This window comes from Sparus aurata, chromosome 18 (assembly GCF_900880675.1).
Source record: "Sparus aurata chromosome 18, fSpaAur1.1, whole genome shotgun sequence".
NCBI classification, from domain to species: domain Eukaryota; kingdom Metazoa; phylum Chordata; class Actinopteri; order Spariformes; family Sparidae; genus Sparus; species Sparus aurata.
In genome coordinates this window covers 19,697,001-19,752,948 of record NC_044204.1, presented here as the reverse complement: position 1 = coordinate 19,752,948, position 55,948 = coordinate 19,697,001, and the positions used below count along the sequence as shown (strand labels likewise).

Genomic DNA, 55,948 nt, shown 5'->3' with positions numbered 1-55,948 from the left:
TGAAATGAGGGTAAACATGAAAGCACACAACATGTATACAAGAAGTGTTGTGCACCTTCCAAACAAAACAGCAGTTATTCTGCCAACAGACTTCTTTGGGCTGTGAATCCCTTGATACCACCAAAGTAATTAATGTTGTAAACAAATGAAAAATATAGCTTAAAGGTAGTTGCCACTCTTTGTAAAATCTTTAGTTGTTATAACTACCTGCAATAATGGGAGTAAAATGCTTTTCTTATTTGGATAAATGTTCACATCAGCATGCTTACAGGGCGACAACGACAATGCGAGCATGCTGATGTTTAGCAGGTAGGCTATAATGTCAACCATCTTGCTTAGCATGCAAACAATCAGGTAATTAGTGGTTTACACAAAGCACAGCATGTGATTCCTTGACAGCTCTTTGAAAGTATAAAAAACATCAAAGAAATACTAAAAAGCTAATTTAATTATTTTATAATCTGTAACCAAAATATTGAATACCCTCAAAACATTATACAAAAGTGAGTAAAACTATAAATTTAAAGTAGTGTCTTGTTTGACATTGTCTGACTTTGGTGTGTTCATGTGCGTCAAGTTGGAATATGGGAGCACCATGGGCACAAAAAAGATATTTTGCATTTTATTACACAGAGCATTTTAATGATTACAATATAAAATACCATATAACAGATTAAGTGTGGTTACATGAGCCAAAATTTGATACGCAATACATGACTTTGATAAAAGTATCTTACTATCAACATAATGTTTACTTTCATCCGCCATGTTTCGTCGTCATATGACGTGAACTTGCCAACTCCTTTACCATAATTTCTTCAGACTTATTTTGACACCACTTGAATACAATAATATTGCTAACATGCTAACATTTAGAGAGAATAATGTTCAGCATGTTCAGCTTCTTAGTCTCACATGTTAGCATGCTAACAATTGAAGCTAATGTGACGCTTGACAGCTTTTTTGAAATATAAAAGACATAAAAAAAGAAATGAACGAATTGATTTCTTCTATAAGCTCCTAAAATATCCTCAAAATTGTACTTGAAGCTTTTAAAACCTTAAAAAAAATTATTTAATTATTATTATATTGTATTATAAAATTATCTCTGTGAATAACGAGTCTATAGCCAGGCAAGCAGCACTGTAAAGCATCTCTGTGAAGCTTAGACTAGGCACTGCTTCAGCATCAGCATGCTAACATGGCGATAAAGCTAACATGCTAATGTTTAGCAAGTACAGTGAACACCATGTTCACTACCTTATAAAGATAAAGTCAGTGAATAACCGACAATCAAATGTCAGCTTCGAGGTGGGGCAGATTGGTGAACTGGGCTTCTTTCTTAGGAGATGAGGCTCACGTGATGAAAATCATTTGGTTGAACAGAATATGTTAACATTTATAAGGAGGTAAAAAACTAAATATGTACAAATAAACCACATGAATACAATCATGCACAATGACGTTCATCCCAGTAATCTCTAAATTCTAAAATCTTGCCCAAGTAGACTTTGGTTTATGACTTAGAGCACAGCACTGCCAGTCCCGTCCCAGCAATAAAAATATATAAATGGGAGGGAATGTTATAAAGCGCTATCAAAGCAATTCCAGTCAACAGAAACATAAGTAAAGGAAAAAAAAACAACTCACTGAGATGGATGAATCATTGTCATTTCACATGGACAACCTGATGAAATAGCCCTGATAAGTAATGACGCACACAGACACATAAATAAATACATTTGTGATGAGAATTACAAGAGAACGTATTCAAAATCCAATTAATAACGATAAAGAAGGGATGGTTCTCCTCCCCCTCGTACCTTCCTTTTAAGGGTTAAGCTGAGTTTCAGCTCCTTTATTTCCCACATTCTTCTGTCTGTGTATTTATCTTTTTTTAAAGACTCTTTATTACTTTTCCCTCCAGTACACAGAGGCAGTAGGTGCTTTCATTTCCTGGTACACTTTAAACCTTTATTCCACTGCGCCTCTGAGGGAAATATTGTACTTTTGACCTCAGAAGGTTTATCTGACAACCACTCAGTAGTTACTTTGCAGATTAAAATTTCACTTCAAAACACATGATCAGTAAAATACGACACAATATGAATTAAAGACGTGGGTAAAACTAGCTTTAGCTCGACCGGGTACAACAAAATAATGCTGCTGATAGTTTAAGGCACCAGTCTGTCTGATGTATTACTTTTACACTTTTGATACTTTAAGTAACGCTAGTATCAGATACATAGATACATTTGAATGCAGGGTTATTATTATTATTATTTGATTACTAATTGAACTAATCAAAAAGTAAAGAAACATGTCCAACACACATTTCCAGTAGAATCGCCAGACTGAGACATAATATCCTTCACCCACACATGATGAATCATACCAGAGTGACTTCAGTTTGCGTACATCTTATATTAATATACGGATGTAATAAAATCTAAATCTTTGACCGCGTTGGATGTGGCAGTGTGCTGTTTCTATTTACATCCCTGATAATACCGTATGTCCTGGATACACTCTCTTACAGCTTCCCTGAACTGTTGGTAAATGACTGAGGTAATGATAACCTTTTACTTTTAAGCACTTGTTTAATATCACCAACAGCACTGTTGTATCCAATTTTATTGGAGTAATTGAAGCTGTGTGTTGACTGTTTGATTGTGCTTTGGTAAATCCTCTCCAGTCCTCGATGGTAAACTCCGCTATCATGTCTCTGACAATGCAAATTTTTGTGTTTGTTTTTCAACATTAGCCAAGCACAAGTGATTGGGAAGTGGTAAACTCAATAGGTCGGCTTTTACCTCATTTTATAAGGAAGCACTGCAGTGCTCTCAACTATGCTGCCATATAACACCAGAATGGACTGGGGTATACAAGCCATAATCATTTGGGAAGATGACCGTTGCAACCTGGGGCGTCTGTTGTTCTCTAAAAATCTGATGAAAAATCTATTTAGGTGACAGATTAAACCACTCTAAAACTTTGAAATGAATACAACAGATAAGGAATGAACAGACACTGGTTTGGATGTGCCTTTATCACCTGACTTTGAGATACACAATAAACACACATACTATATATGAATATAATAATTTAAAACTAAAACTATGATGAAGGCTCATGAAGTACGCATGCTCCAGATCAGCAGTTCCGCAATCTGATCTAAATCTAAAACCTACGCATTTGAAGTAGCTAATCAATAACTTTGAACTGAGCAGCTTCTTCAGGTGTTTTTTTTTTCTATCTCTGCAACATGTAATTATGAAATTTAGGTTTTAGATTTGTTTATCTCACAGACTGCCAACAGTCCAAAACCCACAGATGACAACTACTGTCTTAAATAACAAAGAAAAGAGCAGTGAATCATTACATTTAGCAAATGTTTACAAATTTTGCTTGAAAAATTAATTGAAACGACAAATCTATTATCAAAATAGTTGACAATGACATTTCTTTCAATCGTCTGAACAATCAGTCGACTTATTGTTGCTAATTGGCAACTCCAGGGGTTCAAATGTCATAATACAATAACAAATGGGACAGAATCTGCATTCTTGTTTATACTGATAGTTTTGGGGATGTTACCCCTCGTCACTATTTCTGCGTGTAGCCTCACACTTTTGAGAAAATGCTAATTTCAGATAGCTGAAGCCATCCACCGTTCACAGGCTCCTCAGTCTACAGTGACAGTAAAGAAGAATCTGGCGCCCCCTCCTGGTCATGGAGTGTATTCAACAGTCTCGTCCGCAACAAATACAACTACTAAGATCTTTTCCTGTCCTGTTATTCCTCCGAATCTTTGACATTTTGTGTTTACATCTGCACTGAACAGACTGACTGGCATTATTCTCGCATTTAGCTATTATTTGCTTTTAGGATCAAACTGACCAGGGCTCCTCTCTCAGACAGAGCAGGCGGGTTTTCTTAACATTCATTAAAGTTGGTCCTGCGGGCTACTTTTAAACTTTATGACACATTTCGTCTCCTTTTCACTCAGTGGACGCTTTTTTTCACAGGCGACCCTGAACTTTCGAGTCAAACTGACACTGTGTTTATTCTGTCTATTACGGTAAAAATGGCAGCGCGGTGTGTGCTGTCCGCTGTATAAATGCGCAGAAATGGGGGTGTAACAGGGACCTGCAGAAACCCAAAACAGCGGAGGCGCTGGATTTACTTTAACAAAACAAAACACAGGCGATTACGGAAGTAATCCGGCGGGTTGCAAGCCCACAAAGCCGCGCATTGTGCGGACAGGCCGCGGAGATAACACGAGAGTCCGATGTTTAGCACCTTTTTTACAGCAGTGGTGAAACCCACGGAATGTTCCACACGGGAACAGCTGACCGTAGGATGCCGCACTTAGCCTAACGAGATGTGAACATTACAAGGAAAAATATCAGTGATCAGATGTTTGCATATTAACAATCAGGTAACTACACTGCTCCTCCTGTTTTATTATTGCTTTGTCTCGGCTGAGTTGTGGAGTTTTACGGTGCGTGTTTACGGGAGACGCTTGGACGGGTTATTAGGGTTGTCATCCTGCTCAACCTCCAGCCCCTCCTTGTTTTGCTGCTACCGACAGCGATGTTGTAATGTTTACATTTAGTCTATTTAGTTGCAAGCCGCCACCGCTGCTCTCCTTAGTCAGCTTCTCGTGAGGTGCACACTTCTGGATCCGTCCAAAAGACCAGATCTGCTCCAGTGCCTCGCAGTGCTGCGTTCAAAACAGACTGAGACATTATTTATTAACTCCTGCTGGACAAATCGGGCCCGAAAGGTGGCTTTAAAAGGCCCAGTAGAGCTTTATAGTCCTCATGTGCAGCAACACACGGTGCTTTTGCAGATGCTTTCAGTGGCCTAAACATAGCTGAGTGATGTCGTGTTAGGGCTGATGAGGGATGTTTCTCAGTTGATCCTGCAAGTGCAACATTACATAACAGTGTAGTCTACAGCATGACACTGTGGCCTCAAGTGAGAGTCAAATGAGACTGGGGGCCACAGTAAGAAGCAGAGTGTTCTGCAAAATAAACAAAACAGTTTCTTGACACTTAAATGTTCAAGCTAAGGAAAGAGATAATAATTTTCAGATTTTTCTTTACTTATCGACCAAAGTTTGATCCTTTACTTTATCAAAAGTAAGACGAAGAAAGACAAGTGAAAGTCATGATTCATGATCTTACTAAAGTAAAAGTATTTATTTTTAGTGGTAAGACTATCAGCAACAGAATCCACTTAAAGTAATAAAGAACTCACCATGCTTCTGATGTTTCTTAATATCAGTGGATCATTATTGATAATGCATCAATATGTATATACTTTAAAGTTGCATTGTGGAACTTTTTGTGAAATGTTCACTCATATAGTCGAACCACCATAACTCAAAACAAGGGCCTGTTTAGCCTCAAAGTTTGCAAATACAAACATAAACACATGGCTTTAAAGTACATATAAAATTGTTAGTCTGTGTTTAAAGAGCTTTCTTTTCTTGTTTACTTCTAGGCCTGTAAAAAATAGTTGCATAGTTGCAAAAGCTGCATGTATGTTGGAGGAGTTGGAGCTACAATGTTAATTGCTTTTCATACTGCTGGGTAGTTTACTCTAACAATGCATCGTATTGTATGGACTGTTTTAGTATGTTACATGTACAGTTTAATTCAGCAGCTACTTAGTTGCACAATATTACCTGCAGAAACATACAAATAATAAATAATAAACTTTATTTGTATGGCACTTTTTAAAAAAAAAATAAAACACAAAAATAATGCAAACAAGCCACAAAAACATAAATGAAAACAGAACACAAGATGGGTAAAATACGCGATAGAAGAGGGATAGAAAGTTGACCGTTTTACTTTAGAAAAGGCCTTCTGGATTATTATTATTCCACAGAATATAACTATAAAGTAGCATAACATATACTACATATATAAAAGTACTGTACAGTGCAAGTATATTGAAATAACACAGGAACAGTGCCTGAGTTAATATAGCTAGTGACTTTCCATCACTTGACTGTTGTTGAGAGCATCACTGTATGAATGTATGGATGGATGACCAGGGAAAACAAGGTCAGGGTTATAATGGCGTTAACGATAAGCTTCAGGGACGTTTGGGTAAATAGTGTTCCTCACAGTTTTGGGTGACTTCCTCTTGATCACAAAGCAACAAACAACAAGAGGAACTGCTTGTTTTGATTCACTGTAGCAAAGACTGTCTGGATGTCTGCTGTCTGTGTTTGCTGCGCGCCGATTGGTCACTCTGGACAGGGGGCGGGGTTTCGTCGTAACAATGCATTTCAAGGAACATACACGCGCCAAGGAATGTTTTCTGTCGCTGGGTTACTAACGTTATCTGTTGAGACGTTTAACGGTCAGTCCTGCTCAGGTGAACGCTGCCGTTAACGGACAGGTCGTTACCACGGTTTCTGGAGACGCGGTTAGCTCATGCAGCAGTCGGAAGCGTGTGTTAGCAGGCTAGCGTTAGCAAGCTAGTAGCAGCTCCGTCCGACATTGTCAGAAATCTGTCGGAGGAGACAAGCAGGCGATTTATTGTCAGGTATAACTGTCAACGTCACCGTCAATCGCGGGCTGGCGGTCGCTTAGAGGAGGTCGCGAGAGGATAACTTGATGGGACACGACGTTTCGGAGACTCGGACACCTGCCATCTCCCCTCCTCACCAAGCAAGCAAACTCGCTCAGAAAGTAAGATGTGGGCTCTGTTGTTAGCCAAACCTTTCTGCACAGCGCTGGTCTCTGTCTGCCGTGTTACATGGGAAGAATATGCAGTGATAAATGACTTCATGTGCTAACTTCGTCCTAGCATGCAGGCTAAAATGCTTGCTAACAGCAGTAATCCGCAGCTGATCAGCCCTTCTTTGCTTGGACAAAGCGTTAGCCTTGCTTGGCTAAAGTTAGCTGCTCTCCTTCAACAGGGGACGTCGAATTGCCCCAGCAATGAGAAGCCAGAGGTTGCCACAACGATAATGTCTGCTATTTTCTCAGCATTGTGTGAAAGGCGTCGTATTAAACTTGTTAGACACGGTGTGAAGGGACAGTGGCCTCATTAAATTGCAGGGTAGCTAGCGGTCCCGCTTGCCTCCCATATCTTTTGTTGTTGCTTTGTCTTTTGAGCACATGGCTTTCCATGTTTTTGTCCAGGCAGGCTACAGCGACCCCTATTAAGTCTGTCCCCGAATTTACCGCATTAATTACACTGTTGAATTCACAATTTCTAAGTCTTTTTGTTAAACTGAACATAGGTAATGTTCTTTGTAAATCCCTCAATTTAAGAATACAACCAAGGGACGTTTGTGACATGTTTTCTTGATTAGAAACGACATCACTCTAGTTAGTGGCCTAGATCTGGATCAGTCTAATTAGGCACCTGTGGCAACAGTTATTTTTCTCATATTTTGTGAGAACACGTTTTTTGTGCTTTCAGTAGCATGGACCTTTTTAAAGTGTTTGTTCCATTTATAAAGTAATGATTAAATGTCTCAATATTCACGTCTTGGTTAAAAACGCCAAGTTTTCATCATGATGGGGACATTTTTTTCACAACGGAGAAAAAGGCAAATGTTGAATTATACAGATGTGTTATCAGAGGATTTTAACAATTAAAGTTTTTCTTGGGCTAGAAATGGGGGTGAATTGGTCTTGCAGACCAACTGTGTGTTGATTTGCAGACGACGCTGGCATTAGTCACCTTGAAAATATAGGAATGTTCTGTATTGCATGTGCCGAATTTCAGTAACAGTGATCTATGCCATTTTCAATTAAATATGTGTCCTAAATAACGCCAGTGAAAGAAATGATCCCCCGACATATGTTTCATATGTGTATTTATTTAAGTCTTAAGTTACATTTTCACAAATTCCTATGCTATACAGTTCTAATTCCAGTGAATCTAAAATTGGGTTGCAATGATTAGACTGTGTGCATGCAAAGGATATACAGAAATGAGTTCTGTAGTTTAAAAGCTGGATTCTGAACTTGTCAATTGTGATTTTGCAGGGTTAAGACAATCAAGAGGCAACATACAAGTGCCTCCACTGTACGGTTTCCTTTCCCTGAGTGTGACTCGTCTGCACGACGTCACCAATGCGACCATGGGAAATAGCAGTAAATAGGCTGCCACCAACAGCCCCCTTAAACCCGAGGAGGTTCCTTGGAGAGCCCTGCAACGTCCCAGTGCATCTCAGGAGAAGGTAAAAGCTCTACTTTGCCTTTCCGCATGACATTTTCCTTTTTAAAGATATACTATCTAACTTAGAAATAAATAAATTTGGATGCTTTCAACATCAGCCAAATGTCAGGTTTGTCTGTGATTCATGGTGCCTTACCCCCGCAGCAGAAGAAAAACACTTTTTTTTTTACACACTTGTTAGAACTGAAGACAGAGATGCAGTCCGTGTGGTAGTCATCTGATGTAGTCTTTACGACCAGCATTTTCTTGCGTGAAAATGTATCATATATTGTCATAATATTGTGACAGAATAAAAGTTCACCACATATTGGATATAAACACATATAACAGCAGAACATCAGAAACAAAGGGCACTGACTTTTTAAAGCAGTGACTCTTGCTATTATGAGGAGCTTGTTAAAGGGTTTTCAGTAGGGCTGCAACTAATAATCGGTTTTGTTATCGATAAGTCTGCCAATTATTTTCGTGATTAGTTGTTGCCAAAAAAATGTGTCGTCCTCAGATTGCTTCTTTTTTCCCAACCTGTAGACTCTTAATTTGCTGTCCTAAATAACAGAGAAAAGCAGAACATCTGCCCATTTAAGAGGTTGGAACCAGCAAATTGTTGACATTTTTGCATGAAAAACAATTTATTGTTTATCAAAACAGTTTGTGATTTATTATCTTTCGATCAACCAATCGATTAATCTACTAATAATTGTGACAAATTAAAAAATATAAATACATTGGGGTGGGATAAAATGTCAACATGGCAATTTGTTGTTTTACATTACAGATACGCTGGTATCATACAAATATTTTTATTAAAACATGCAGGCAGTCTAAACAGATTCCCCTACCAGTTTGACTTTCCTTCATAACTCATTGTGTTGTAAATTTCTGTAAAATCAATTTACAGATTTAAAGAATAAAGAATTAGGTGGGCCATAGCTGTGTCCTTTCTTTTAAACATTTTAACTCCAGAACTGTTTCCAAGCAGTTCGGCCTTTTGCTAGTTTATGGCTGTATTTAAGACTGTTCACTTTTTAAGATATTGTTTCTTCCCAGTTCATGTCTAATTTAGCTAAATTGACACCACAATGCAGTGAAGGGAAAAAAAATGGTTCCTGCACTTTGTCTTTTTAGGGGTGTTTCGAATACTTCAGTCAGACGGACGTTGTGATTTAGAATTAGACAATTGTCTTGCAAACTACTGATTATCACAGAATTGATACTATTGTTATTGTGAATAATATTTTGAGATATTCTTTGATGTCCACTCCTAATACACATACCTGTTTCATAAATATCACATCTTTAAGGCAGATTTGTAATGATACATCTCTATGTGGATAAGCAGAACACCTAGAATATTACATTTGAGAGGTCATTTCAAGGAACTGGCATGCAATACATCTAATAGTCTGTTAATGGACAAAATGTATTAAATTCTCTGTGTCTGTATCAATATTTCTTCTGTACGATGTAACAGCCCACCAGTGAGACGCCAGTGGGGGAGACGAGACAGACCTGTACTGCACAGTTCCCTGGTCCAGGATGAGAACTTCCATCATCTGCTTTTCTCCCAACATCATCAACAGGTTCCTTTAGATGACTCCAGACAATACAGCCACACCAGCACAGCACCACGCATGCTTCACCCTGCTGCTCACCTGCCCCAGCAGAGCCCCATCATGGTGGATCTACACGACCAGGTAACAGAACAGCCTGATGGGTAACGAAGTTCTGACATTTATCAAACATGATTTGCTGTCTTGTCAGACTACATGTCTGTCATCTTCAGAAATGTGCTTTTTGTGATTTAATATGAAACATTCTGGTGTTACGTAGTGTTATAATGGGTTCATTTTGGGAGAAAGGCTTCTGTTTTAGCCAGATTGTGGAGTCACACCATCTCTCCCCCCGCCCCACTTCTTTCCGTAAAAGATGCACCAGGGATCGGTTCCAATATCATACACTGTTACGACGGTGACGACCCATGGATTTCCCATCCACACCGGGCAGCCCCTTCCAGGGTGCAACACTCAGCAGCTCCCAGCATGCTCGGTAATGTTCAGCGGACAGCTCTCTCTGCTCTGCTGCCTTCCTCCTCCTGTGAGTTTGAAAAGGAAGAGCCCAAATGTCAGTGGCATCCATGTAGCACACCATACCAGCCATGCAATCTGTTATTCTTTATGACTAACCAATAAGCTGCTGCTGTCACTGTGCAGGATCTGTGGTTCATGTTAGCACAAACATTAGGAACCATTACGCAACACAAGGTTCTGATGCACATCTAGTGTAGTTTTGGAAACACATCTTAGGATAGTAATTAGTGTGTGTTGTGGCAATACTGTCAGTGTTGTGGTTTTATGTAATGCATCGCTTCTGTTCACTACATGCTTACAAAATGCTTTCATTTTTAACCGCCTTACTGCAAGTATAAGGAGAAAACTGCTTTGGTTAGTTGGAGGCCTCTGAAGTGTGAAGTTTGATTGTTGTTAAAATATAAAGAAGGACATTAACTTACTTAAATTAATATCACTTCCTGTATTGTTTTCTCTCCTCAGCTCATACAGGCATGTACCATGCAGCATATGCCAGTGTCTTATCAAGCCTTTCCACCCCTGATCTCCAGCGAACATTTTGTATTGCACCCAAACCCATCTGTACCCCCCCACCAGCCACCGCACCTTGCTCCTTTGAGCCAGTTTGTCCCTTTACAGCCTCAACACCCACGCATGGTGAGTAGTCCCCATCATACATTTATCCATAAAAACACATTGCAGTGGATGTAGAGTGTAATGACTGGTTTGTTGAATTGCATTCATATGTCAGGATTAACAAAAACATATTTTTCTGCACATTTCTCTGTCCTCTCAGCCTCTACAGAGGGTAGAGAATGAAGTTGACCTAAGAGGGGACCAGCACCCATTAGGGACCTTCTCCTACCCTCCCTCTCATCACCCACCAGCGCTGCCTCCTTCTCTGCCCTTACAGTATCTTCCTCAAGAGCCTCTGCATCAGGAGCTTCCCTTTGGAGTGGTAAGACAGCCTCTGAGACAGTCTCAGACCTTTATTTACCAGGGAACTTGACAGCGCAATTATTATCCACATCTCATTAATCAAATTAAATGATGCGATCAGGAATGGCTGTTAAATACGTTGGTGAAGTACTGGAAAAAATGTATGAAAAAAGATATTGCATTCTATATGATATAGAAATAGAAGATATAGAAGATCCCTGCATACAACTGCATTCTCATTCTCCTCTTCTACCTTGCGCAAAGGCACGTTGGTAGTAGTTCTCACACGAGCAGGTGTATTTAAGCAGCTGGCAATGTGATAAACTTTTCAAAGTAGAATATTTTACCTGTCTAACACAGGTCTAATTATAAAATTCATTGCTTGAATGGATGAGTAATAATATTCGTTCCACTTGTGCTTTACTGCTTTGTCATGTCACAATGTCTGTTTAAAAGCCAATTAGCTTCATGAATAGATTAGAACATTGTTCCAAAATCAATTAGCTCACAAAGGCTTCAGAGTACAAGATGGACAAGACTTTGACAGAAGAAAAGCTGGTGTTGCTCACAAAACACATCAGTTAAAGAAAAGTTTTATTTGTACTTTTCATTCACACAAAATGAACTAATATAAAGCAGTTGTGGCTATCAAATGTGAAAAAGGTTTGGGATCCACTGTCCTAACCAGTGGTAGGCATGTTGTTGGCTTCACTTAACACCCATTAAAGAAAGTAATAACATAACCTTCAGTAGCAGGTTTTAAGTTGCATCTTCTTTCTAAAACAGTGGTATAACTTACTGTAATGTGGCTGTCGCCATGAGCTTGTGCAATTCACCAACTTGCAGAAGCGTTTAATTCTCAAAAGCTCGCTTCAGGTGGTTCTTTTTTTCTGCGAATCAAACTTAATGAACAAAATGTTTAATGGAAACAGATTTTCCAAATAAACTTAGAGCTGTTTCTGCTGTCTGCTTCAACATGTCTTCTTCATTGTCTCTGGACTGCATGCAACATGGCCAATGCTGGTTGACATGCAAGAACAATTACAACTCACCCCATGGAAAGTAATTCCTACGGTAGGGCTGGGCGATTAATCGAATTTTGATCGCGATTTTGATTTTGGCTTCTCACGATCATGAAAACACTGTAATCGAAGAAAAGCGATTAATGTGCCGCCGTGTCACCTGCAGCTGCAGCAGTGAGTGTGTGGATCAATTGTGGAACGAGCGATTGATAACATGGCAGAAAAGCAGCCTGAGCCTTTAGTTGAAAAGAAAGGTAGGACAACTTCGGTCATTTGGAGACATTTTGGCTTCAACTCGTCAGACGTGGAGCAGAAGGAGATTGTTTGCAAAGTTTGTCACACCGTCGTGTCTGCACCCCAGGGCAACACGACAAATTTATTTAACCATAAAGTGGTCTATGACAAAGTATTGAAGGAGCAAAAGACCCAAAAAAGTGCAAGAGCGCCAACTTCAGCCACAGCCTCCGCCACCGCAACACAATCTTCCATTGAGGACACTCTTTACAATGCCGCTCCATATCCCACCGGCTCCCGGCGACAGCGAGAGATAACGGAGGCTGTGACATTCATGCTAGCTGAGGACATGTGCCCTATCAGTACCTTTAGCAACCCGGGCTTCAAGACACTGGTCAACACTTTGGACAAGCTGGTTGTTTTTCTAAAAGTTATATTTAAAGTTGAGTTTTGGTGGCTCAATAAATCATTTTTTTGAAATCAGTGAATAACCGTGTTTATTAATCGTGATTTCAATATCAATCAAAATAATCGTGATTATTATTTTTAGCATTATCGCCCAGCCCTATCCTACAGACCTCTCTCCATTTTGTTGGCTGGTTCGTCTACCTTTAGCCTCCCTTTACTTCCACATCCATGTATGACGTAGCCTAGTTCATTGCTCAAAACTGTTTATGGAAACGCACCTGATTCACATCCTTATTTTTTGTGGGCTATCAAACATTTTTGTTCGCTTGACATTTTATAGAAGTGTGGCTAATATGCTGTTGTTTAGGTTTTTAATGTCCTTTTCTCACCAAGAATTTCTCACTTTTCTTAAACCTGCTGTCATTCGAAAGTGAAAAGGAGGAAGAACGTTCACGCCAATCACATACTTCTGTTCTCTTAATCTCTGTGTGTTTCTCATCAGCCATATCCCCACATGCTGCCCCGGCGAGTGAGTGGACAGAGATACAGGTTGCAGCAACCTCTCCCCCCTCCTCCTCCACCTCCATCTTACTACCCAGGCTTCCTCCCTTACTTCTTGTGAGTACCTACAATAAAAGCACCACATTTGATAAAGTAAAAAAGCCATAATCATGTGGTTATCTACTTGAGTGTAAGGCACATTATTATGCTAAGTTCTCTACATCGCTGCTTTTCAAAAGTGAAATGAGTGAAGAGGCTGTAAAGAAACGATGATTTTCTCTAATTACCACTCGATGCTGCTAATAGCTTGGAATCAAAGTGAGGTTGATCGTGTTCAAGCCTGCTAAACAAGTAATGATTCTCTCTCCTCTCAGGTCAATGCTTCCTGTGCCTCCAACAGCAGTGGGCCCAGCCATTAGTCTAGACCTGGATGTTGATGATGTGGAAATGGAAAACTATGAGGTGAGTGTGAAGGCTTTTGGAGAAACGAATATTTCACACGCGGAGTACACGGTGTTTACCAAAGAGTTGGAGCTCTCTGAGAAGAACTTACTCCCCATTGCTTTAGTCATAAGTGTTAAATTCAGTGTAATTCAATGGATATGAAAATTAATTTCATGTAAAAATGCTGATGGTTGATCTTGACTTGAAACATATTTAAATAAAGCCTGATGTATCGGTTGGCCGATTTTGGCCCATCACAGATCAATATATGAGCGTATATGTTGTCCGATATGCACTGATATAAAAAGGAGGATTATTAAATTCCCATTTGTAATTTACTGTGTCAGTGCACAAACAAGAGTTTGTTAACCCTACTGAGGAATGGTTGCAAAAATGTGTCCATCTAAACCTTTTGCTTCCTAATATCGGCAATCGACCCCAAAGATCGTAAATAGGTTGGGTTTCATAATAAACATGTCAAGAAGAAGTAAATTACTCATTATGTTGGATTTTGTTGAATTGTGGAATTCATGTAAATGTGTAAGAAGTGTAAAAGTTTCGCATGTACAATACAGTTAACATGTTGATGAACTCTTTCCTTTTTTTATTACTAAATCTCGAAGGTTAGAGGTGTAAGTGCAAGTTATTTGGTTACATTTCAGTGTCATTGTATGACAGACCCAAAATATCATCAGTCTCTCTCTCGCTCTCTCTCTCTCTCTGTAGGCATTATTGAATCTGGCAGAGAGGTTGGGTGAAGCGAAACCACGTGGACTCACTAAAGCGGACATAGAGCAACTTCCGTCCTACAGATTCAACTCAGAGAATCATCTATCTGAACAAACGCTGTAAGCCTATTCCTAATTGTTAAAGCAAACTTGTATTTAGTCCAGAGATGTATCTTAGTAACCTTTTTATCTTTTTATCTTTTTTCTCCCTCAGGTGTGTTGTGTGCTTTAGTGACTTTGAGTGTAGGCAGCTACTTCGGGTATTACCTTGTAACCACGAATTCCATGCCAAGTGTGTGGATAAATGGTTAAAGGTAAGTCGATGCCATTCCAAAGTGTTTTCATTCTTCTGGATGAATATACAGATACTCGGTGCTGACACGTGCTGTTTCCGCTCGTCTTCCAGACCAATCGCACTTGTCCTATCTGCCGAGCCGATGCCTCGGACGTACACCGGGAGGTGGAGTGAGGACTGACTCTGTGCTGAACTGAAAACTGCAAACACCAGAGTCTGTCCCAACACTGGGGACACCTGCCACCCAACCTGCGTCCTCCAGTAAATATAGCTTACCCATCTACCACTCCTGCCCCTTCCTAAATAATAAGCAATCCAGGATTGTTTCTGGAGCCTGTTGTACCTCTGCTGTGCTTCATTGTCCAAGTCTCTTGAAACCCACTGCCTATCGCAGCCTATAGCCAGAGTTCTGGGATCGCCAGCCAGTTCTTTCTCTGCCCCCTTGTTGCAGATTCCAAAGATTTTCCCTACAATGCATTATTTGCTGCTTTTGTTTACAGGGTTTCATTTTTATTTAGTGGATTTGGTTGTGGTGTTCATGAATAGTGGGAGTCCTGCATTGAAGGAGGTGAGTCGGGAGCCTGGAGGATGATGGGCTGGACACCTTGTGCAATTAGCAGGAAAAAAAATAGGAATACTTCAACATGGGTATCTGTGTTTGGAGGCGACACCTGACCATCATAGATGCATGTTTCTGTAGGTGTTGGGCAAAGTGACTTGTTAATAATGTATGTTCTGCAATAATGTATTGATCATTTCAACAGTTTTACCCCTTTATTTGTTTTAGATTTGCCAATGCTATTGTGAAAGTGTGACTTGCTGTGGTTAAATGCAGATTCTGTTAAGCCTGAGGTTATGGACTGCAACTGTGGGGTTTCTTCTGCCCCAGATTATCTACTCTGGAACACAGATCTGTACAAAAGCAGTCATGGATTAATGGACTGCGTCTTTTCGAGGTCATCTGGCATAACGGCACAAGTGATACATCCACCCTCCATGTCAGCATTGTTCCTCTGGCAAGTGTGTAAGAGTGTGTGCGTGTGTGTGAGCACATATTGCGTGTGCGTGTATGTTTGTCCTGTTCACAGAGCCAATGCATTGTGTAACCACTGGATACAGGGCAGCATGCTAGGATTTGCATGAACTGTTGATTCAGACTAGCAATATTTTAATCAAGCATTGCCACCAAAATTATCAAATTTAAAGAAAAAGAAGAGACAAAGAAGCATACTAAAAGAACTGCTTGCTTATTCAGAAAGCGCCATGAGGGAAGACTAGCATGTGGTTCCACCCCGACTGCGTTTAAGGATGGGAGTCCTCGTCCGAGGGCTATGCTGATGCCATAGAGCTCTGGACGCCTGTGCAGAAAGCAATATGTGCAGTGAGTGGCAGGTTTTAAACAAACTTTCCTTCCCTTTTAGGAAGACTGGGCTTTTTATTTCTTTGTTTGTGAGCCAAATCCAATATACAGATATAGCCTATACTGTTCAAGATTTCAGATCTGCCTTCTTATGACCTTGACAAGCACAAACCTATTACTAATCCTGAAAATACTTTGTCATTTCCACTTGTTTTAAAAAATGTCGTTTTTAAAAAAAAAAGAAAAAAATGTTTATTTATTGGTTTTATCTAGAGAAAAACGCATTGAAGGAAACAGTTGGAGCACTAACAATGTTTGTGTATGGTATGTGTTATATTCTGGTAACTTGGTTGGGTCATTGTCATAGGCCATGGTAATGGTGTTGTAAAAGAGCAACTGTATGTATAGCTTCAGTGTGAATGCTTTTAGATAAATGTTTGAAGACAGAAGAATGTTGAAAACCCTTGTAGAAGTCACTGGTGACGCTCCACGATACGCCAGCTTACTGTATCCCACAGTGATCAGGATGGGGTCCAAATGACGCAGAGCTGGAGTGTTCAGTAGTGCAGAAGAAACACTGTTAGACTTCTAGTTCTCTGCTTGTGTTCACACTTAAAAAAACAAACAAAAAACAACAGGATACACTTGGGGTGGGAGGAAAAAGAGCAACAGACGGACTTTTGCTTTGCATTCACTCGTAACTGCCCCAGTAAGCACTAACAGGCAGTTGTTACCTTTGCTTTTATGCGTAAAGGGATCTTGCCTTTTTCTTTACTTTTGTTTAAGTGAATGTGAGTCTTTGATGTGTGTGCCACCTTTTAAGAGAGAAAAAAAGAAGCCATTTAATGAGTTAAACCCACAGCTTTGAGAATTAACCTATGTGTACATATCTATTTGCTGGCATATATTGTAAGTTAGAATAAAAAAATCACTCAGGGCCTCTCGGTATATAAAAATAAAGGAGAACAGTCCATTTCAAATGGAACGGATGCCATGAAAAGGGTATATCTGAATTTAGTTTGGTCGTTTTCCTCAGACCATAAATAATTTAATGTAATCAATTATAATATTCTGTTTTGTCGGAAATAGTAGATATTACATCATTTAAAGACAGGCATGCAAGAAAAAAAGATCAGTAAATATGTTCTTAGTATTCACTGAAAAGAGGCAATGTACACTGCAACTCATTACAAGTGTATTATTCAAACCTGTTTGACTTTTGTTCTTTTACTTGAACCATATGTTCAACATAGCGGTTGTGATCCCATTTCTAAATGTGCCGTGATGCACAATATTCTACCCAATTCACTCCCAAATCTACTTCAGAGGTGTTTGCATGACTTTAAACAAAAAAAAAATTAAAACAAGTGTGATATAGTGGAGGATATCTCAAAAATCTGGTGGGGACCTATTTAACGGTGCACAATATGCATGCTTGTCAACCAGATCCCAACTGATTTTTAGCTCTAGTTGGCTTTGGGTTCAGGGGGTTTGGATCTTAATGCTCAGCTGATAACTGCCATGCATTGTACTGCACACATTTGTAATAGAACTGAATGACTACAAGATTTTATTGCGCTAACTTCATTTTATAGGAAGTAAAAAAAATAAAATTAAAAAAAAAAAAAAAAAATGGTCTTGAATCCAGAAATTCTTACATACAACATTGTGTTACTGTTATTGCCCTAACGACTGAAAAATAACATGCTCTGAAACTACTGTAGTTTATCAAAAGCCATAGTGAAAAGGTGCTAGATGTTCTGCTTTTAGGTATGAAACTCACTCGCGTGAATGCAATAGTTTGTCATGGATCCCATGTATTCTGAAAGCATGTTATACTAATACCCCTGAACAATGTCAGTGAAAATCAATATAGTTTAAGGGATTTTAAAAAAAGAATAAAGTGTTGTCATACTTATTTCAGTGTAGTACTGTACCTGCCTATCAGGCTCTTGCTCTCAGTGTATCAATATCTTAAAATGTATTGTTCACATATAGATACCTTAATTCATGTTAATGTTAGCACTATTGTTTTTTGGAGTTAATGAATATTAAATTGACAATATCCAGCTACCCTATGAAATAAAAAAGAGAACCTCCCATTAAGGCCTAGGTAATGAGGTAACTTTTGATGACAACTGAGAATAGAGTCTTGTAGTCTTTCTGTTAAGAGTTATTGAATAATCTCACAGCTTGTGTGGTGCAAAAATGTGTTCCAATAAGCAGCTAAAATTTATTTAGGATTTGTGATTGATTGCTCCGTAGATGCCATTTATTGTTTACCAATGACTTTTGCTGTGGTGGGATAGTGGTTTACTGTTCTTACTCTCCCTGGCCTCTAGGGGTCCTTGCCTGAACACCAGACTACCCACCCGCCAACAGAGCCAGGGGCATGTGTTCTGTGTTAGGCAGATATTTTGCTTTGGTACTTGCACATTTACAGTTACCTCATTTTTTCCATGTTTGTATTGGGGGGTGGGGGGAGAAAACAACTAATATATATTATATATAGGAAATGGTTCTTATTAATGTTATAATTTTTCATTCCATTGGAATCATATTGTTTGTAGCATTTAACATAACTAGTTAGTGTATTATATATACATCTGTATACTGTTTGAAATTTTTAAGATTTGTACTTTTTTTAAATGAAAGTTGCTAGTTATGCTTTACCAAGTAGTGCAATCATATTTTTTTTTTTAATTGTTGTGGCTGATTTGAAAGGGTTGTTCACTAATAAATGTATGATGTATACCAATATCACACTCGTCTCCTTTGACTTGGGCTACTGTGAGAGGCACTTGAGCTGATATTGATGCTTAAAATAACATTCTAGCCCATGCTGACATTTGTGCGAGGTTTGAAGAAAACCCCTTAGAGCATTTAGAGATATTGCGTTCACAAGAATGACCCGGATGTACTTGGGGACAGACAGAAAACATGCGGCCTCCGGCCCTGGCTATCCATCCATCCATCCATTTTCTTCCGCTTATCCGGGGCCGGGTCGCGGGGGCAGCTGCCTGAGCAGGGACACCCAGACTTCCCTCTCCCCGGATACTGCCTCCAGCTCTTCCGGGAGGACCCCAAGGCGTTCCCAGGCCAGCTGAGTGACATAGTCACACCAGCGTGTCCTGGGTCTTCCTCGGGGTCTCCTCCCGGAGGGACATGCCAGGAACACCTCCCGAGGGAGGCGTCCCGGGGGCATCCGAAACAGATGCCCGAGCCACCTCAGCTGGCTCCTCTCGATGTGGAGGAGCAGCGGCTCTACTCTGAGCTCCTCCCGGGTGACAGAGCTCTTCACCCTATCTCTAAGGGAGCGCCCTGCCACCCTGCGGAGGAAACTCATTTCGGCCGCTTGTATCCGGGATCTTATTCTTTCGGTCATGACCCAGAGTTCATGGCCATAGGTGAGGGTCGGAACGTAGATTGACTGGTAAATCGAGAGCTTCGCCTTTCGGCTCAGCTCTCTCTTCACCACGACAGACCGATACAAAGACCGCATTACTGCGGCCGCTGCACCGATCCGTCTGTCAATCTCACGCTCCGTCCTTCCCTCACTCGTGAACAAGACCCCAAGATACTTAAACTCCTCCACTTGAGGCAGGAACTCTCCTCCCACCTGGAGGGAGCAGGCCACCTTTTTCCGGTCGAGAACCATGGCCTCGGATTTGGAGGTGCTGATTCTCATCCCAGCCGCTTCACACTCGGCTGCAAACCGCCCCAGGGCATGCTGGAGGTCCCGGCTCGAAGGAGCCAACAAGACCACGTCATCCGCGAAAAGCAGAGACGAGATCCATTGGCTCCCGAACCAGATCCCCTCCGGCCCGTGGCTGCGCCTAGAAATTCTGTCCATAAAAGTAATGAACAGAACCGGTGACAAAGGGCAGCCCTGCCGGAGTCCAACATGCACTGGGAACAGGTCTGACTTACTGCCGGCAATGCGAACCAGGCTCCTGCTCCGGCAGTACAGGGACCGCACGGCCCTTAACAGAGGGCCCCCGACCCCGTACTCCCGGAGCACCCCCCACAGTATGCCACGAGGGACACGGTCGAATGCCTTCTCCAAGTCCACAAAACACATGTGGACTGGTTGGGCAAACTCCCATGAACCCTCGAGCACCCTGCGGAGGGTATAGAGCTGGTCCAGTGTTCCACGGCCAGGACGAAAACCGCATTGTTCCTCCTGGATCCGAGGTTCGACTATCGGCCGAATTCTCCTCTCCAGTACCCTGGAATAGACTTTCCCGGGGAGGCTGAGGAGTGTGATCCCCCGATAGTTGGAGCACACCCTCCGGTCCCCCTTTTTAAATAGGGGGACCACCACCCCGGTCTGCCAGTCCAGAGGCACTGTCCCCGACTGCCACGCGATGCTGTAGAGACGTGTCAGCCAAGACAGCCCCACAACATCCAGAGACTTGAGGTACTCAGGGCGGATCTCATCCACCCCCGGTGCTTTGCCACTGAGGAGCTTACGGACTACCTCAGTGACTTCGGCTTGGGTGATGGATGGGTCAACCTCTGAGTCCCCAGCCTCTGCTTCCTCAATGGAAGGCGTGTCAGTGGGATTGAGGAGATCCTCGAAGTATTCCTTCCACCGCCCGACGATGTCCCCAGTCGAGGTCAACAGCTCCCCACCTCCACTGTAAACAGTGTTGGTGGAGGACTGTTTCCCCCTCCTGAGGCGCCGGATGGTTTGCCAGAATTTCTTCGAGGCCGACCGGTAGTCCTTCTCCATGGCCTCCCCGAACTCTTCCCAGACCCGAGTTTTTGCTTCCGAGACTGCCCGTGCTGCCGCACGCTTGGCCTGCCGGTACCCGTCAGCTGCCTCAGGAGTCCCCTGGCTATCACTGCTGGAAATATTTAACGTTTCATTATACTCTCAATGAGCACACATTCATGAGATGACCTTTATGCAAAGTTACATGTATTAATCACTTTATTTTATTGGCCCTCTTGTGAGTGGTTCGTAACGTGACCATCCCTGTCTCTCGCAGTTGTCCATACCAGCCTGTCGGCGATTTGTTGAAGCTGTTTAATGCAGCTGGACACCGGTCAGTTTTTCTACCTTCTTCTCGTCCCTCAGCCTCTCTCTGCTCTGCTAACAGGGAGCAGTGCTTGCTAACGTTAGAGTAATTTGGTGGACTCTATTTCTAAACTAAGACTGGCTTCCAGCGCAAAACAGAAGTTCCACAGAGCCCCGTTAAAGTCGGGGATGTTCAAAATCACAATTTTGGCCAATGCTACAGTTTTTATTTTGCTTTTGTTGTTATTTAATACCTCCTGTTGTGCCACAGAAAAAAATTGCTGTTGGAGTCATTCAGCCCTTCCATACACTATCTTTTAAAGGGCACAAATTCAATCTTACAAATTTACAAAAACAACCTTTTACGGAGCCTTTCAAATGAAGCGTTTTTTAAAGTAACTGCTTCAAAGGCCTTTTGAGGCTGCTACACAACCGCCTACTGAATGGAGGAATGTTTCAATACTTGCACAGCCTGACAAACTAACGGAAGGGATGTGACGAGCCTGTGCCTCATGATTGTGCCCGTGCAAAATTGATCTCGCACACCAGATACATCTCAGACACTGCTATCAGCAAATGTCATCTTAGTCGCCGATGGCAGTCAAAAGACAAATATCAGGCAGTACTGATGTTCAGCTGATATCGCTGCATCCCTAAATGAATCGCTGGACCTAAAATCAGCGACACTAAACATCACCCTTGAAGAAACGGTTCAAGAATATGTTCGCCAAAACTGAAAAATTCAGTCACTGTTTAATCGCCCAAATACCAATGGAAAGGCGGGTATTGTCTTGTAATATTTCCGGAGCTTCACGATGAACAGGGTTTCATTTTTGGGTGAACTCGTCCTTTAAGTCATTCTCAAAACAATCTAAAATATCCCACTGAAACGCTATGCCAAGGGTACAAATCATATACTTGAAGAATGAAGAATGATTAACTGCTGCTTGACTCCATCAGTCACTTCAGGATGTCTCATCAACTCCTGGCGCTGACTTTCTGTGATTAGTCGAGCCCTCATAGATCATCACTTGGGAAACGTTAATGCAGTCATTCAGTCAAGTGCTACATCGGAGGGGCTTCTTCAGTTGTAAAAAGTGGAGGGGAGTTGCAGACTTTAAACTCTGTGTGGGAGTGTCCTTACAAAGTGTGAGCTCTGAGTTTCAGAGTCGTTGACCTAACCGGCTTACATGTGTTGCTGGGGCTAAGTGAGCCCAGGTATGAAAGGTTGTGAAGATGTCTGGGGAGAGATCTCAGTACTGTATTGTAGGCGGATGATAAGTAATGTCTTTAGGCCACCTCGTCTGTTCAAAAACGATCGTTCCAGTTTGACATAGATAGATTCTTCTACTCCTCTTTCAAACCATCTGTCTTCTCTGGCCAAGATGTTTGACATAGTTGTCCTCAAAGGAATGATTTTTCTCCTTCAGGTGTAAGCGGACAGCAGAGTCTTGATCGGAGGAGCCGGCCCTCCTGTTATGTGTCATTTGTTTATATGGAGGTTGTTTTGTCTCCCAAGTGTACAAATCTGTGCAGTCTTGGCTAAATTGACCAGCTGAAACTACATCAGTCTGTCTATACCTGGGTGATTTGTCCTCAGGATGGACAAGTTTCTGCCTCGGTGTGTGGGTACGTCTGAAGTGAACCAGGATCTGATGTTTATTGAAGATCCTGCTTTCTCTGAGTTGGTCAAATGTTCCCGCGACATAAGGAATGGATATGCTGTTCCTTCTTTCTGTCTCCTCCTCTGTCTGCTCTGGAACTTTCATAGGTTTCGACATGTCCAGTTTGGGTCGCCACATGTTTTAAGCGCTCCCCTGTCTTACAATATAGTACTAAGTTACCGTGACCTGGATGACTGATAACCTTCATCAACGTGTTAATTCAGTCTGCACATTTCATACATTAACTGATATGCGTAAAGGTAGCTGGATTTATTGTAACAAAGTACATGTACTCGAGTACTGTACTCAAATACAGTTTTGAGGTTTTTGTTCTTTACCTGAATATTTCCATTTTCTGCTACTTTACACTTCCTCTCCTCTACTTTGCAGACTTCATGCTGCTTCTAAGCATTAAGTAGTGCATTTTTAAATGTATTCGATTATATTTGGACAAAGGAAAGAAAAAAAATGCTAAGTATAGGATCCAAGCTGATATTTAGCTGACCCGCAATATACAGTATACATTTAAATATATGCGCAATTTATTCTTGTTCTAATTTATTGGCAAAAATCTTCAAGACTTTTTACTCAAGCCCTTTTTGGGGGCGGGGTGACTTTCACTTTAACTGAAGAAGTATTTTAACACAATATTTCTATTTTTATTTTAATATTACCTTTGCGTTTATTTATGTAGCCATGTTTGCTTTATTGCAAGTTTGCATTTGACGACCAGTTGGACTAAAGAAATGTCTTAATATTTCTACTCAAATAATACATAGTTGTAACTGAAATTCAGGTAATTTGATGCTTATCAGTTTAGTGTATTAAGTAACTGGATTATTATCCAACTGACAATGTATTAAATGTGAACTAATCACTCAAAGCCATATTAACTTGATAATTTGTGAATGGTCAACAACAGAAATTCTTGACTGATCGTGCATTAACACACATTATATCCTCCAGGGTCATGTATTAGTTAACCATCATCTTTGTCTTTATGATCTGTGCCCTTACTGTAAGTGTTGTTGCAGTGTTGTACAGTCTCAATAAACCCACATTTTTAAAATGTTTTTAATTTATAGTTGGAAAATTACATCTTTACATGAGCCCATTAGATGTTACAGGCAAAACAGGCATCTATGAGTAACCACAGGCACACTATGGGCAGACTCGTACTATACTAGATAAAGCCACATGTAAAAGCTGTGGCCTCTGTTAAATATTGTATCTTTAAACTTCATGAGCTTGAGGCAGTCTGCTTTACATAGTAACCAACCTGCATTTGGTCATTTTATGACACAGATGAGTCAAAAAACAAAAAAACAAAAAAAAAAAGTAAGGTAAATTTGGGGTTTTTAAATATCTAACTTATGTACAGTTCATGGCTCATTTAAAACAGGGTTCCCATAATTCCTCAATGTCCAAATCCACCAGCCTGCTCCCTGAAGTAGTACATTTGCTCTCCACACAACAACCAGTAACAATCACCACCGTACCAAACTTAGACCAGTCAATGTGGGGGAAGCATGTGTAATCTTAAGGGAAAAAAAGGAAGCTGAATTAGGACACACAGATCTAACATCAAGCCAAGGCATTCACACAATCGGGGGATCCATACCTCTCTGTGCTGCATCCTGTGTTTTAGTAATTATAAAGACAACCTGCCTTCAACTGCTCCGACATAACTAAACAGGGATATGGTTCTGGTTTTGCACAAAGCTATGCTACTGGTTCAGTACATTTCAGTAGATGATTAAACCTTTGCTTCAACACTTACTGGTGAGGAGGGACAATAATTAACTGGTGGCTAGTACAGACAATGGGATCAAACTTCTTTGTCCACACGGATACAAAGATGAGTTCAAGGAAGGACTTCAAGAAATGTTTATTTGATAAAATTCAAGACTTTCCAGGCTATTGGGAACCCTGTAAACACAACCAAACAAGGACTGGATGTAGGGTGGTTAATTTTTTTTTCCAGGTTAGGATATTATCTCAATGATCCCTTGTGCATAATGGCCATTTGACAAAAAGAAGAAAAAGAAAAGGAGGAGTGGGTGGGCATTGGAGGAAAATGTGTTTCCATGTTGGGAGGTATGTCATCTGTTAATCGTCCGTAAGGTCCTGAACAAAAAGGACCTCGGAGCGGCTGAGTCCCGCCTCTTTCAGTGTGGGAGGGTTGGGCTGCTCTTCAGTCGGAAGGCAGGGCAAGACTCGCCGAGGGAAGTTTGTTACTATCTGAAACTTCTCCGGGGATTCTTTCAAAGAGAAGATGAAGTCGTATATTACCTGTGAAAGAAAAAATAGACAAGCGATTTAACAAATAGCCTCATGTGGCAGTGTTCTGCAGCTGTACAGAAGAATAGCTTTATACTACTGCATTCTGTGAATGTATTCATTACAGTGTCTAAATAAGAAATATGGTGTGTTCATATGTGCACCAAGAATGTATCAGAACTTGTAATTGGGGGCAGAAACAGCAGGAGAAGCCTCCAGGATACTTGACAGTACAGAGCACATGGTTTGATTCAAATTAATTAGAATCAAAAAGATACATCAAACAGGGTGAACCGGCTGTGTACACAGTGTCTTTTTAACAACGGCGGTACTCACCGTCAGAGACTGCCCGAAGAGGAATCGTCTCTCTACTCGTGTGTCATTGGGCATCTTAAACACTATTTTGACACTTTCTGGATCATCTGAAGCAGGCTCTTGGGGAAGACATTCTGACTTCCTCTCCTTCTCCTCTTCGAGTGTCTGGAGACACATAACAAATATTGACAATATGAATCAGAAAATGCCGTACTGCTTGTGTAGGTCAGACAGAATCATCAATTTAATGATTAACTCACTCTTCGTCTCCGTTCCTCAGCAAGAGCAGTCTGTCGGACCTTCTCCTCCTCTTGCCGTATCTGCTCCTCCTCCTCCCTTTTCTTTCGGTCCTTCTCCTGGTCGGCACGGAGGGAGGCCAGATAGGCCTCATCCTGCTGCTGCCTTAGCACTTGGGTCTGGTTCCTCTCCTCCCTGAAACAAACATTTGCCTGTACTTTAAAACTCTGAAGCTCTCTGGTATACTAGCTATAAATACAGAGATAAAGTTACCTAATTAGTGAAGCCAGATTTTATTCACAACTTCGAATCTTTTTCTTATTTTGGGTTTTCAGAGTGAAAAAACACGAAGAGCAAGTCCACCTTTGAAAACAGACCTAAGTGATGTCTTTAAAGTGTAACATTTTCACATCTTACAAGTTTTGAGCCAAGAGCCTGAAAATGAACTCAACTGCTTGATCATCAGCATTGTGACATTTTGACCTAACTTCCGGATATAAATAACAAAAACTGAGATAAAATGTCTCATGTCCTGCTTTCTAGTGTAATTGTATTGACGTTTCATACCGCTCAAGGCGCTCTGACATCAGATGTGTTTGGTTGGCATCCATGATGAAGGTGAGCTGATTGATGAGGTCCTCTGGCTGAATGAGACCCTCGAGCCTGCCCACCACAGTCATCTTGCGGTCCTTCAGCATGATCATGGCCAGGAATGGGTAGGTGTTCTCCCGCAATGCTTGGGACACTGAAACACAGCCAAACATTACTTAGTTAAATCTGCTGCTACTATACAATTCATTCATTTAATTGGATGGACAACCCATCCAAAGTTCTGAGCTCTCTACGGTAATTTCCACACTCACAAAGTGACCAGATTTTTTTGTGGTATTCTGAGCGTCAAAAACAACTAAATACTTGAAAGTCAATACGGACATCTTTCCAGAAACAATGACCCAGTTACTTAAGAAGATACGTGAGATTTTCACACAAATATCTTGCAAGTTCCTTAGAGGCAGAAGTCATAAGCAAGAACTCAATGTCTAGGAATATAAACAAAAGGGACACTTCTGATATTCAACCAGGATTTCTGCAGGTTTCAACAAGTCTAAGACCTTTTTAAGACCATTATGAGAGCATTTTAGAACTGATTTGACAAAACAGTTTGAAGGATATGAAGGATAGTCATACTCACAAATTACAGAATTACAAAGTAAATATTTTTTTTTATTCTTTGTAAAGCACTTTAGCCTTTGGGTATGAATTGTGCTATATAAATGTATTTGTCTTGCATTTTGCTGGTGGTTTTCTATTCCGGCTTTATCTTTTTCTAACTTCCCATTTGTACACAAAGTTAAGTCTAATTTAAACATTTAAAAACAGGCTTCCAATTTATTATTCTCATCAGGCTCCTTGTTGGCTTTATTATTTGTAGATATGTTTACAGTATGATCAGTATATTTTCTTCAAAAAAAACCACAAGACTATAAAAGTAATCCTAACATTTTAAGGCCTAAAATTCAGATTATTGGATTTTAGTCTTTAAGGACTAATAGAAAATCCCACTAAGGTGATCAGAGCAAACCCATGTGAAATGATACAATAACAGCTGACAATTAATACCTCTGTAGCCCTCAGGCTTGCTGGTTGAGCATGCCCAAAAGAGCATTCGCGTGTTGAGGAAGGTTACGACCTCTTCCGTACATAACGTGGAGCTAGGAAGAGATGGATCAGTGGCACAAAACAAACCATTAAACAGAGAAAACCTTCTTAACTGCATGTGGATATAAAACATGAAGTTTATATATAAACATACTAATAATGAAATAGAGCTTTACTGCTGTATAACTAGTGTCAAAGATCAAGCAGACTGCGCCTAAGGTAAAAACAAACTTAAGCAACTGTATGAGACAGAGCATGACATTGAGCAATAACAGGGCTCTGTGTAACAAATTGACAGCCATCACTGGTGATGTAGGCAAGTGAAGTAATAGGTACCATACCGGCAAAACTCGTCAGTGTCTTGATGATCCTCCCCATGAAGGTACACTAATAAGTAGCGGAGCTCTCGTTTGGCATCATTCAGCGCCTACATGTTTAGGGTTGACCAAAAGCAATGCGTCATCTTGCAGTTTTACCTTCTCTACCAATATTACATATTATTATTGAATTCAGAGCATAAGAATGTGTGTTGCATATCTGCCATTGGCACTCAGTGCTACTAAACTCACCTGGCTGTATGTTCCCTGGTAAAATACAGGGTGTGACCGACCATACTGCTCTTCAAAACTATGAATGAATGACACAACATCTCCAACAGGGTCTGTCACACGACCACGAGGATCTGGCCTTATAAACCGCAGGGCAAACCTTGACGCAATGAAAAAAAACAAACAAAGAAACACATTGGAAGATCAATTAATTTCTTGCAGCGCAAACTTAAACTTCCAGCATCTACGCGATGTGCTTCACTTACCTGAATATGTCCAGAAGTGTGTAATATGTAAATCTGAAAGGTAGCATTATCAAGTAGTAACTCCATCCTAGTAATCCCTGAAGAGAAGAACCAGTGAGTCTATTACCATTCAAACAGCAGACAATAAGCAGAAAACAAAATTCCAGGATATTACGTTTCTATAATACATCCCCCTTAATTATTATTTCAGAACAGTATCCAAGTATTATTACTATTAACAACAGAAATATAAACTGAGAAAGTCCATGTGGACTTCAGCTGTGTGTCAAGCAAGAGCAACAGTTTTACAGAGAACTGTATCTCATTTACTGCGGTGAAATTAAATATTTAACAGCCTTGCGGAGATTACGTCCTAAAGCACAAACATTAAAATAAGATGCAGACCTACCCTGGGTTGTGGCCTTGAAACGATGTAACTATATACTCTATGGTCTGCTGTATTGACCTGCAACGGTCTGGATGGTGGAGGGTTAAACACACTGGGCACTCCTTCCTGCTCATTCAGTCTGTCTTGTACTGCAGCCTTAAACACATTCATTTAAGACCATCATGCATCAAATCCTCCAATAAATCAAAAGAAAAGAATGACATGTAATTCAAAGCAAGCACAATATGAATAAAATATTAAACAGAGCCATGAGATAATTGTCTTTTTGACTTTACCTCTATGTTCCAATTATGTTGCTCTAATGTTCGACGGCATTGGTCCATTGATTCCAAACCAGTAAGGTCCTGTAAGACAAGGAAATAAAGTCAGACTGAAGGCATCAAAACGTTTTTTTTTTAAAGACACGTTTGTTAGGATTTTTCTCAGTAGCTTATGTGCTATTCGTTTGCCATGTCAATGATCCATGAAAGTAAGCAAAAGAAACCTACTAAACTACATTTTCTTGGCTGCCAAACACTAAGTGACATGATTGAAGTAGCTGACATTCAGTTAAACAGCTCTCCTAACTCCCAATTAACCTGATCATGCACGTTGAAAAAAAAACTGTTCCCCCCCAGGGGCAGGATGACGTGAAAGGTTAGCTAGCGCCACCAAATATCAAGTGATGTTAACGGGCTAAGAAAGGGGGAGGAAAACGCCATCGCTCTTACTATCATAAAACAAACAAATTAGTTTAACATAGCTTAAATACAGCTGTGTCGCTGAAAAACTTCAGTGACAGCTCGATCATGATTGCTATGCTAACGTTAACTCAGCAAGTGTTTAGTAGGGAGCGTCAGTGGAAACCCACCGTTAGCCAACCGGACGTTAACGTCTACACTAAAACGCAGCATCAGTGATGCTGGTAAACAAAGACGGATGGGACATATGTCTCTAAATTGAATATAACAAGCATTACGCCATTTAAATCCACCTATAGCCCCTAAAGCCTGCTAACTTGTTAGCTAGCTTAGCTAATGTTAGCTACCTTTGCTAACGTTAGCTGTGACTCAAGTTGACGGCTAGGGGCTGGGGGGGTTTCGTTCTCGAAGTTGACTGTGCAAAAAGCGTTTAAACACGCACGGTTCCGCCTTTTTACGGCGATTTATTGACGACGATAACGCGTGACGATATGATATTTGACCAGACATGTGTTAGTGTGCAATTTAGGCTGTCTACCTGAAACTGGAGGAGTTTTTCGGTCTGCGCCTGAGATAATTCTGGCTCCTCTGGCGCCGCCATCTTACCTCGCCAATCATCTAGCAAGGCGTAACAACGTCAACTGTCTTTTCCTGGAGCCGACTGTGCTGGGACAGTCTGTGAGCGCTGCTGCCGCCCAGCGCCCTGGAAGTCCCCAGTGTTCAGAGAATCGATCTGACTCATTGATTTAGGCCCTTTAATATCGCGAAAGTCTCTCATTATATAGATTTAATAAGTTATTAGTATCAAAATGATGACTTATAGTATATACTAAATAATTAGTTTGAGATTGTCTAAATTGTACATTTTGTATATTACTTTTTTCTATTGCTATTTAATATGTCTAGGTTGTTCCTCTTATTTCATTGTTTTGTTATTGTCTCTGTGTGTAATGCTGCTACACCATAATTTCCCAGCTTGGGATCAATAAAGTATATCTATCTATCTATCTATCTATCTATCTATCTATCTATCTATCTATCTATCTAATAACTCATTATTTAGAAAAGTTCTCCTTTTTCTGAGGGTTTTTTTATTTTGAGATACCATGTCATTTTCAGACACAAAGTTATTATTGAGTACATATTTTAAATACAGAGACATTATTTTACAAAACTGTTCTTTATTTGAGTCAAAATATTGAGAAAGAATTGTCATTATTTTCAAAATGATGACTTATAGTATAACTAAGTTATTATTTTTAATTTCAAGATTACTTTACTAAATCATTATTTTGAGAAGTCTCCTTTTTATTTTGTGGGTTTGTCAGTATTTTAGGACAGAGTCATTCTTTTGTGACACTAACATATTTTTGAGATACTAAGCCATTATTTTGAGAAACCATGTAATTTTCACATACAAAGTTATGATTGAGTGATGAGTCAGAGATGTCTAATTCCGAAAAATGTGTTCTATTGGCTACCTAAATGTGTTCTATTATAACCATTTTTAGTTTTTATTCTTTCAGTAATATGTTATTACAATGATGTATATTGTTATTTTTATGGCCTGACATACCTGACTTCCAAGTTTTCAATTGTGAGGCTTTATTGCTTTTGTTTATTTTTCTTACGATAACATATTTTGGCTTATTTTCCCAACCAACTGCTTGGTTCACGTGACTCACCATTTAATTTTTCTCCATTTCATGACATTTTACAGATCAATCATCTCACCTGATTGAATGATACTTAAAATAATAATTAGTTTGCAGCAGCCATTCTCACTAACTGTATTTGTTAACAAAAGACGTTGGTAAATGTCAGTTTTGTTCATATTATTGGTGTTTTATCTCATATTTACAAATCTCCAAAAACACCGAAAGACAGCAACAGCAACTTAACACCCAGACACACACAAACGTCACACATTTTGTACTAGTATATTAAAAATGCTTTTATTTGCCCATCTGTTTGCTATCAAACAGAAGAAGAAAAAAATCCAGTGAATTATGTTAATGTAAATGTTGAAATTCCCTCAGGTTGAATTGTCGGCAAGGTAGTGTACATTTAACCAAAGACAAAGCGGACACATGAAGATGTTTTAATTTTCTTACTCTTTAGCTTTTGTAAAATATAGAGAAACCATCACATTGAGACCGTAGAATCAGTAAACAATCAGTGTCACGATATAGCAGACCGAAGAATTAGTATGTCCTTATTTCAAGTGTTGAGCCAACCCACATCATTTTTTCCCCTCTACCATAATGATGTGGTACCCAAACTTTGTCTTGACAGGAGGGTCCGTGTAGACAGGTTTATCCATGGAACTGATAGGTAGGGCAAATGCTGCATCCTGGAAAGGTCCAACCATTGATCCACGTGTCATCCACCCCAGATCACCCTGCCACAAAGAAAACACATTGTAAGAACCTAGTATGTGTGCCAAGCCAGGACAATGATGAGGGATCATGAGCAACAAAGTAAAATGGGTTCACTGTGCTAAAAATAGATAATCTGATATTTTGATGACTGTGAGTAATACAGGAAGTTGTAACACTCCAGATACATTAATGACACGTGAATAAGCAAGACAAACTGTACAGAGCTGATGAAACAAAGTGCATTTGCTCGTAATCCAGGGGGGAAGGATTATTATTCATAAGCCTGGAATTCACCACACTTGAAGACTCATTGCGAGGTATAGGTCTGTGCATCCTATTGATCATCTGCCAAATGTATCACCATAGGTTAAGATCATAAATATAGCATTTCTGTATCACTTTACTAGAGGCAAAATACAGCGGACCACTTCAGTTACAGTTACTGATAACACAAAAGGTTAAAGAAAGGGGACCAAAACAGGAGAAATGATTATTAGCGCATGTTCTTACGCCTTGTCTAGCTTTGTCTTCACTGTACTGCGACGCTACTTCACTGAAACGGACTCCAGCCTTCAGTTTCTCCATCGCCTCCATGCATTTCCCGTGTTTTTCACAGAGGATGTGCCGTACCTGGGGAAGAACATCATGACAGCACAGTCAGACTTCTATAACTACTGAAATTCACTGCAGACGTCGCAATCAGAAAATAGAAATGGACATTTATAAGTACTTTAACAATCAATTATCAGATAATGAATAAATGAGTGAATAAATAAATGAATGAATTGATTTTGATTACATACAACTTGAGAAACAAAGATTATTTCAAACAAACTTTCTCAGTCAATAAAAGAGAAAGGAAAAGGCTGAAGCCCAAAGCTCATCGTTGCCTATCCTATATAAATCATAGGATAACCTAGTATATCAGCAATACATCAATATCTCAAAGAAGAATCATTAATTATAAATGTAATATGTTAGACATTTTTCTATCTGAACACATTATCTACATTCAGTGCAAAATCGGAGGAGGCTACATTAGGAGTTATGAGAACAGATAAGATAAAGAACAAGTTACTTGAATGATGAACCAAAATACACGACGTAATGACTTCATTATAGTTTTGGAGCTCCAATCTGTCACCCCACAAAATCCAACCCACACTGAGGCTTCCAATTGGCTATAATAAAACAATGTCAGTTTGTATAAGATGTGTTTTAATATTTTCTTAAATTATAAACTACTCGTATTTTAATTATAATTTTTTTCACATCAGTTTTTAGTATTTTAATACATTGGACAAACAAGTCTTTGTAATTTGATTAGCTTTTAGTAACTTTTTGATGTATGCGTGCCCATATGTGGTTGTGTGTTTATAGATTTCTCATCGCTAAATTCTTAACAGTGATAAATCAGTTAATGATTAATCATTTATATTCCTATCAGCACACATCGATAAAGCATTCCACACAGGTTATGATGTATTTATCAAAAGCTCCCAAACTTAGACCTTGAGTGTTTATTCTTCCAATAACAGTCTTGATCTAAACTGGATGGAGGAAGTACTTTCAGACAACAAACAAACTAAACAAATTAATATTTCCCTTGTTCCTATGGTTGTGAGTTGAAATGTCACGTTCATCACATGTCTGGACTACATCATCAAAGAGGACCTAATGACAGAGATAATGCTCATCTTAGAGCAAAAATCTTCCCCACCTCAACCACATCCTTTCCCTCCAGCCAACTCAGCCAACAGTGGTTTGTGGGGGTTAGAAACGACGGGGGCTGTCATCACTTGATCACTTGGTAAGAATTCCCCTGTTTTGTAACCTTTGACTTTTATAGCGCGGTTTGATGAGGTTATAACTGGTGTTACCTTCACAGCAGTTCCTCCCTTTGGTGCTTTTTCTTTCTTGTCGGTGTCTGCACTTCCCGAAGCAGCTCCTACACAACAAACAGTGTCAGCGCCATTTAAACACGATGAAAACCACAACATACGATAACGCTGCGGCAGGCGTTATGGTGATGATACATCTGGTGAAGTAGCTACATCACATCTAAATACGTGGTACAGTTAGGCTAGTGAGTGTGGCTCACTTTAAGCTAACAGTTCATAAGAGTTAACTGACAGCGGAAAGCTAATGGACCACTAACCTTTACCACCTTTGGCACCTTTTCCCTTTGGCGGCATTTTAGATAAACGTTTAATTGAATTCAAGATATAATAGCAAAGAAGAGACTGTAATAGCACGGACTCATGCAATGTTTCCCTCAACATGCGCAGAATAACCTGCGCCGACAGCTAACTGTTTCTTCTTCGCCAGCTAATTATCGGCAGCTTACGGCCACTTGACATTAACACCGCCACCTAGTGTCGCGAACCAGAGGGTGCAGCCTCAAATGACAAAGCAGCACTGCAGTTTCAAATTGCACGTTATACAGTATGTACCTTCATTTAAATACAATTGGGCCCTTACTTCTCTAACATTTCCATGTTATTCGTTTTAATGGTCAGTTTTAAGGTTTGTCCAGGCCTGTAATATTACCATGTCATTAACATGTATGTTTGATGACTTTATTTTCTTAACAAGCACTTCCCTTTGGTAATTTTAACTTTTCATCTCACAATTAGAGATTTTTCACCCATAATTTTGAATTTTATCTCATAATTGTAATTTTGGATCACATAATTATGACAATTTTTATAATTATGACTTTTTTTAAATCTCAAAATGAGGACTTTTATCTAATAATTATGTAATATTAATGACTTTCAAAAGGAATATCTTTTTAAATCTATCTTAGTTTTGTGATTTGTGATCTCGTAATTTTGACTTGTATTCAATATTTTTTACTTTTATCTCATAATTATGACTTAGAACTTATAGAGGAGTTTTTGGACTGGTGCCAGCTGAACCACCTCCTGCTCAATGCCGGGAAGACCAGAGAGCTTGTGGTGGATTTCCGCAGACACAGTCAACCCTGCACACAGGTGAACATCCAGAGAACGGACATTGAGATGGTGACATCTTACAAGTACCTGGGAGTTCACCTGAACAATAAACTGGACTGGACTGATCACACTGCAGCAACATATAAGAAAGGTCATAGCAGACTCCATCTGCTGAGGAAGCTCAGGTCCTTTGGAGTGCAGGGGGCAAACCTGACAACTTTCTATGACTCTGTGGTGGCATCAGCTATTTTCTATGGGGTAGTCTGTTGGAGCAGCAGCATCTTGGCAGCAGGCAGGAGGAGACATGATAAACTTATCATAATGCCAGCTCCATCCTCGGATGGCCTCTTGCCCTAGTGCAGGTGGTGGGAGAGAGCAGGATGATTGACGAGCTGTGATTGCTGCTGGTTAAGGAGTCCCGCCCCCTGCAGGACACTACCACAGCACTGGGCAGCTGTGTGAAGGAGAGGTATCGCAGGTCCTTCCTTCCTGCTGCTGTCAGACTCTACAACCAGCACTGCTCCCAGTAGGCCTCACTTGTGCACTGTGCAATGAACACTCTACACATAACCCATTTATCATTTTGGTTTGCACTAACTGGGAAATTTTCATACCCATATTTATCTTTTATTAACATCAATACACTGCCACACTGTTTATAATTACAGTGTATATTGTACATACTATGTGTAAATAGTGGTCTATTTCTAATTCTTACCTTTTAATTATTATGTTGTTTATTTTTTTACTTTTATTATTGTTTATTGTTAAATTGAGCTTTCCTGTGGCTGCTGCCTCACAAAAATGTCCCCGTTTGCGAGACTAATAAATTAATTTTGATTGTGATTCATAATAATGATGATGAAGTGTAAGCTTTAGTAACAAGTTATACAGAGCAACAGCAGGATACTGACTTATAAAGTCAGCAAAGACAATTATGCTATAAATGCCAGGGAGCTAAAACCATTGTGGAAACATACAATAGATCACACTGTATTAGCATGGAAACTGGCGTTGCGATCACGTAAACACAGACACAACGCATGAAACACGTGGGGCCGCTAGCATCCACCAATCCGACGTCACAACGTCAGAGCGAGGCGGTTACCTGGGCAACGAAACTGCACACAAACGGCCCGTGACGTACGTCGACAGCTGTCCTGCGCCGGAGCTCTCCTTACCTCCACACAGGCTTCACTCCTGTAACAAAAATAAAAAAAACAAACCATCTTTTCCCGTCGGCTCCAGATGAAACATGGAGGAGTACGAGCAGGTTCTGGTTCTGGGCAGAGGAGGGGCAGCTGACGTGTTCCTCATGAGGCATGTGGGCCACAGGAGCCTGCACGCCGTGAAGAGGATAAAAGTAGAGGACACGCGGCGAGCAAAGACTCAGAGGGCGATTCTCCAAGAGGCAGACATCATCAGGAGGTTACAGCACCCTCACATAGTAACGTGCAGCGATGCCTTTGTGAACTCCAGTGACGGATTCATCTACATTGTGATGACCTACTGCGATGGCGGGACGTTAGATGACAAAGTTAAAGAGAGGAAACCGGAGGAGTTTTTCTCAGAGGACACTGTGATGGGGTGGTTTGTACAGGTCGCTTTGGCTGTAAATTACATACATGCTGCTAAAATACTACACAGGGACATCAAAACGTCTAATGTGCTGCTGACAAAGCAAGGCATGGTGAAGCTAGGGGACTTCGGGATATCCAGAGTGATGACCAACACGGCTGATATGGCCTCCACATGCGTTGGGACGCCCAGCTACCTCAGTCCGGAGCTCTGTCAGGACGTCCCGTACAGCTCCAAGTCTGATATCTGGGGTCTTGGCTGTCTGTTGTACGAGATCTGTGCTCTCAGACCTCCATTTGCAGCCACAAACCTGCTCAGTCTGTTCTACAAGATCACCAAAGGAGAGTACGATCCTGTGCCGAGCGTCTTCTCTGACAGCGTCTCCTCGTTGATCTGCAGAATGCTCTGCCTTGAACCAGAAAACAGGCCAAGTGCTGCCTGTGTACTTAGCAGTGCCCATGTGCAGGATCACCTGGTGTCTCTCAAACACACACAGACTGAAAGTGTTGCTTTGACTGAATCAAAAGAGGAGAGCTTTGACACTATTAAAGAAGTAGAAAATACAGACATGGACGCTACACTACAGCCAGATGTTCCCGGTCGGTCCCATTCATGGGAAGAGACAGAAGACAACATGGACGCCAGTTACAGTAATGAGGATGATGCTTTTTATGTTGGAGGACAAATCCACTGCGACTATCCTGAAGACTTTGATGAAGATGAAAGTTTGTCCTCTCTTGAAGAACCCAGTGAACACTCCGGGTCCCCGATGAGGAGCGACTCTGCTGAGCCTACTGGTAACACAGAGGTGGAGATGTGTCAGTGAAACATCTTATCAGTGCTCATGCCACAGTGTGCTAGTGATTAAGTTCACCAGTGACCGTTTGAACTGCAGTCAGCATCCTGTTGCTCACACGTGCACTCAGTAGGCGTGAGCATCATTGTGGGTGTCAGCCAAAACAATAACGTGATAAACATGACTGAACGTACACTTAATGCTGGTACATTGCCTACATTAAGATTATATTCAAAGGTCCAATTTGTAAGAATAAGAAAAAAAAAAAAAAAAAAAAGACGGGCGAGTCTCATTTCAAAATTGCCAGATATTGACGTTTTGGGATGGCAGTCGACCCAACCTACAATCTCAAGGTATCCATATTGGATGATTTAAAACCTTGAAAATAACGTATCTGTAATGTCCCTATATCATATGTGGACGTTTCCTCGATACCAAGTTATCATTAGCAAATAAGTTAGCTAACCCTACGGTGCAACCAACACCGGATGCAAGCCATGTAGCTAAAGATAACCTAGCTTAACTCAAGTTACAGTTAGCGTGTTGGCTTCCCTTGCCTTACATTGATCTTGGCTTCTTGAAACCAATAATTTGTTATTCATTGTTGGTTAAATCAACACAATTTGCTGGAATGTGTAAGTTATTGTCATCGATCACATTTGACGGGGAAGTAATCTATCAAGCTAACCAACTTACATTTCCCCTTAGATACTATTTTGCCAGCGATAATATTAGAGAGGAAGCACACTAAGGTTAGCGAGCTAGCTGCAACTCAGATATGCTGCAGGGATCTGGCGTCGAGCAAAGTCATTTGCAGATTGCAAGCTAGTCAGTATATCAGCTAGATCAGGCCCTGTGAGTTTGGATGAAGTTATCTACTCAAGACTCAAAAATCTTTGTCACTCGCTTTGCAGTTATGATGCTTCCTCCAGTGCAGCCTTTTCTAGGCCTAAGACGTAAGAAGCCATCCCAGTTAGGAATAACTTTGATGTATAACAATGTGTTGTATTCCAAATATTTTATTTTCAAAAGTAATGCAGAATATATTTCTATATCCAATGTTCCTTAACAAGTTTTACCGGGTGGCTTCAGTTCAGTCTGGATCCTCATCCTCTCTCTCTCTCTCTCTCTCTCTCTCTCTCTTCCTGCCTATTCTGTCACCATCTACTGTCACTATTGAAATAAAGTAGAACTGCCTAAAGACAAGAGTTTCTTCCCATGACAACACCATTAAATCTTTTATCATCAAGCGAAAAGGCCAAACATTCACTGATTTCAGCTTTTTCAAGTATGGGAGATAGTGCTTTTCACTTTTTTATGGTTCTAAACTGAATATTTTGGAGGTTTAGACTGTAGGACGAACAAAATGAGCAATCTGAAGACGTCACTTTGGATTCTAGGAAACTGCCATGTCAACTATTTTCTGACATTTTAAAGACTGCATGATTCATCACCCCACTGAATACAACAGGCTTAAAAGAGCATCCGTTGAAGCAGCCCTATTGAGGATAAACTTTAGACTTTAGACTATTCATCCCACATCGGGGAAATTCACTTGTCACAGTAGCATGTAGACAGACATACAGACATACAATAAGTACAAGACTTAAAATACTAAAAAAGATTTAGATAGGAGAGAAAAGATAAAATATAGGAAGGACAATATGTTAAGTTTCTCTCGTCATGGTCAGTAAAGCAGATATAGAGAGAAATGAAGGCACAATAGGACATATCTATAATATCGGTAATGTACAGGCCAGACAATGTTTTTTATTTGTTTTTGTTTGACTTATTTATGGTTTGCTTTTTAATGAGCATTTACTGAATTTGCAAGATGAGCTTCTTAATAAGTGGTTTTATGACGTTAACATCAAACACAAGCCTTCAACTCTGGTAGAAGTGTTCTCCTTTGTTCCTCAGCATATTCTTTTCTCTTTTTACAGCATTTCCAGAGTCTCAAGACGCCCCTGGACAAGTTGAATATCCAGATGACTTTGAGGAAGCCGAGGCGGGAGAAGAATACGAGGCTGACGCCGCCTTAGCTGCCCCTCGTGATGATGCACTGGAGGAGGAGTTTCAGCTCTGTGATGCTGGAGGACTGACAATCACCCTGAAAGCACTGAAGGAGAACGGCTGAAGACATTTTGATTTGTGAAATAAAGTGACACGAGGGGCTGGGGGAGTAAAATACCTGTTAAGTGCCTTGTTTGTTAAGTGTTATATTCAATTTCCAAAACTATAAGCCGTCTGTCTACCAGCCCATGCAGCCACAGAGAGAGAGAGAGAGAGAGAGAGAGAGAGAGGGCTAGATGATGTTGAAAACACTTGGTGGGGCTAGAGGGAATCAGTCCTGCTAAGTGTGTGTGCTGTTTGTGTGGCCGTACAGTCAGATTATTCCTGAATATGGTTGGAGGTTGAGTCAGTGAGTGCGATAAAGGTCAACCAAAGATCTTATAAAACAGAAATCTCGAGTAATTCATGTTGTATCTGACACAAACACAAATAATATACAATCACATAACTGTAATTTCAGTTAACTTAGAAGTGTTAAATTTGGATATGAAACACCCTAAAATTCACTCTGTATGTATTATCTTGTCTCAACTTCTTCTCAGGGGTTTCTCTTTGCCTCGAAATAAGATAAAAGCACACTGTGCATGCAACCATGTCTACAAAGGAAGTTTGTGGTCTATGAAGCTCGCCACAAAGATGTAATGATAATGCCTAATAAGATTAGGGTAAAAACCAAGTAGAAGAAGCTTATTTAGAAACTGAAATACAACTACAATCAATAAAATAAGTGCTGAAAATGATGCTAGATGCCTAACTTTGTCTTTATTTTTGGGACTGTGAACACTGCTGATTACTATTTACATTTGTATAAAACTTATGATTACAAGGGGATATAACAGGTCACTGGCAAATAGTTGGGCAAGAACACACAGTTCCATTATTATTCTTATAATTATAAGGTTTATTTTTAAGATTATTTGACATTTCTCATGGTACACTTACACTGTACATACACACGTAGACTTTAAGGCAAAAAAAATAAAATAAACAGGTTAATTAAGACCAACCTAAATGTGTTTCTTTGTTATCAGTTTGTCTGTGGTTGGCATTTTACACATTTACATTTATCACACGTGTGACCCACTTTCCTCCTGACTACCAGGAAAAAAAATATTGTCCAATCACATTTTTTTTAATTCCCCAATCTTTGTAAGGTAATTAGAATACTGAAAACATTTTCTTTGAAAAAAAAAAGCTTTTATTTTTGCGATATCATATGTCCATGTTACGACCCTCTAGTAACAGTCCACTACAGTGGACATTGGAATGCCATACATGTGAAACTGAACCTTGATGGCAACCAAGAGCTTCTGAGAATGACTCCCTTTCTTTTCATTTGAAAAAACAGAACAAAGTGGAGGAAATAACTACAAATGTCCATTACAGAGGACATTTTTAAACACTTAAATACTATGCTAAAATACAGTTAAAAAATTCAGACAATGTTTTAATGTGTTGTTAAGAGACTTATATAAAATATGCCAACAACATTTCCAAAATTTGCTCAATAAAAAGTATTATGTGCTTAGCTTTCCTCTTCCCATAAAATGTGCTTGCCATTTTCCTAAATGAGGAAGAGAAAGGTACCAAAGCCCCACCCCTTCACATTTGGTATCATTGAAAAGCCCTAAATGTCCTCTGTAGATAGCAAAAGGAGTTAATTTGGTAGTATAAAGTGGGTGAGATATTCAGGTTTAGAAATGTCCTCCACAGATGACAAATTTGAACTACTGGTAGTCAGGAGGCTATGACCCGGACTTGGTCCATGTGGTCTTGACTACAACAGTGCAATTCAGCGACCCCCTGTGGTCTGTATGGAAGCATCAGCATTCACTGGGTTTCTCTTTTTAGTTTTTTTCATTTGATCGCTATTGTCTGTTGCGATTCGTTGACTCAAAGAAACAACTCGATCAAAGGAAGTTACAGGGATGCAACTATGTCTTTATTTATTCTAGGGTGCTTAAGCATTCTCCTGTTTCTTGGTTTGGATTGGCTTTTCGTCCCTGTTCAGAGGCAAATAGTTCAGTTACTTTTGCTTCATGTGTGTGATTGTGTGTGTGATAAGTGTTGTAAAGCTCTTTGAGTAGTCAGTAGACTGGAAGAGCACTATAGAAATGCACACCTTCACTGAACAAAGACGCTTAAATGACTTGTTAACTCATCTTAAAACGGACTTAATTCAAACGAAAAAATTATAACTCAGATAGAAGACACCGAGCAGCTTCCACCTCATATTGCCCATAAAAGGACACCCCGTTGTATCTATTTATTTCCAATATACTGGTATAATACATACAATACACCTAGTTTTAACTCTCCTCTGTTATTGAGCTGTTCCTCTTTTGATGTAGTTATCCTTAAAATGACTTTATAGTGAAATTACTGGGAGCAAAGTTCATGTTTCTGAAGCTGACACACTCAGATGAACACTTGTCTGCATTATGCACTTTGTGACACAGCGAACAGGTAAGTTGTGAGCCAGATTGACAGAAAATGCCATCCACACATCTGCACTCCTCCACTTTCAGGTACATATCTTTAAGGTTCAGCACTGATGAGAGTTAGCAAACGACTTGAAATGTGCCAAGCTCAGAGCTTAATGTTGTCTCAACGGAAATGCAAGAATCAGTTTTATCACACACGATCTCTCATGAGTTGACCAAAGTTTTTCCGCACTCACAGTCAGCAGTCTCATGTTCACCCACTTGCAATACATCTGCTTGCAGCGACTTACAGGTCACACTCTGAGAGATCAAAGACACACAGTAGTTTTTCCATGAGCTAATACCGCACACATCCACGCAAAGGTAAATGTCTTTTCCTTTGTGTAGGTCATACACACAAACAGGCGCAAACTGGGTAAACTGTTTCTCATATGACCAGAAAGTCCAACCGCATACATCATCAGTGATCCCGCCTGGTGAACACTGTGTGAAACTGAAGTGGATCATTTATGTGTGTCCATAGCCATTATTATGATGGGATCCTTGAAGAGGCCCAAGAGGTCAAGGGGGCTCGAAACCAGAGCCTCTGTGTGATGTGACTAATGAACATGTATATAAAGGTTGAAGTGTTCAGTCCTGGGCAGCCCAGATGTTGACCTGTGGTGACCACAGACTTTTTTTGTGGCATATAACAGAAAAAAACAAACAAACAGAAAAAACAATTAAAAATAAACCTGTTGACTTTGAGATGAGGGAACTGGTGCAAAAAATGCGAATTGATTGCTGGGTTTTAGGACTCATTACAACAGCACTCTACAATGATTTGCTTCTCATCCCTGGCCCAACTTTTAGTCTCAGTTTTGTGAATGTGTGCACCCCTGGTTTCCTCAAAACACGTTCACTTGGAAGATGTCACAGCGAAGCTGCCATCTTGACATGTTTATAAACTGTGTATTCCTGGGGGTAAAATACATTTGACCTTTGGCATACTGCTACGAAAGTGCACTCCAAAGAACACTCTACTATTAAAGCAAAAAGCACTTACATGTACACAACTGAGTTAAGAATAAGTTGTGGACCACAGGAACTGTAACCATTTGCTGACAGTTTACAGTCACTACTTTCCCTCTAACTTCCCCCGTAGTGTGGAGAAGAACAATGATGTTCCCCTCAGTCCTGCTCAAACTGACACCTGCTCACTCATCTGACTCCTCATCCACTGATCGTGTTAGACAAAGGCGCCACGGTAGCTTCCATGATGAAAGCTGCGAAACACAGCAACCACATCCCCACAGTAGATATGAGTCATTAAGCTGAGAAAGATCTCCACAAAGATGTTAAAACTTACCAGAAGTAACATTTAAGAGAAATGCATTTAGTAGATTATTTCTCATATCTTTTAAAATTAATGTGGTAATGCTGCTGTTTCTATTCGTGTAGATATACATAGATTTTATCTGGTGTTATCGCTCTATTGGCCACAGCAGCAATCAAACAAACAAATCTGAGCAGATTTTCAGTCCAGTGTGACATCATTTCCTCATAAAGGCTGGTTAACAGTAAGGACAGTAAACACTATGGTCAATTCACAGCACTTTGGAAGTTTGAAAATTGAATTCAACGCACTTTCTGTGTGAAAATCGGACTCCCAAACTGGGCACGGAAATTGTTCTCATTTATTATCTACCTCCTTCATCTGCCATCCTTAAGACTTTAGCAACAAGTAATTCGGTTTACTGAGTGTCATGTAACTCAAGAAAACCGAATTACTGCGTTAGTCTGACTATGATCAGATTTTTAAGATGCATTTATACACCTTTGTCTGACTAAAATCGGACCGGATCGGATTTCTCATAGTCGAATTACACCACGTAGATTATTCGATTGAAAGTCGCATTACTCCTGCATGTATACGTTTCCAGCGGATCGGATCGGATTTTGCGTTCTGCGCAGGCGCGAGATTTTTCCCCGGGGCCGTGAGCCGGAAGTAGACGGGCGGCGGCGGCGGCTTTCCTCCGAAATCACGGCAAGAAAGAGCGCCAGAGTGCACCTAGTTTGTGTAATTATCATGTACACCATATACGAAGTGTACAACTTCGTCTCGCTCTTCGTACGCCATCTTTCTTGAATGCCGAGGCAGCTGGTGACGTAAAGAGGTCAGCCAGAGGTGCGCCGTTAACACTAGTTGAAATGGGTACAGCGCCACCTAGCGTACCGGGGCATGACATGCTTTCGGCCAGTAATTCGATTTTCTCACTGGCATGTATACTCGGATAATTGCAGTTGTCCGATTGAGCAGCATAGTCGAACTATGGCTGTAATCTGACTAAGCTGTGCATGTAAACGCACTGACTTCTCAGTGCGTTTACATGCACAGCTTAGTCAATCTTAGTCTACTGAAGTTTCACTCGTTATCTCATCTGATTTGGTCAGCTTGCAAGGAGTTATTAAGGAAGCACGAAGTCACTCCTCTGAGTAAATCATGGAGTTTTCCTTGTGGGTTTCGTCTGTCAGTGGCAATTCTTTGAAGATTCTCTTAAGTTATATTACAAGATTTGTTTACCTGGTTTCCAACAACACAGCAATCCATCACCACCATGTATCATCTTTATACCAGTGGGCGAAATGGTGTACTGTACTGTGGCAACAGATAGCAACAGAGATAAGAAAAGTGGCCCTGTGAGGCCAACATGCTCACAATGTGCTAACGTTAAAAGTATACTGCTCACCATTTTCACTCTCTTAGTTTAGCTACAGCTGAGGTCAGTGGGAATGTCATTAGTGTTGTAAGAATTTAGTCATAAACCAGATGACCTGATGATGGTGTAAAAGGGGAAGCAGAGAGAACAGCAAAGTTGCCACATTTCAGCCTGAGGGGGGCATAAATGTCTGCACTACATTTAATGGTAATCCATCCCACAGCTGCTGGCTGCTGCCACCCATAGAGCCACCATGCTATTCTACAGATACTTGATTTTACTGCCACAGTCGGGACATTTTTTAATAAACTGGACTGCAGGGCTTTGATTCGGGTTAATCTTTAAATTAAATTGAATTAAATCAAATTAAATTAAACTAAGATGGCTTAATTGCTGTGGCTAGTTCTTGTCAACCTTTACAGAGGAGAAGTAGAAAGCATCCTGCCTGGAAATATCACAAACAGGCATGGTTTGTCACGACCCAGGACAGGACGACTCTACAGTGGGTGATTAAAACCACCCCGACCATCACTAGCCCCTTTCACACAGAGAAGCCGCATTATCACCGCAGGGGTGGTTCACCTCTGCCGTTGGTCATTCACACAGAGCCAAGCAGCGCCGGCGTAAAGGCGAGGCGCAGTGTAATTCACACTGACAGCCGGCACTGCGGCTTCCAAAGAGGCATGATGGTGCGCGTCATGATGATGACGTCTCTGTGATTTCAAGGTGTTTACCTGGTGTCCTCCTGACAGTTTATAATCACACAGACGCTGTTATATTGTGTAGTGATTGAGATCCTGACCCACCAAACATCCTGGAAAGTGACGAAGTTCAGTTTTTCGCTCTAAATTACATAATTACATGATCACCATCAGTAAACTGGACCAGTCTGACCCGTCACTCGCGGGGAGGGTGGCTGTTTTCTGGGGGAAAGTTCACGGAAGTCTCTGTCGGGAGGGCTGACTATCGCTGTGAGGACGGGAGGACAGACAGGAGGACGGACGATGCTTCGCGTATATCTGTGGTATTTTTTTTTCTCATATAAGTTGCCAAAGACAGTTACAGTTACTACTTTACTTTTGTTTCTTCACATAACGTTGCTTTGTGTGAGATTTCCCTTTATTTAGTTGAGTGAAGGACCTGTATAGTTATCAAACTGTCTGATCGATACGCCCTTGATACGCGCAGCCGGCATATCCGTTCACACTGGTTCGGTTTACCAATACCGCGCCTCTGATACTACCTCCAGAGGCGGATAAGCGCCAGAGCGAAATTTCACCCCTCGCCGCCTCCGAGACATTCACACAGAGACGGAGGCGGAGAATTGGCGCAGGATCCCCGCATCCAAACGGCAGTGTGAATGGGGCTACTGGTTCCTATCTACAGAGCATCAGCGACATCAGTGAAGTGAGATGTCTGCACGGAGCCCAAAGGATACTAAACAATAACACCCACCCCAGCAGTAGTCTGTTCACCCTGCTGCTATCTGAAAAGATACAGAAGTATCTGCTGCATTACCACCAGACTACGGATCAGGCTGTGTGACGACTGAAGACATTAAAACCTGGTTATTCATATATTAATTTATACATACACTACAGCTATTATTTCATTATACAATCTTCTATTTTATGAAAATAATTAAAATAAGTCTTGAATTTTATACTCAATACTCAAGACAGAGTCACAAATCTTTATGGTGCTCAGAATCAGATAAAGGTTCAAGGTATCATTAAATTCTCATTTTACAACACAGGGTTGTCAAACAAAATACACATTGTGGTCCCTTTATGCTACACAAGAAACGTTATATAGGATGAATTGAGGAGGATGAATTACGGAGGATGAATTGAGGAGTGAATTGAGCAGTCTCAGCCTGAAGAATGAAGCTGAACTGGTGGTACGGCAGCAGATACCTCTGTATTTTTTGCCAGATGGCAGTAACAGACTGGTAAACAGACTGTGGCTGGGGTGGGTGTTGTCTTTTAGTATCCTTTGGGCTCTGTACAGACATCTCACTTCACCATGATGCTCTGTAGATAGTACCAGTAATGTTCTGGGCAGTTTTAATTAGCATTAGCGCCTTCCTGTCCTGGTCCTGAACCATGCCAGTTTGTGATGTTTCCAGTCAGGATGTTCCTATTGCTCCTCTGTAACAAGAGGAGGTGTCAAGTTATTCTGTTAACAAGACACCATAACGTAGCCTTCTTAGTAAAGCACAGAAAAGGCTCTACTTCTTGAGGAAACTAAGAGGGCGTCCAGAATCAACGACACTGAGTGTATGTTACAGCCTGTGAGTAGCTCCTATGGTCTCACTACGCAAACATACATAAGATGTTATCACTTTCGTAGCTTTTTCCCAGTCAAACTGGGACAACATTCTTTATTGAAGATTTGCCATCACTGGCCACAATCTGTGTGGGCGGATCTCCCTACATGCCCCCTCCCACATCAACTCTCTAGAAAATTAGTTTAAAGATGAACTGATAAAAAGAAAGTGCCGCTGACGATGCCATGCGTCATCATTATTACACTGGGGAAAGGTAGAAGAAAGTACAAAATCAACTAATATTTTCTTATCACAGAAACTGAGGTGTGAGTGCACATTAGCAGAGGTGAGAAAAAAAAAGAAGAAGGATAGCCCATCTCAGTTTCTTTACACGCAAGAAGGCACTTCCTTTTACTCTAAGACATGCTATATTTTGCCCTTAATCGTGCTTCCCCTGGTGAAAGTCACACCAGCTAACAAAATGTATTTTTAACAGTAGTGGGCATGGACCATTAAAACAGGTCACTATGTAGAGATTATCCATAAAATACATTTATAATACTATGAGAAAGGAAGTTTTAAATATAGTAAGAGAGATGTGACCAACTCATATTGTCATTATTGAGGTCATTGATGGTTTTCTTGATATGAGGTCAGCAGAAAGATCATTCACAACACTCAACAACCTTAGTCGAGCTGACTCAGTGCAACCTGTCATGGAAGTGTACTGGACCACACAATACAACACAGTAGTATTCAATACATTTTGATTCACAGGTGTTATATCTCATAACAGGACATTTAAGGCACTTTTCTATGTGCATTTGTGCATACAGTTAGTAAGTATGGAGTTTTATTTTAGTTTAGTTTTTCTTTATGTCCTGACAAGCAAAGTTCATTTAAGGTCCATGTTACCTGTGAGTCCTGTTATCTCATTAAGATAATCTTATCACAGAATGCAGAGTAACAAGATTGTCATTCATACCAGAGCTTTTTAAGTAGCTAGTTTTGCTATAAGTTAAAGCTATAGTATAATAGTATAATTGTATTAACTTTAAAAATGTACAACTTGCATGTAATATTTTATTGGAATAATTCTGTGAATTCCTTACCAGGTAGGTGTTGATGACATCAGAGGACATAACTTCCTCATTGACTGTGTATATAAAGAAGATGGCGACGCCGATCACATCAAGATTCACACTTACGAAGAAGAGAGTTTGTGAAGGAAGTGAGAGAGACGCCACCGAAGTATGATGAAGTGTGTGCTTGCCTTTGTTGTCCTGTTGCATTTCTGCTCCAGTTTTACTCTAAACAGAGACTTGAACAGAGAGATTTTACAGGGACTGGATATCCTCAGGAAACTCTACTCTCACAACAAAGTCAACTTGACATCTGTAAGTATAATGCATCATTTATATCATAACATTATCATTACAATATCATTGTGGCTTCACCCTCATGTCTTTGTTGTCACTCTCAATGTCTGTTGTGCCACTTCCAACATCTAGTGCTTAACACATGAATTAACTGCTCTAAAATCTCTTCCTATAGCCCGACTCGATTCGCACACCAGCCTTATCGCCACAACATAAGAAACATGCAGTAAGTATTGCATCTTTTCACCATCGGCACTCTGTAGATCTAGATAGAGCTTGGTTGCTCCTCTTGTTATGTTGATTCAGTTCAAGACACATGCATTTTCATGTATAATCACTAAGTCATCTTTCCATTGCAGTCCTCCTGTGTGCACATCTATGTCGGGGAGCTGATGCATCTTCTTAACAACGTGACGGTGGATGACGAGGGCAAGGCTGTTATAGATGGACTTAGGTTAAACCTGAACAGCATGGACCTGGGGCCAAACAGAACAAATCCACTGGTTAGTGAGCAAAATTATGACTGTGTGAGCATTCTTACCGTTAACTTGTTGCAACAGTAGTGGCTATAATGTGACATAATTCCAAACCCTCTCTGTTCCTTTTCCAGATATGCCGAATGAACGGTTCGACCTCGGCACCTTTTAATCCGTATCGTGTCTTCTTCATGCAGCTCAACAAGTCAAAGAAAAGATAAAGAAACTGGGCTGTTTTTTCTCTTTTGTGCAGAGCAGCTTATTACTCAGACTGAGATACTGTTTTTACATGAAATGAAATGACAGATATGACAAGTGAATGTAACAGATATACATTTTTACACAGTTTTGATGTTTTTTTTTTAAATGACTTTTAGGTATTTATTAGTTGTATTTATTTTTATTTATTGTACTATTTATATATTTATTTATTTTTTAGCAGATTTATTTATTCATAGGCAACTGTTGAGATCATTAGACATCTAATGGCAAGAATTCAACCAACTGGGATGCACAAAGTTGCCTAATTTATTCGTATAATATGAAAAACTTGATTACAGTTCAGAAATGTTGTGCTGCTGTCCTCAAATAAATCAACTAATTTCATAATTTACTCTGAGTATTTGTACATCAAAAAAGGTCATTTGAAAGGAACTATTTGGAAATAATACACACACATGTTCCTTTATTTTATTTGGACTCCATGATACTACCATGATGAACTTGTTATTTGCAAATTACACAGCCAATGTTATCAATCAACCAACACTAAATCCAGTGCATAGCAAAGTTACATATAGCTAGTTGAACTAGGTTAAAGGTAGTTAGATGGCTGCCCCTGCTTTGCATCACTTTGGCTGGTAGAGAGCAATTGATCATTGTTGTTTGTTTGTACCCATACATCATTTATTGAAGAGTTCACTCAAGACAGTCTGTGGCTATGTTAGCTACGTCATTTGTCCAAGACAGCATTAGCCAGCTAACACCTTAATATCACAATTACGGACGTCCCAATCCGATCTGCAGGATCCAAAAAATGTTGAATATGAAGAAAGCAATGGATGATATGGAGGTACCAAGCGTGGGCTGCGTCTCGCACACACCTCAGCTGGCTGTACACGGGGGTCTGCTGTCACAGTGCAGCGTCACAGACTCACCTGCTAACACAAGAAAGGTGGTTGGGCCATTGTTGCAATAGCATATGCAGACTAAGAAAGAGCCATATGAAAGTATATACTATGTTTCAACAAAATAAAGCAGGGTTCACAGCTTTCTTAATGCAGCTGTATTATCCAGGAAAATATTAGTTAATGTTAAGTGTCACATCGGGATTTTCTTAATATTAAAGGACTGGGATTGGAATCGGGGTAAAAAAAAACCCTGATCAGGACATCCCTAATCACACTGTATTTCACCTGTTGTTGTTCCTATGTTAGCTTTGACTCTGGCAATTTGTGTTGGACTTGGTGAATGCTGCTCATATGTCGACATTAGCCGAGTCAATTTGTTAACTAAGGTTAGCTGGTGTTGCACGTTGTTGGTGCTGCAGGGAAACAGAAGGAAGGCATGTGGCACTCGGGAGTGTGCATTAACAACACATCCTTTGGATTTTCCATGAAAAACCATCCCAAGTCCACATGAAAGTTCAACGTTACCTTTCAATCTACACAATTTAAGTACTGGCGACACAAAGCAGTGGCTACACTTAAATTACATTCTTTCAGTCCTGTTTTGTCTTTATGAAGGCAACAATTATATTAAGAACATTTTAAAAAGTGTTGATATTCTAATAAGGTGGTAAGGTTAGAAAGTGACTCTGTTAAAGTGTGATAAGAGAAAAGAAGGAAACAGGCGGATGCATTTCTCCTTAATCTGTCCTGCACATCTGGAGGGCAGGGGACATAATTGCATGCCAGCATTCCAAAACCAAGCATGGCCTCGTGTGAACAGCCATGCACCGGTGTTCCAGGTCAGTTGAGGAGCTATAGTTTAAGTTGCTGCGCCGTGGTCTCCTATAGATACAGTCATGCTTTTCACGTCTCATAAGGTCTCTGAAGTCTTGCATCTTTGCCTCAGCAGAGCAGCTCTCCCACTCAGTCTACAGCCCTGCCCACTTCTGCACTATTTGAGTCTCTCTCAAACAAACACGCGCACACACACACGTACTGTGGTCCGAGGCCTGTGTATGACGCAGCCTCCTTCACCTCCTCCTCCGTCTCACAGCTGTGTCAATAACTTCAGTGAGCTGGAACCATGTTTACCTTTGGGTCAGGGAAATGAACAAAACCATAAGGACTCAGAGGACTAATTACCTATATTGATCTACCCGCATTCATCTGTCCCCTTATTTTATTTTCTCTTTTAATTCTAATCTTACTCAGTACATATATTTATTTGTACTGTCCTTGTTTGATGTCCTCTATGTGACCTTATTTCCACTTAAATTTGATTACATGTGCTACTGTTTGATTTACCAGAACTCCTTGTAAATTGTGCTTTCTTAAATAAAGGTTTATTTAAATAATGATAATAATAAAAAAAAAAAAAAAAACCCAGACCAGACTATAGTTAAAATGGCACACATAATCTCAAAACAAGAAAACGATTATCTGGTCTCTCAGTCAACGTTTAGTTACAATCAATTGCTCCCTATTATTATTCTTGTTGTATTATAAATGCAGTGTGTCAGTTCAATGTTGTACAATTTAAATGCAGGATCACAGGACAGAGAGATGATAAAGGGAATATATGGAAAATATATATGATTGACCATATAACAAACAGTAACCTATATGATTCCTTATTTCATTGTGCTATTCGCTTATTTCCACCAGTCTCGTGGCTGTAACCCGTGTATTAAAGGTCCTATAGTGGGGATGTTAGTGATGGAAAAGGGTAAAAGCTGTTTCTTTTCCTCCTGTCAGAAGTACTCACATCACTGCGAGGTGACAGCTGGCATGTCACGATTGTTCCTGCATCCCACGATGCCATGCGTGCAAGAGACCAGCTTGAACTGAATAAAAGAACCATGGGTGTGCTGACAGATATTGCAAGGATTTTAAACAAGCAGTGCGCGATGTTTCGGTCAGAGCAGACACAGATAAAGACGGTGACATCGGTCTGCACATGAAGACGCCATGGGGGAAGTGTGTGAGTGTCTGATCTGAGCATAGAGCTGTCTTTCATAAAAAAAAATAAAAATAAAAATCTCTATTCCATTCATTAAAATAAAATGCTTCACGTGGGGTTTCTGACCCCCCCCCCCCCCCCCTCCAGCTCAAACACGCAGCTGTTGTCTCTCTCCGATAGGTGGCCTCAGCGACACGCTGGCCCTGCATGCTTGGCCTTTGTCCTGATTCAGTTTTATGACCTCTCATCTTAATCGAATTAAACCACACCACAGTGCAGATTTAACTGGGTCAAATTAAGAGCAGGCGCTGCTGATAACAGGTGGGTTCAGTGGGCACTATGATGCTTTGACCTCTAAACTCTGCGCGAGAGGTCACTCAAGACGAGTCAGGTGTTCACCTGCTGTATCCGCACTCCACAGGGGGAATCGGTCGCCAGAGGGGACTCAGTCACATGCTTTCAGTCCTACTTCACTTACTCTTGAATGGGACCACGTCAGAGCGCCGGAGCGCACACAGTCTCCGGGATTTGGCCGCAGACGCGCGCTGAGGCTGCAGGAGCACGCAGCGAGCGCGCTGATGGCTGAGTGACATTTGAGGAGGACTGAGGACTGCTGTGCGTTTTATTTATTCGCGGGTACTAGTCAGCGACGCGGACCCCATCTAGGACACAACTGGACTGTTTCTTTGGTGTGTTTTTTGTCGGGCACGGACGCTGGATGGACTTTACGCTGCTAAGTTCTTGCGGAGGCGACGGGACATTTATTTTGAAATGTAAAACGAAGCCACAGCTGACCGCATCTCTGTCTATGAGTAAGAGGTGAGTGAGAGGATTAGGATAAATATAGAACAAGGACATTTTGGGTTTATTCGGAGGAAGGTGTGACTCTTTATTAGTCATGCTTTAATAAATAGGCGCGCACGGGAAAATCCTGCGCTCAGCTGAAGCCTGTGGGGTTTTCAAATCATAGCACCGGCATGGCAATACACAATATGATAGGCTATCTGACAACCACAAGAATGTATAATCAGATTTTATATAACAACACCTAAATTAAGATTATGATTTAACCAATGTTGCATTTTTATGACAGGGGCGATCTAAAATAATAATTTAACATAATGAATGTCTTTAACCTGCAGGGCTGCTGATGACTTTAGTAAACAGACAGAGACATTCCTGAAATTACAGTTTGGGACCTACAAACTGGGCAGACTGAAGAGCTCACAGTCATTACCTAAGGAATCAAGTTACCACTACCTCTTCGGCACTGCTGCCCAAAGATGTCAAATCTAATTTACAAAGTCGGGAGGCAAACATCCAGCCCAGAGAGGCTTCTCCCCAAACATCTCACCCTGCATCATTTATCAGAGGACGCAATGATGGGGATTTTTTACAGTCCTGGAGAGCAGGAGCCTCACAGATTGTAGTCGTGTGTATATGATGTAGCCCGACTCATCACTATGACTTAAACAAACACATGTTCCGGGATGGATCTCATGAACTTCACGACTGTCATCGACAGTGGGTTTCTGGAGGAGGCTCAATCGAGCCGCGTCCTAACCGGCTGTTTCCTTTCGCTGCTCATCCTCACCACCTTGCTGGGAAACATGCTCGTTTGTGCCGCCGTCACAAAGTTTCGACACCTGCGCTCCAAAGTGACCAACTTCTTTGTGATCTCGCTGGCCGTGTCAGACCTCTTGGTGGCCATCTTGGTGATGCCGTGGAAGGCAGTGACGGAGATCGCCGGCTTCTGGCCCTTCGGCTCCTTCTGTGACACCTGGGTGGCTTTTGACATCATGTGCTCCACAGCGTCCATTTTGAACCTTTGTGTGATAAGCTTGGACCGCTACTGGGCCATCTCCAGCCCTTTTCGCTACGAGAGAAAGATGACACCCAAAGTGGCCTGTGTGATGATCAGTGTGGCCTGGACGCTGTCTGTGCTCATCTCCTTCATACCAGTGCAGCTCAACTGGCACAAGGCCCAAACTAAACCTTACACCCCTCATGATGGCTCTCCAGGTTTAAATGCTACAACTTACCGCAGCGCAGAGAACTGTGACTCGAGCCTAAACAGGACCTATGCCATCTCCACCTCTCTCATAAGCTTCTACATCCCTGTGGCCATCATGGTGGCCACCTACACCCAGATCTACCGCATCGCACACAGACAAATAAGGAGGATCTCCGCGCTGGAGCGAGCGGCCGAAAGTGCCAAGAACAGACACAACAGCATGGGCGGAGGCTCCAGCATCGCCGAGTCCGAAAGCTCTTTCAAAATGACGTTCAAGAGGGAGACCAAGGTGCTGAAGACCCTTTCGGTGATCATGGGGGTGTTTGTGTGCTGCTGGCTCCCATTCTTCATTCTCAACTGCATGGTTCCCTTCTGCGAGCAGTCAAGCGGAGGGGAGGCGTTCCCCTGCATCAGCCCCACCACATTTGATGTGTTCGTGTGGTTCGGCTGGGCTAATTCCTCCCTCAACCCCATCATCTATGCCTTCAATGCAGATTTCCGTAAGGCCTTCTCCATCCTGCTGGGCTGCCACAGACTGTATCCAGGAGGCCACAACATAGAGACAGTCAGTCTAAACAAGAAATGACTCACGACTCTCTAACAGCACTGACTCATCCTTAATTCTAAGAGTCCAAGCGTTTCTGTACAGGCCGGTCTGATCGACTTCAAACGAGGACGCTGCTCTCTGTGCTGACTCTTAGTGTGACTGAAGGATGCGCTGACCCTGTATGTACCCATGCTTGCATTGGGCTGAGCAGCCCCGTCTGTGTGAAGACTGTCAGAGTGAGCTCGCCATGCTCACCGTGGTCGCTGCACTGTCTTCAAATGGACGGAACTCCTGAAAGAGGAGATGGGATTTTGGGGATTGAGATTAAGACTCTTTGCTGTTGTGCCAGGCAGCTGGGAGCACAGCAGTGCTGACACGCCCCTGGGATAGATAATCCCATGACTGGGCAGCAGGCTTCCTAATGCTGTCAGACAGTGCTCTCTTCAATACCATCACACACATACACAAACACAAACACTGTCAAAACATGCTCCTCCAAATACAGCGCAGCGCCCAGCATGCACACTACAACAAATTACATGACAGCACCCCAAAAAAATACTGCTACTGATTAACATCCTGTGCTCTGCAGCGAAGCATCCAACCAAATCCTGCCTCTGCAAAGATGAACATGTCGGTAAAGTGCATCCACATCCGATCCGACTTTCCCTGGAAGTAAAAGTGAAAAATGCAGCTTGTCAGACAGCAGGTCACATCTCATTGCTGCCATCGGTGCAGAGTTGTTATTTATATCTCATCCAAATGTCGAATCATTATAACTTTAAACCAAATTTACTTAAAAGACACCTCATGAATTATTTGTTTCACTTGCTCTGAAGTGTATTATGGATGAGTGTCTCATATCACTTGGTGTGTCCTGTATTTTTCATAAACAACAGCTGATGACCTCTTTTAAGGAACAGGCACAAACCCAAAACAAAGGTTTTGCTTCACATGTGGTGTCTTTGATTGCTGTGCTTATTTTGGGGCTGATGTAGAACTGTAATTGGACGACTAATGTTGTGGAAGATCAATTTGAATTTGCTCTTTGAATTGAATTATTAAAGGATAACCTTGGATAAATCTGGATCTTATTTCTTATCTTATTTTAATAGTTCTGGCTATCGTTACTATTGGTTATGAAAACGTTGCACTCAAAGTAATTGCTGACATCTGGGAACACTGACGTCACCACAATGGAAAACAGACAGGGCAAGAAACATGAGCAGCCACACGATGAGACCCGCTGTAACCCAGCTCACGGTGAAGTCAGATTATTGAAGTCACTTTATTTGCAGGCAAAGCTGAAAGTGAGCTTCTTCCTCATGTTTAAGGTCGCTTCGACTCTACATTTTACATCGGGGAAAGAGCAGTTATACATGACATGTAATGGATGGCCGTTGCAAGAGAACAGGGCATTGCCTGCTGCATGTACGCACTGTGAATTCTGATTTCAAGTAATTATAGATTGAAGGTGACAGCCCTACTTAAGACAAAAAGGGTAAGTGTGTGACGTAAATGGTAAACGACGAAGTCGGTCCTTAAACTGAATTAACAGTTAGTGCAATTATTATTTTTCTTCAGCTCTTTTCGGCCTTGTGCTCCTCCATATCAGCCATACAGTGCTAAACTGAGGGTTTGTCTGAAACCTATGATCTTAAAGGGATATTCCGGTGTAAATTTAATCCATGGTCTAAATCGCTGTGAAACTGTGTTACACTCCCTCTCGAGAGATCAAGTTAGCAGACCGCTAATTTACGAAGTTTTATCAACCTCAGAAACAACCGCACGACGACAATACATTGCAGTAAATGGGTCCAAATATAAACCGCCACCAAAAAGCCACAAATAATGCTCAGAACAGCACCAAACTTCAGCAACAGTACAAATGGGGTCTCAGCACATAGTCCGGGGTATCTAACCTCCATGGAT

The 55,948-nt window shown here is 40.9% G+C and overlaps 5 protein-coding genes across 12 annotated transcripts; 3 read left to right on the top strand and 2 right to left on the bottom strand.

Moving 5' to 3' along the window:
- The first annotated feature begins 4,098 nt into the window (after positions 1-4,098).
- rnf44 (ring finger protein 44) lies at positions 4,099-18,977 on the top strand. Of its 7 annotated transcripts, none has more exons than XR_003981541.1 (12): positions 5,964-6,713; positions 8,025-8,218; positions 9,689-9,911; positions 10,144-10,311; positions 10,767-10,940; positions 11,080-11,241; positions 13,389-13,504; positions 13,762-13,849; positions 14,558-14,679; positions 14,774-14,873; positions 14,966-15,115; positions 18,557-18,977. XR_003981541.1 is itself a non-coding variant. In XM_030397411.1 (11 exons), the coding sequence occupies exons 2-11, from the start codon at positions 8,112-8,114 to the stop codon at positions 15,026-15,028; spliced, it is 1,323 nt and encodes a 440-aa protein (XP_030253271.1). In that variant the 5' UTR covers positions 4,099-4,441; positions 8,025-8,111; the 3' UTR covers positions 15,029-18,977. The 7 variants fall into 7 exon arrangements, 4 of the variants coding, with proteins under 4 accessions (XP_030253271.1, XP_030253273.1, XP_030253269.1 ...); XR_003981539.1 differs by having other exon boundaries at positions 5,965-6,713; positions 15,744-18,977; XR_003981540.1 differs by having other exon boundaries at positions 5,966-6,713; positions 14,966-16,235.
- A 4,982-nt stretch (positions 18,978-23,959) lies between these two features.
- Positions 23,960-29,968, bottom strand: faf2 (Fas associated factor family member 2). Its single transcript, XM_030397408.1, has 11 exons — positions 29,813-29,968; positions 28,870-28,938; positions 28,595-28,729; positions 28,207-28,283; positions 27,962-28,100; positions 27,734-27,819; positions 27,354-27,445; positions 26,301-26,478; positions 25,757-25,928; positions 25,518-25,661; positions 23,960-25,193 (listed from the first exon to the last, which is right to left on the bottom strand). Exons 1-11 carry the CDS (start codon positions 29,873-29,875, stop codon positions 25,011-25,013), a joined length of 1,338 nt encoding a protein of 445 aa, XP_030253268.1. The 5' UTR covers positions 29,876-29,968; the 3' UTR covers positions 23,960-25,010.
- Positions 29,969-31,209: 1,241 nt separating this feature from the next.
- pin4 (protein (peptidylprolyl cis/trans isomerase) NIMA-interacting, 4 (parvulin)) lies at positions 31,210-33,990 on the bottom strand. Its single transcript, XM_030397416.1, has 4 exons — positions 33,814-33,990; positions 33,536-33,603; positions 32,166-32,285; positions 31,210-31,675 (listed from the first exon to the last, which is right to left on the bottom strand). The coding sequence occupies exons 1-4, from the start codon at positions 33,935-33,937 to the stop codon at positions 31,517-31,519; spliced, it is 471 nt and encodes a 156-aa protein (XP_030253276.1). The 5' UTR covers positions 33,938-33,990; the 3' UTR covers positions 31,210-31,516.
- A 1,717-nt stretch (positions 33,991-35,707) lies between these two features.
- nek12 (NIMA-related kinase 12) lies at positions 35,708-39,799 on the top strand. Of its 2 annotated transcripts, none has more exons than XM_030397414.1 (2): positions 35,708-36,987; positions 38,930-39,799. In XM_030397414.1, the coding sequence occupies exons 1-2, from the start codon at positions 35,868-35,870 to the stop codon at positions 39,121-39,123; spliced, it is 1,314 nt and encodes a 437-aa protein (XP_030253274.1). In that variant the 5' UTR covers positions 35,708-35,867; the 3' UTR covers positions 39,124-39,799. The 2 variants fall into 2 exon arrangements, with proteins under 2 accessions (XP_030253274.1, XP_030253275.1); XM_030397415.1 differs by having other exon boundaries at positions 35,708-36,998.
- An 11,951-nt stretch (positions 39,800-51,750) lies between these two features.
- LOC115568262 (D(1) dopamine receptor-like) lies at positions 51,751-55,102 on the top strand. Its single transcript, XM_030395379.1, has 2 exons — positions 51,751-52,274; positions 52,598-55,102. Exon 2 carries the CDS (start codon positions 52,946-52,948, stop codon positions 54,053-54,055), a length of 1,110 nt encoding a protein of 369 aa, XP_030251239.1. The 5' UTR covers positions 51,751-52,274; positions 52,598-52,945; the 3' UTR covers positions 54,056-55,102.
- Positions 55,103-55,948: the final 846 nt, after the last annotated feature.

Coding starts and splice junctions, on each gene's coding strand:
- LOC115568262 (XM_030395379.1), top strand. CDS start 52,946: ATGGATCTCATGAACTTCACGACTGTCATCGACAGTGGGTTTCTGGAG.
- nek12 (XM_030397414.1), top strand. CDS start 35,868: ATGGAGGAGTACGAGCAGGTTCTGGTTCTGGGCAGAGGAGGGGCAGCT. Junction 36,988..38,929: donor CGACTCTGCTGAGCCTACTG/GTAACACAGAGG, acceptor CTCTTTTTACAG/CATTTCCAGAGTCTCAAGAC.
- rnf44 (XM_030397411.1), top strand. CDS start 8,112: ATGCGACCATGGGAAATAGCAGTAAATAGGCTGCCACCAACAGCCCCC. Junction 8,219..9,688: donor CCAGTGCATCTCAGGAGAAG/GTAAAAGCTCTA, acceptor ACGATGTAACAG/CCCACCAGTGAGACGCCAGT. Junction 11,242..13,388: donor AGGAGCTTCCCTTTGGAGTG/GTAAGACAGCCT, acceptor GTTTCTCATCAG/CCATATCCCCACATGCTGCC.
- pin4 (XM_030397416.1), bottom strand. CDS start 33,937: ATGTTGAGGGAAACATTGCATGAGTCCGTGCTATTACAGTCTCTTCTT. Junction 33,604..33,813: donor AGGTGCCAAAGGTGGTAAAG/GTTAGTGGTCCA, acceptor TTTGTTGTGTAG/GAGCTGCTTCGGGAAGTGCA. Junction 31,676..32,165: donor AAGACAAAGCTAGACAAGGC/GTAAGAACATGC, acceptor TCTTTGTGGCAG/GGTGATCTGGGGTGGATGAC.
- faf2 (XM_030397408.1), bottom strand. CDS start 29,875: ATGGCGGCGCCAGAGGAGCCAGAATTATCTCAGGCGCAGACCGAAAAA. Junction 27,446..27,733: donor GACACTGACGAGTTTTGCCG/GTATGGTACCTA, acceptor ATCTCTTCCTAG/CTCCACGTTATGTACGGAAG. Junction 25,662..25,756: donor CTGAGGAACGGAGACGAAGA/GTGAGTTAATCA, acceptor ATGTGTCTCCAG/ACACTCGAAGAGGAGAAGGA.